The sequence below is a fragment of the Vipera ursinii genome, assembly GCF_947247035.1.
Source record: "Vipera ursinii genome assembly, chromosome: 5".
In the NCBI taxonomy this organism is placed as follows: domain Eukaryota; kingdom Metazoa; phylum Chordata; class Lepidosauria; order Squamata; family Viperidae; genus Vipera; species Vipera ursinii.
Window position 1 is genome coordinate 53797676 of NC_139518.1, and position 72089 is coordinate 53869764.

Below are 72089 nucleotides of genomic sequence, written 5' to 3' on the forward strand. Positions count from 1 at the left end.
AAAACGGAAGACCAACCGCAGGAGATGATGATCGGTCCATGACAGGGGCATAACAATTGGGGAACCCCCACCCAGATCATCCAACCACCGTCCAGATAGAAAAACCAAATCGAGCGTGTGACCCCCCCATGAGTTGGACCCTGAATAACTTGCATTAGGTCCATGGCTGTCATGGAAGCCATGAACTCCCGAGCTAACTCAGATGATCCCCCCAGGGATGATAGATTGAAGTCACCCAAAATCATAAATTTGGGGAACTCAATCATCAATCCTGAGAGGATGTCAAGAAGCTCAGGCAGGGCTGCTGCTACGCGACTAGGCAAAAGGTACACCAGCAGCAAGCCCAACTGAGCCCTAGGGCCACATCTCAGGAGGAGAGACTCACACCCGGCTATTTGGAAAACGGTGGCCTCTCGCGGACATAAGGTCTCCCTCACGACTACCGCCACCCGCTATGGGTATTTATTCTTTTGTATGCAGGTAATCCTTGACTTACAACAGTTCGTTTAGAGACCTTTCAAAGTTACAACAGCACTGAAAAAAGTGACATAACCATTTTTCAGACTAATGACCATTGCATTATTCCTGTGGTCACATGATCAAAATTCAGTCACTTGACAACTGACTCACATTTATGATGGTTGCAGTGTCCTGGAGTCATGTGATCACCTTTTGCGACCTGACATGCAAAGTCAGTGGCGAAGCCAGATTCTTTTAATAACTGTGTTACTAATTTAACAACTGCAGTGATTCAATTAACAACTGTGGCAAGAAAGGTTATAAGATGGGACAAAACTCACTTAAGAAATGTCTCACTTAACAAAAGAAATTGTGGGCTCAGTTGTGGTTGTAAGTTGAGGACTACCTGTACTATTTAGAATCAGTTGTGATTGAAGTGGTGCAGAAATTTCATAAACAAATAATATTGTGGTTTTGCCATTGATCCATGGCTAAATAAACCATCCCATTCACGCTATCCTTCCGTCAATCCCAAACCAGTTTTCATCAACTTCCTAAACTTCTAATATATATAGTATCTTGCCTGCAGCAGGTGAAGTTCAGTTCTTTATTCAGCTGCTGACATTCCAAAATGGCAGATTTAAAACAAGGACTAACTGCGCAAAAATTCGCTGAAAAAGGAAGGTTGCAGAGATCCAAAACAGATTATATCCAACTTCTATTGCTCCTCAGGAATGCTAACACCTGAACAGCTCCCATAGCAATGATGTTGTCTACAATAACATTAAAATAATGACAAAAACAAATCCTTAGCAGGTGTATCATGAAGTATAATTGCAATTCTGATGATATTAGCTAAGCAATTTGCTCTTATTTTGCAAACAGTAGTGGTTTGAGAGATGATGAAATTTGTTCTTTCTTTCTTTTCTTTCTTTCTTTTCTTTTCTTTTTTTTGAGTATTATATGAACTGGCTCAGTCAACAATTCCCTTCTTGTCTTATGGAAGGACTTTAAATGTTGAAATAACAGCCCCATGTGTCAGCCTTCCCAGGCAGATAGAACACACAACCAGATGAACTTATACTATTTTATTGCAAGACTACATTTACAGAATTTTGCAAGTCTGAAAGTACAAATCATCCATCATCTCTTCTACACCTGAGAAGTTAGGGAGAGTCCCTTCTGAGTCTTTCTTTGCCCATTATGCAACTGCCCATTATGTAGCTGCTCTAACCCTAAGCCTAACCGTAAGCCTAAACAACTCTTTCTTTGCCCATTATGCAGCTGCTCTCTCATCTGACCTTTCCCTAGGGAATATCTATTCTCCCCCACCTAATCTCATTATACCATGTGCACTCATTTACTTTGGTATTGCTCGTGTTTATTTAATGGAGTAAGGCAGCGATCTCCAACTTTTCCACCTTGGTAGCCCAGCCTGGGCGGGAGGGGGAGACTGTGAGTGACACAGCATGCACGCGCAGCTCCATCGGCATGAGCGGTGGGTGCTCGCACCCCCCACTGATGCAAATGGAGCTTTGTATATAAGCAGAGGGCATTTGTGCTGGCACGTGGAGCTCTGTTCCTGCAAGCAGAGCATGCTCATGCGTGAAGTTCCATTCACGTGAAGCACTCTCTGCTCAAACATCCTCCATTTATGTGAGTGCAGTTTCACACACAAGCCCCAGGATCCATTGCTCACACAAGTGCTTTCAAGCAGGCTGCAGCCCAGTAATGGGCCACAGCCCGGGGCTTGGGAGCCCATACACTAAGGTAACTTTTACCCATCCTACTGTCTTTCAAATAGTATGGCCATGCTGGCAGGTTTTGTAGGTTTTGTGCTCCAATAAATCTAAAAAACATTTCATGCAGCATATAATCAACTTATGGAAATACAGGGGTGATGGGGAATGCTTGGAGGGAACTGGAAATGTTGAGCATGATGCATATCTTTGGCTAAATAGATTTGTTTGATTGGTTGGTTGGTTGTTTCTTTGGTTGACCAAATTTACAACTAAAAACCAAGTTATTAAAATAAATATTCCGAAGGACAACCACAAGAACAAAATGCAAAACTAATACCAATATAAAACTAAAACCGAAACAAAGCAGAATTGTGGGTCCACAATCATCCTGTTCCCCAGGTGTTTATTTATTTATGTATGTATTTATCCAATTTGTATAGACATCCATCTCAGTTACTTTTTCTTTTTATCATTGTGCTGAACTTAAAATTTGGTTAGAAAAGTACAATCTCTCAACCCTCCTTTTAAAGCTAAGCAGAATACTGAAACAAGGAGCCTTTTTTCTCTAGTGCCACACAATGGAAAATTTGTGGAGAAAGGTTAAAGTTAGATTTTCTAGAAGCACTGATCATGCAATGATAATAAAAAGTTACCCTTCTTCCTTCAATAACGAAGTGAGAAGTTCTGTTTGTTTGTTTAAAATTAGTTTTAGCTAAACATCTTGTCATTTTTGAACAAAGCCTGGGAAGTCCAAACTGAACTGGATTATTGGGTATTATCATTGCTATTCATGATTTTCAGACTGTCTCCAGAGATATCTCTGTGAGAGTTAATTCATGCATGGAAGTGATCTGGAGCCTTGATATTTATTCATAATAGTTTATAGTTTATTATATTTGTATACCACCCTTCTCCCGAAGGACTCAGGGCGGTGAACAGGGCACATATAAAATACAAGGTACAAAAGTTAAAAGAGAATTAAATACAAAGTCCAAGCTAAAACAATAAATAATAATGTAAAAAACCACAATAAAAAACTCCAACACATCCCCCATCAGGCCAGGCTGGCTTGTTCAAATAAATAGGTCTTCAGATCGCATCGGAAGGAGCGAAGGTCGGGCGCCGTCCGGAGCTCAACCGGCAACCGATTCCATAAGTCCGGGGCGCCCACAGAGAAGGCCCTCCCCCTAGGGGCCACAAGACGACATTCTCTGACTGGTGGCACCCTGAGGAGGCCCTCTCTGTGGGAACGCACAGGGCGGAGGGAAGTTGACGCCGGCAGCAGGTGATCCCCGAGGTACTCCGGACCCATGCCATGTAGGGCCTTGAAAACCATTACCAAAACCTTGAATCTCACTCAGAAGACAACTAGCAGCCAATGCAGCTCGCAAAGGCCCCCCTAGTCACAGCTCCTATATGGTCTTCTAAAGTAAGCCGCGAATCTAGGAGGACTCCCAAGTTGCGAGCCCTATCTACGGGGGGGTAATAGCTCAGCCCCCATGGAAAGAGATGGAATATTCTGAATATCCCGGGATGCCGGTATGCACAGCCACTCAGTCTTGTCGGGGTTGAGTTGAAGTCTGTTCCTCCCCATCCAGACCCGAACCGCCTCCAGGCAATGGGACATCACGTCGAGGGCATCACTGGGGTGGTTTGGGGTTGAAATGAAAAGCTGGGTATCATCAGCATACTGATGATACCCAACTCCAAAACCACGAATGATCTCACCCAGAGGATTCATATAGATGTTGAACAGGAGAGGCGAGAGGACCGACCCCTGAGGAACTCCACAAACGAGAGACCTCGAGGTCGACCTCTGCCCCCCTGCCAACACAGACTGTGAATGTCCCAGGAGATAGGAGGAGAACCACTGAAAAACTGTGCCTCCCACTCCCAATCCCCTGAGACACCGCAGCAGGATACCATGGTCGATGGTATCGAAAGCCACTGAGAGGTCTAATAGGACTAGGACAGAGGAATATCCCCTGTCCCGGGCCCTCCAGAGATCATTCACCAGAGCGACCAATGCCGTCTCCGTGCTGTACCCGGGCCTGAAACCCGATTGGTATGGGTCTAGATAATCCGCTTCATCCATGGCCAGAGGGAGCTGATGCGCCACCACATTCTCAACAACCTTCGCAAGGAAGCGAAGGTTGGAGACCAGACGAAAGTTATTTAACAAAGCTGGGTCCAAGGCAGGCTTCTCGAGGAGAGGTCTCACCACCGCCTCCTTCAAGACGGCGGGGATACTACCCTCACTCAAAGAGGCAGATATAACCGCCTGGAACCAGCCTCGTGTCCCCTCCTGAGCCGCATAAACCAGCCAGGAAGGGCACGGGTCCAATAAACATGTGGTGGAGCTCAACCTCCCCATAATCCTGTCCACTTCCTCTGGAGTCACAGAATCAAACTCCTCCCAGATAACATCGACAAGACCACCCGTGTCCTGATCGTCAGACTCTGCCCAGTCGGAGTCCAGACCGGTCCAAATCCGAGCAATTTTGTCCGACAGATGTTGACTAAACTCCTCTGCACAACCCTGCAAGGGTTCCTCCCTCACCTCCTGATTAAGGAGGGAGCGGGTCACCCTAAACAGGGCAGCCGGGCAGTTATCTGCCCGGTTATCTGTTATAATGCAGCACTGACACTTTTTCCCCCCAAAAATTAATTGTATCTTGGCAGCAGTCTGTGCCCTTGCAAAACATACCTGTCAGCCATCTCAAGGTATGATAAACTATTGAGCAGAAGTGTTTGATTACTAAAAACAGCTCAAGTTTTGGCAGAGCATTAGCTTTTCTAAGATTATCTTTACCAATTCAAATTATCTATTGATCTTAGAGCTTTTTTTTCAGGTAGGTAAAATAATAATAATGTTTAATAACGTGGGCTACTTTTATTTGGAGAGTAGCAGAAGTATTTATTGATTTTATGGATGGCTATTTGCCTCTTGCCCATTCTGACAGGCACTGCAAAGCTGAGAGCTCCTGCTTCATTACTGTGCACTTTTTATACCACTTTAAATATAAAGTTAGTATGAGCTAGACCAGGGGTAGGCAACCTCGGCTCTTTTATGACTCATGGACTTCAACTCCCAGAATTCCTGAGTAAGCTATGCTGACTCAGGAATTATGGGAGTTGAAGTCCATGAGTCATAAAAGAGCCAGGTTGCCTACCCCTGAGCTAGACAAAGGAATAGTGAATTTCTGTATCCATTTCCAGTCAATTACGTATGTAAGGAAACAAGAAATGATACATAAATTTTCCATTATTTGTAAACTTTTTTGGGGGGAGGAATCCACAGTATTTTTTGAGAGGGGAGATGAAGGTCACAAAAGAGGTAGTAATGAAACAAAGAAGGGGGGGGTTAGATCACTGTGCGGGTTTTTCCCCTGTATTTGAGAGTAAGGGTTTTTTTTTATTTTAATTGTGTTAAATCCCTAAATAGGGCCTAAAATTGCATGTTTTATTTTCCCTACCTCATAAAATTGGAAACAGTGTTGCCAGTTTTGTTTTAATCAGAGCTGAAATTCAACTATGCAATCAGCGCAGAGCTCAAAGCAGCAGGTCGCCCACTCATGGTCTTCAGAAAATTTTGGAGATGGAACCTGGAATTTTCTGCATGCAAAGCACAAGCTCTCCAAGAAATGAATTAGATTTACCGTTGGTCAAGGTACCAGCAGCATATTGTGATGACGATTATAAGAGAGGCCTACAACAAAATCTTTAAGTCGGTTACTTTGTTCCATTTTTTTCTTTGCTTCTTACTAGTTTGGGCCTCTCAGGTATGTATGAGTTGATTGGATAATATGCTATGTATGACTTGATTGGATAAAAGGGGCTGATTTTTGCTTTTTGTTTTATTTTTGCAAACTTAAAATTCTAAACATTAGTAACTTCTATTTGTTTCTCTGTGGCACTCATTTTGGCAATATTTATCACTTGTGCTCCCCCCCCCCAGTTTAGAGTACATAGAGAAATTTTGCTCCAAGGGGTTTAAAAGCACTTGAACAAAAACACAGTTGTGTAAACATTCTTCTTGATCTGCTTTGTGCTTATAAAAAAAGGAAATGTTTCATGGGTGTGAGATTCCTTGGTTATAATGCCTTTAACTAAATGTTTTTAGTCCTTTCAATGACAGCCTCTGTCACCATTTCTCATTCTTGGCAAGTTCGAAATTGAAGTCCGCACATCTTCAAGTTGCCAATGTGTTGGTGGGAGAGTGCATAGAAACGCTTGTCAGACTTGAAAACCTATAGTGATAAGCTTTTCTCCTCGTTAAGTGGGCAAGGGAATGATCTGTGACTGTACTCATTGCACTTAATAGCAATTAATTTCTGATTTCTTTGGGGTTTAGCCATTCAGGAAAATAGTAACAAATAGTAATTATATATCCTAAGGACAAAGTTTTTGAACACAAATCACGAGTTATTAATAAACAATTCCCATCCTCTTTTCAGTCAAATTTCCTAGCAATTTTGGAAGGCAAATAACATGACAGTTAAATGGAGACCAAATTGTTATAGATTTATAGTGTAGGTAGGGCTTTATTCAAAGACATCCACAGGGGGGTCAAAATGTACAGGACAGTGATTGCAAAGTGAAAAAGCCTCACCCCATCACATCCTCCTACAAAAATGGCAGGGCTTCTTTTGTGACATTTCACTTACCATCTTGCAAATTTGATCCCCCAACCCTTACAGATGCCAATGGCTTTATTTCAATACGTCCAAGGAGAAGACTTTTGAATGTGAGCTATCTTGAATAAACATACCCAGCAGATGCCAGTTCTCCAAACCCAGCAGCTGGTTTGCTAATTAATGGATGGAAATAATATACTATTTTGAAAACACTACATTGATTACCTGTATTTTCTGGACTCAACTCAAAGCAAGTCCAAAATAGCTCATGCATACCCATCTGACAAACATAAACTTGCCTGTATGGTAAAGTCTGTGAGAGAAATCTTCTGAAGAAACCCATGCTTACAGACATTCATATATCAAAAGACCTTTTGATTGCTTTCAAACTTTGGAATATATTCTTTTTGGTGTAACGGTTGGTTTCTCTCTCCTTTTCAAAAAGGATAAAATAGATTCTTTATTGCGGACATTTGCATCATATTTATTGGTGAACTAATATCTGAGAATATCCTGCAAGCCAATGAGTGTGTATTGATGATTTGCTAGCCACACTTTAGGGCTGTCACATAGGTTGATTTCTGGATGTCTGAGATGTTCTGGATAGGTTTCTGAATCTTATCCATGGCATCAACAACATCTTCAGGTGCAGATGCAAGAAGATTTAGTCTGGTACTTTCCAAGTATGGTCTACCTCACCTACTTCTTCAAAAAGTCAAGGTGGAATCTTTGATTGAAGCCTTGCCTGTTTTTTACATATGTTGCAAAGGTTTTGATTGCATCATTGTGTCCATGACTTTTTTTTTACCATATCTGGAAGTTCCAGGCAAACAGACACTTAAATATGGTTTCAGTACAGCTATCTTTGCTTTCATCTCAGCTACTTTCAGTTTGGGGGCTGCTTCTCTTGTACTGTCTCTGTTCTTATACGCATTCATTATGCATTCATTATGTTTCAGCAAGACGTAAGCACTTTTTTTTATCTTGCCCAGTATTACTCAGAAGTAATTTCATCAATAAATTGCATTTTGTTTTTTAAAGTTGTTGCAATTATTTTTCAGCATATGATTGTTAGTATTATTCACTCTCTGTTTCATTCTGGTTTTAGTGTTAATTGATTCCACAGCATAAAGGATTCAATCCAATAAACAAAAAGCAATTGTTAATTGAAGGTTAATAGAATTGGAATAACTCAGGTCATAAATCCATACGTATTTTAATATGCTACCTTCAATGCCAGACCAACTATTGGAAAAACTGTCATGTGAAATCAGTTAGTTTTAGAAATGAACTAGATCCAAAATGTCCCTTAAATTACTTTTATAGTAAATTGATGACCAACATCCAGCAGTAACAGCAAGATTTTTAATGATAATGCAAAAGATGAGACTGCATTTCCCTATCATCAGATTTTTTTTATTTTTCTTGTACAATCTTGCAAGGTGTTATCAAGAGGTGCAGATTTTTATCAAAATGTACACACAGTGTCTCATGTAAAGGTGCTCCAACATGCTCCAACACTAGAGGTTTTTAAGAAGAGATTGGACAATCATTTGTCTGAAATGGTACAGGGCTTCCTGCCTGAGCAGGGGGTTGGACTAGAAGACCTCCAAGGTCCCTTCCAACTCTGTTGTTCTGTTATTAACTTCACTTTCTTTCTTTTAGAGGTATAGGAAAAAGATCTATTCTGCAACATGCTTGCCATTCACAGTTGGAGAGAAACATTTCTGAGAAATAACATATGTAAAAAAATAAATCAAGGAAATTGATATATTTTCAAAAAAAATCTTTATCCCACACAAATTATCTGAACAGTAATGTCTCTTGTTCCCCTGCAAACCTCTTTCTCCCTCCTTCCTGGGAACCTGGACAATATTCCATCACAACTGTAAAGTAAATCTAGAAGAAATTTTAGAGAAGCTTTGTTATTCTGTTCAACTTCAAGGAAGTATGTTTTATCTGTTTTTATGGATTTTCCAGTTTTGTCAGCTGTCCAATGTCCATTGGAGATAGGCAGCTAATAAATTTGAATAATGGCATCCTTGGTGCTCTCTAACCATGCTTGATTGCTTTCAGACCTTTGTTACCCATCCAGGTGACATCTTCTGTGCCAGAATGCAGTGAAATTTGCTTTCTTACTTATTGAGTAAGTAAATTCAAATAAATAAATAAATTCTCATTTTAAATATTATCTTAAGAAGATCATCATTTGCAAAACAGGTCAAATGTGTGGTTTTATAATATCGCATATTCAGTGCCATCCATTCTCTCTGAAAAAAAATGAGACTTGATCCTCTGAGAGATGAAATATAAACAATACCAGGCACCTACATAAAAAAAGAAATTTTAATTTTCACAGCCTGCCAAGGCAATCCATCTTTGCCAGATACATTGAATATGGCTTAGAAGAAGTAAGATTTGAGAAGAAAAAACCATTGCGAGTCTCACAGGAATGGAATTGTTTTTTCCCAGTTTGCTCTTAAAATGTAATTGTGGCACTGCTCTATTTGTTCCTGCCTTATTAACATACTCATCAACCATCACTCTGGGAGGCTTCAAGTATTCTAGGAAAAAGAGGTTTTGTATAAACTGGCTTCATGCAGAACTCTCAACCTAGCTAACTACACAAATATTTTCCAAAGATTAAAAAAGGTAAGAGTTTTACCTGTTCGAAATTTTTTGTTGGAAAACATAAAGTATTATAATATAGTTATAGAAAATATTGTGATAAAACTATTAGGTTTTCTAACCCCAGTGTCTACTGTGTAGTTTTTGACAATACAGGAATTAAGATATAAAATTAGTCTCAAAATTTCTACTGTGAGTAAAGGTAAAGGTAAAGGTTCACCCGCACATACGTGCTAGTCGTTTCCAACTCTAGGGGCCGGTGCTCATCTCCGTTTCAAAGCCGAAGAGCCAGCGCTTGTCCGAGGACGACTCCGTGGTCATGTGGCCGGCATGACTAGACGCCAAAGGCGCACGGAACACTGTTACCTTCCCACCATAGTGGTCCCTATTTTTCTACTTGCATTTTTACGTGCTTTCGAACTGCTAGGTTGGCAGAAGCTGGGACGAGTAACAGGCGCTCACTCTGTTACGCGGCACTCGGGATTCGACCCGCCAAACTGCCGACCTTCTGACTGACAAGCTCAGCGTCCTAACCCACCGCGTCCCTTAGATAACTACTAAGTAAGTAGTTATCTACTGTGAGTAGATATTATTATTGCCTACTTCCTACTTTTGCTCAACCATCCCATGTCACCCCTGCCACAAGGTGGTAAGATACGATCTAGGAAGCTATAGCTGCAGTCTTAGAAACAGAAATGCTATGTTTACTGCTTTTGACAGCATACCTTGGAATAGATATCTGTGGTGAAGTGTCTGCATCTTGTTTGCTAAGTCAAAAAGTCAACTATCTTGCAGCTTTGTTACAAATAAAACTACTAGAGAGAGTCATCTGCACATTTGTTCATATTTATTATTTCAAACCCAAGATATACATAATATGCAGCTTACTTTTTAGAAAGGAACAAAGAATCTTCATTTATACATGAATATCTACAAAAAATGAATCAAGCCATCTGTTTATATATGTTTGAATCAAGCCATCCTGTCTTTTATATTTATAACAAATACATATAAGCACTGTGTTTTTATGTATGCATTACTCTCTCTGTGTCTGCGTGTACACACATACACACATTACAGAGTAATGCAAATGGATTTAGACATAGTTGCACTATCAGCACACCAACTTGATAAATAAAAACCTTCCATTGGTGAAAAAAGCAGCGATTGTCAGGTATGGCAAAAATGTTTCCTCCTTTTTTTTTGGTAAGAACATATACAGGGTTTTTTAGCACCCCCTACTGTTTTTCATAATAGGCTAGATTTCATTTAAAGGATTACAACTAAAATACAGTGTAAGCAACACAGAATTATGTGTATTATTAAACAGCACTGCATCATTTAAAGAGAAATCTCTTTATATTTGTTTTTAAAACTAACAGATGTATTGTGAGTACATATTATCAGCAGGGTGTGACTTCTGATTCAGAAGACAGTTTTGGTGCTCATCATTAAACACCAACTTAATAGTATTTGCATACATTTTTGACTAAAGTCAATGAATTTGCAAGCAAGTTGTTTTTACTGAAAATAGCATTTTTTTCCAAGCAAGCCAAATATCCTGTAGTAGTCATTCTGCAGACAAAAGAAAGCAATTTAGAGGACTGTCATTTGTTTGTTTTTAGTGCATCTTGTTGCTAAGAGGAACAATAACTATCAAGACTTGTAGCAACATCAAGTGATTATTTGCAGGAATGTTTTAATCGCAGTGGTACTTCAACACCAAAGTCATCATCCTACGTTACTTTTTGGTGGTATCAACTTGCCATTAAGTGCAAATGTGAAACTAAATGCTGTGTCATCATGTGAATCAGATTTGGTCATTCTTCAGAACCCTGATGCTCTGCACTAACAGGTATGCAAGTCTTCATTTTCAGGTTAAGGAGCACTTATTGCATTATTGAACACTTCGGAAGGCAACATCCTCATACGTCAGTCACCGTGAAAGCAACCGGCTACAGAGATCTGTGTGTTTTACGAATAACTTGCTGTTGAGAATTGAGAATTTCTGACAACTGCGTGCCATCAAATGCTGACTTAAACAACCAAGATAGGTTCAGACATATTCTACGTTTGCTCCTGCTTCTCTCCTCTTCATGCAAGTAGCATTTTTAAAAAAAGCCACAACAATGCAGTTAATTGCAACTTCTTGTAGCATGCAAACCAGGAATTACAGAAGCTGAGTTTTGAAAGTTTTTTATGTCCAGTTGTAACTTTCAGGCTTTGACACTCAAGATCAGGGAAGAATAGAATGAAAGCAATGCATTCAAATGTGAGTTCACTTTTAACGAACAAGATGGGATTATCTAGATCAAACTCGCCATGTCACATGATGTGTCGCGACATACCACAACTTTTTTTTGCATTGCTGGAGCTGGGGTGGGCGTGGCCTCTGCACGATGCAACGGGCCCGGAGGCCAGCAGTTTGACACCCCTGATCTAGATGGTAAAGAAAATGTGAATGGAATTAAAAACATACAAGGAGCAAGACATTTAATCCAAATTTGTGAGGAGTCTTACTTTTCAAACATGTTTTATCAGCTAATAGATTTGGCTTCCGAGCTGACTTATATCTGTATGTTGGTTTACATTTGAAGATGAACATGGCTGCTTGTTTTATTTTACCATATTTCATTCTATCTTCCATTAACAGAACAAAATAGCATCTTCAAAGCCAGATTGGTAATACAATATTTTTTCTTTCAAGTTTACCACTGATCGCTCTCTCAAATTAGGACAGCCAAGCAATTTTGCAAAATAATAAACAAATTATCCTATTCTTTGTGGCTCAAGTAGGTCCCCCCTTTTTGAATAGCAAAAAACTCTGTAACACCCGTCAATTTGGGCATGACAGTTTAGAACAGGGTTTCTCAAAATTGCCATTTTAAAACATAGGGACTTCAACTCCCAGAATTCCCAAACCAACTGGGATAATTCTAGGAGTTGAAGGTCCACATATTTTACAGTTGCTAACATTAAGAAATACACTAGATAATCATTTTATAGTCAGAAAATATGCATTTAGAATCACATTACCAAAGATTTGGGGTCTGGGAAAGAAATAATATTGAGTTAGTTTCTATTTATGAAAATTATATGTTTTATTTGAACCAAGCAAAACAATGGTAGTGTACTCATTCATGCTGGCTGAATCCATAACTGGCCAAGCTTAGAATAGCCTAAGATTGGCTGAGTAATTTCCAAACTTTCTTTTTTCCCCATTGCGCTATTCTTCCTGAGCTGAGTCATTATGCTTGGTTTTCCTGGCTGCAGACTATCTAGTGCTCATATTGCTTGTTTATTTTTCTCATTCCGTGAGCTAAAATAGTTAAAAATGAACATTAATAAAAAGCAGATCATTAGATATTAATAATCAAACTCTCTTCAACTTAGCTAGTTTTGTTTCAAAGGTTTGCTGCATCGTTTTGTTTCAAAGGTTTGCTGAGTGTCTAATCATCCTGAATATAAACTAAAGAAAGTCACTTTAGTTTACTTATTTAATACTGCTAATAAATAGCATTAACAAATTGTTTGTCCTAGCCATGTATTAGCAGTTTTTTTTTACTTCTACTGCAATGAATAATCTAAAAACTAAGTATCAGTGGCATTGTTCTTGGATGGGAGACAATGAGAAAATACTAATCTAGAATGTAAAATTAATACATTTTTAAAATCCCAGAAAAAAATAATAGCAAATTCATATTACCAATAAAACAGACATGTCCATAAAAATCACCAAAAATTGAGCTTCATTCAAGGGGGACTTTGGCTTTAATGTACTAGCATGGAAGATCAATTCAAACTTGACACTTGTTCACTATTCAAAGCAAATACAGTCATCCAAAAAAAAAACCTGTCATTGTAGCAGATTCAACATCCAGAGAAAACTTTGTTTTCATTAAACCTCCCTAATCAAGTCTTTTGATCTTAATCTAGCAAAGATATGTTTGAAGGAAGTGGATTACTTCTGAACATGAAATCAACCGGGCTTCTAAAGCGTCAGACTGATTAGATTTCATGATCCTATAAACGTCTTCAAAATAAAACTCTCAAGCACATAGTTATCAGTATTTTTTCCCATTGTGATAAAACCTGGAAACTGAATGACAGCAAGTTTCTGGGGGAAGCGAGACTGGGAAGAAAGCTAAAGGAAATTATGAAAAGAAAAGGTAAAGAAAACATGGCATTAGGTTTAAGGAAAAAAAATTCCCTGCTTTCAGCGTGCTTGCATATTCTTTGGCTTAGGTGCTAACCAAAAAGTTATTTGATACACATTTTGAAATGGGTTAGGTGAGTGTACAAACACAAGGGTTACTAAGCCAAGACAAGGGTGATCTAATGCAACTTGTATATTAAGATACATTTCTAACATTTAGAAGATAACTATGCTCATCCTGAGGATATGTCAGGCTTATTTCTGTTTTTAGAAAAGCTAATTTTTTTGGATTGACCATTACTGCATATACCTTTTATATTATTCAAGAATAATATAGTTTGAATGCAGTTTACACATTCATCAGTATAATTACAAACATGGACCTAGTTCAGAGGCTAAAATTTTGAAGGTCAGCGATATATTGGCCTGAAAATGAATATAGTTCTGTCACACACGTGAGGAACTCTGTTTTTGCAAATACTTTTGACATGCAATTTCAGTCCTTAAACTCAGTATTTTGTGATTAACTAGGGCATTCCCTTTTTATTATTTCAGTCCTAATTTGTTAAACCTGAAGTAAAAACAGTATGCAGAAAAATACCCAGGAGTGCCAAAGAGTTTAGCCGATATCTGTCGGACAAAATCGCTCAGATTCGGACCGGTTTGGACTCCGACTGGGCAGAGTCTGACGATGAGGACACAGGCAGTCTTGTCAATGTTATCTGGGAGGAGTTCGATCCTGTGACTCCTGAAGACGTGGACAGGATCATGGGGAAGCTGAGCTCCACCACGTGTTTATTGGACCCGTGTCCCTCCTGGCTGGTTTATGCGGCCCAGCATGGGACACGAGGCTGGGTCCAGGCAGTGATAACTGCTTCCTTGAGTGAGGGTAGTTTTCCCGCCGCCTTTAAGGAGGCGGTGGTGAGACCCCTCCTCAAGAAGCCTGCCTTGGACTCAGCAGTATTAAACAACTTTCGTCCGGTCTCCAACCTTCGCTTTCTTGCGAATGTTGTTGAGAGCATGGTGGCGCATCAGCTCCCTTTGTTCTTGGAGGAAGCTGATTATCTGGACCCGTACCAATCGGGTTTCAGGCCCGGGTACAGCATGGAGACGGCATTGGTCGCGCTGGTGAATGATCTCTGGCGGGCTCGGGACAGGGGTTGTTCCTCTGTCCTAGTCCTGTTAGACCTCTCAGTGGCTTTCGATACCATCGACCATGGTATCCTGCTGCGGCGTCTCAGAGGGTTGGGAGTGAGAGGCACAGTTTTTCAGTGGTTCTCCTCCTACCTTCTGGGACATTCGCAGTCGGTGTTGGCAGGGGGGCAGAGGTCGACCTTGAGGCCTCTCATTTGTGGAGTTCCCCAGGGATCGGTCCTCTCGCCTGTCCTGTTCAACATCTATATGAAGCCTCTGAGTGAGATCATTCGTGGTTTTGGAGTTTCATTTCAACCCCAAACCACCCCAGTGATGCCCTCGATGTGATGTCCCATTGCCTGGAGGCGGTCCGGGTCTGGATGGGGAGGAACAGGCTTTGGCTCAACCCTGACAAGACTGAGTGGCTGTTCGTGCCGGCATCCCGGGAAATTCAGATTATTCCATCTCTTGCTATGGGGGGTGAGTTATTGCCCCCCATAGTTAGGGGGCACAACTTGGGGGTCCTCCTAGATTCACAGCTCTTTAGAAGATCATATAGGAGCTGTGACTAGGGGGGCCTTTGCCCAGGTTCGCCTGGTGCACCAGTTGCGGCCCTATCTGAACCGGGATGCCTTGCATACAGTCACTCATGCGCTCGTGACCTCTCATTTGGACTACTGTAATGCTCTCTACATGGGGCTGCCCTTGAAGACCACTCGGAGGCTTCAACTGGTGCAGAATGCAGCCGTGCGAGTTGTGTTGGGAGTCTCCCGATACTCCCGTTACACCTTTGCTCCGTGAGCTGCATTGGCTGCCGGTTGCCCTCCGGGTGCGATTCAAGGTGCTGGTAATGACCTACAAAGCCCTACATGGCATGGTTCTGGATTACCTATGGCAGCACCTGCGGCCAGTGTCAACCTCCCTCCGTCCAGTGCGCTCCCACAGAGAGGGCCTCCTCAGGGTGCCTCCGATCAGAGAATGTCAACTGGTGGCCCCCAGGGGGAGGGCATTCTCTGTGGGCGTGCCAGACCTGTGGAACCGCTTGCCGGTTGAGCTCCGGATTGCCCCCGACCTTCGCTCCTTCCAGCGGGATCTAAAAACCTATTTATTTGAGCAAGCCGGCCTGGTCTGATGGGTTTGGGGTTGGGTTTTAATATGGTTTAACTATTGTATATATCGGGCATAAATCATTTAATTATTTTTAACTTTTGTACTTTGTTTTTTAATGTTTATTGCCCTGTACACCGCCCTGAGTCCTTTGAGAGAAGGGCGGTATAAAAATTTAATATAAATAATATATAAATAAGTCCAGTTGTATTGAACAGATGTTATTTCATCAGCAAGAAAATATAGGATTGTAACCTAAAAATTATTCTGTACAGCAATATCCACAATCCTAGATATAATGTACAATTTAACATTAGGAATCAGAAGGCAACCATGTTTGCTTGTTGTAATGTTGCAGCTATACATGTGTTGTATTTTTGGAAAAATATGAAAAGCACAACTTTTAGAAAAATACAAACTCTAGCACTATGTACACGTTTATACAAAGAATTTTTAATGTTTAACCTTGGATGCTGGTTGTTGTTTTCCCCAAAGCATGTCTTAAAATCTCTGTACTTGAGAAGAGGAACAGAACCATCACATGCAGCTATGTAAGCAGTGCTAAAAGAGTTTTGTACTTTGGAATAAACAATCACAAGGAATACTGCAACTTGAAACCGTTGCTGCCTCCCTCTCATATATCAGGCAAGAGGGAGTAAAATAGAAAGGATCACAGGAAAGATTATTTTATTGATAAAATGAAAAACTCTTGATTAACTTTCTGATTACCTTATTTTAAAAGTAATCATATGAGATTCAAGTGTTTGGTAATAGTACATTTTTGAACAGAAACTATTTCTAACCAAGCAAAAGGGGGGGGGAATTTCAAACAATGGATTCATTTAAAGTGCTGTCTTCCTAAAAGTGCAGCAGGGATAAAGAGAGGAAGGCTAGGTATTTGCTTAACATACCTAAAAATCTATTGCTTTCCTTTGGCCATCGAGAAAGAACAAAAGGGTATTTGAGCTTCAATCTGTCGCACCTTGGAAGCATAGATACACACATGCTAGTGCTTGTCAAAGCAATAAAGCTTGTATCAGTTCACTTTCTCTTCTGCAAGGTTAATGCAGATGCCATTCACTACAACTCATTTTATTCCTAGCCAACTGCATGGAGGGTCCCAAGTTGTGGGAGAAGCATGGAAGATGTTTTTATCATCATAACAGCCTTGATTCTCTCTACCAACATTATTCATTGCCTTAATTATATTTAATGCTTTACATTTAGTACTGCAATAGGTGCTTTCATCTCCAGTTTTAAACCATGATACTTTATACATTCTCCCATTATTTTCCCATTGCATCCCACTTGCAATCTTCTCCCAAGTGTGCCAGGATGAGCTGCCTTGGGTGCTACGCAAAACTGGGTAGATAGGCAGAATATAAATATAACCTTAAAAAGCCTTACAGAATAACCAGCCAGCATGGTCATTATGAATTCTGTAGTTGTTATTCCAACCAAAGCTATATAGATGACGATAAAGAACAATTGTCATTATTTGTACAATTAGACTAATATTATTAAATAGTTATGGAGGTGATCTCAGTATGTTCAGCATCTGGGTATATCCCCTTTTCTTTCCTATCAATATGGGATGTTATCAGCCACTTGCACAGATATATGTAACATCACTTGTGCTTATGTGCAATAATTACAATGCCTATTATTTCCATTTCAATGAACACAGTCCATCTGCAAGATGTGAAGGCTTTACGATTCTATATTTTATTTTCCCATATATACAAAATCAGTTTTAACCTCTTGTGTCTATACACTGCAGTTTTCCAAAGTTCTTTTTTTAAAAAGGTGATTTTTTAAAAAAACAAAAAAGACACTATTCACATCTGAGGACTCCAGGGATTTTAAAAAATGTTTTTGGTCAAGTTGCTAAAATACCTGACATTATTTTTCAACTGTATATTGAATGTGTACTATGAAGCCCTTTCCCAATGCATGTTATAAATAACAAATCTAAATATATCCAAGAACGAATGTATCTTTGAAGAAAAAAATGTACGCCTTAGAAGGCACTGGGGGTTAATATACATGCAACAGCCACCCTTTTTTCTCGTCTACCTTCTGCAAAAAAAACCCATCAACAATAAATGCACCAGTCTTATACAGCAGTCCATTTTTAAAAGATGCTTCTTTAATTGCACAAGGCAGAGTGGTTGCATTCTCTCTAACAGAAGAAGCTGTAAGTGTTGATATGACTAATTTCAGTGATGGATGGAAGTAGGTTCAGAAAAGTTCAAAGTCTCCATTTGTTTAAACAAACCAGACATTTGGATCTGGTCAAAGTTGTTCCCAATCAACTTTGTTTTGTTAAAACTTTGTTGGACTGACAACACATAGCTGGCCATCCAATTTTATATAATCATCAAAGTTGGAACATCTACTTTTCTGATCTTGGCCTCAGTTATGTCTGTGTAAGCCTCTGTTCTAATTCATGTTGCTGCTTAATTAACCGTTCTATTTCAGTTCCAAGAGTTTGCAGGTTTTCCTTTGAAGAAAAAAAGAGAGAAATTGTTAGCAGAACATCCAATATTTAAATTCATATAGAGCTATCTATACATTCAGAATTTATTCAAGCATATTATCTGAACTAGCACATATTCATAAGATACAACAAGATGCATTCACTTAGTCATGTATTTTTAATCAATGCAAAACTGCCTTATTTTGGAAACTGCAAATTCAGCTACAGTACATTATTTATTTTTAAGATGAATTATTTTTTATTTTTATTTTAATCCCATTTATATCCCGCCCTTCTCCGAAGACTCAGGGCGGCTTACAATTTAAGCACAAACCAATGTGCTTAGCAATAGCCTTCATTCTATGTATATGCCTACTTATTAGGGCTTTCGCCCCCCCCCAAGCGGCATTATTACAAAGTCAGCTTATTGCCCCCAACAATCTGGGTCCTCATTTTACCTACCTCAGAAGGATGGAAGGCTGAGTCAACCTTGAGCCTGGTGGGATGCGAACCTGCACTAATTGCAGGCAGCTGGTGTTACTTAAGGAGGTATTAGCCCACTGCTCCACCAAGGCTCTTGGTTATATAATTACAGTTATATTTCAGCATTGCAAAAAAAATTGTGGAAATAATCTGAAATGTTCCACAAGCTTCACAGTAAGATTAAAGTGTTCAATCAAATTTGTTTAGTGTATAAAACTGAGTCACAATAGGACATTATTATGGTTTTTTAAACAAAGCCTGTAAATATTCCAAGACTTTAAAGAAATCCAAATTCAACACCCAGTTAAATCACATTTGGATCTGGAACAGCCTGATCAAGAAAAATTAAAAGATGGATGAGAAATTTGTTCCATAATTCTGATTCAAGAATTCAATCTCTATTATTTAAACATTACTTTTAAAAAAAGATGTGCTCTCCTATTTAAATATTTTTTCATCATCACCAACAAAATAAAATCGTTCAGTCGCCTTAACAGTATTATAAAATATACTCTAAAAAGTAAATTTAAAATGGCAACTTCAAGCAAAAGAAAAACTGGTTAAAACTGATTTAATTTATTTGAGTTTTGCAGTCGAATCAAGGTTCTTACTTAATTCATATAAAGACTTATATGAAAAGGTTCAGCATCAATCGGAGAATAACTTTTCATATGTTCCTTTGGAATTAATGAGTGGGATTCTGATTTATATTTCAATTAGTTATAAACCAATTTCAATTAGTTATAAAGTAAGAAATGTAATAGCTGGGGCCATGCATAACCTTTTAAGCTAAAGCACTCATCTCTTCAGTACTGACATTTTTTTTATTATTATTAGTCTTCTATATCACCACCTTGCCAAGGAGTCCCTAGAAGGCTTATAGTTATACAATTAAAATACCACATAAATCATTAAAATAATAAATAAGAACTGGGCTCTGAAAACTGTAAAAATATATCAAGAAATTTTCATTTTCGAGCCAGGCTTTGAAGTAGACATTTTGGCCTTAAATCTAGTCAGCCATGAGAAGATTCATTTAAGCACAGATTAGTCCTAAAAGGGATAGAGGTGATGAAATCCAATTTGTACTATACGAATGGGTGATTAAGGAATTAGCCCAGTTTCGTCCTTGCTTTCTTTATGCTTTTTAAAACTTTCTCTTAGTTCTAACAGGAGTAAAATTGCCCAAGCTTGCTGACATTGCTATGACATTACATGTGGACAGAGAAGTTTTTGGCCAGTGGTTCAAGCGCAGCATTGCCTTAGAATACCTGTTACCAGCAGGAATAATGTGCAAATTACAAATGCAGCATTTTTCACATTTACAGTTAAAGTCTCCACAAAAGAAATTCTCTTTATCAGATAGAGTCCTTATGTTCCTGAAGGCAAATTCCTACACACACACCCCAAATACACATCTGGGATTAATGATGACTGATTCTTTTGTTAAAACATCTAGTACAATAATTTAATTATATATTTTATTTTTCTTAAAACAAGACTATACCCAAATTTAAAAACACTCCGCTAACTGTTCTGAAAACTACTCCCCAGTGTGTTTAGAGTAGAAAGCCTAATTCTAATCAGATTTCTTTTACTGTAGCTTTAGTCCTTTTTTCTTAATGGAAATTGCTGTTCAGATGCACAGTTCGTTTCTCAGTTGCTACAGTATTCTTCACTACTCTGCAATTTTTAAAGCTACTCTGAAATGGTGTACAATATTTTATAAAATGTATTGTGGGGTGTTATTTTAATAATCACCTTTAGGGTAATATTTTTCAATAAGGTGTCCTCCAGGACTGCCTGAAGTTTCCTGTTTATCTCCAGAGAGAGTTCCAATGTAAGTCCACTGTCTGCCGGGTGTGATGTATAGAGAGAGGCCATGATTCCACCGCGCCGACTTAAATGTACTTTATTGAAATCTGATGCTTCAGATGAAAGTGTGCCAGCTTCTTCCCGCAAAATGTAACTCTGGATTATTCTGCAAAAAAAACCAAAACTAAGTAGAATCAGACAGTGTCATAGTAAAATTTGGCCTGACTGGGTCTAGTGGGAAGGTTTCATTTGCATCAGTCTTAAGAAAATTCATTTATTAACACTTGACCCAGAGTGTGACTCTCGAAAATGTAAAGAATGGGGAGTCCTGTATTGTAATTCTGGAAGAATGGGTCAGGCTGCTATTTATCTCTGTGCATCCACTACTGATTAAAGACAAGGAGCTGCTCCTCTGGAACTCCATATACATGCTTATGGAATTGCAATTCTCTATCCTAAATGAGAAAAAAGGGATATGTTTAAAAGGGCACAGTGGCATACTTCGTGATGTATGGCTTATAAACCACACAGAATGGGTTCACAGATAAGTGCGAAGTCAAATCAAAGGAAACTACAGCTAAGGTGGCTCAGGGCAATGCAAGAACCTAGTCACTGAACCTTACAGTAAAGTTCTGCACCACATGGAGATAACTTTTGGGCAGGCTGCACAATCCAATATGCCAAATGATTAACAGAAAGCTTTCTATAGGATATATGTTAAAGTGTAATATGTGAACTGCCATAATATCATTCATTTCCCTTTTCTTTGTACAGCATTGTTGTATATTCAAATTACCCATGCTCAATTATTTCTTGGGTCATTTCTTCTTTCTGAACTTGGACTAGACCATCCTTATGCAATTGCAGAAGATCTGCAATTCTCTGGATCTTCACACGTGATATACAGTAGATACAAATTCCAATAACTAAAAAAGGGATTTATGTATATCATAGCTAGTCAATGGCCTGAAAAGAACTCCTTTTTATGCGAAACTCTGAAAAAATGGTATCTTTTCCATCAAAAATGTATAAAAATAAGGAATAAGTTCATGCATCAGTTACACTCCCAGGGATACCATTTATGTTCAAAACAGGTTTGTAAAATGTCTCATGTAATCAAATCTATCAAAAAATCATTTAGTTGCTCCAGATAGCAAGAGCTAGTTCACTGTTCTATTTGCAAATGACAAAATATCACCATGGAGCTAATTTTGTAAATTCTTAGAAACTTTACCACACTGGATATTGTTTTAAGGATCAGATCTTTGTAACATATAGGTTTCAATCAGCAGTTACAAAGCTGGAGAACCGTAATTATATATTCTGCCAGGGTATACATTAAACATTTCATTGCAGTTATGTGCAACCACACAATTACTTCAGAGTATTGAATGGCAGCAGTTAATACAAATATTTTTATACAAACTTGAAGAGTTTCATCTCTAAAATAAGCCAGTGAAAGTACAGTGTAGGATTAAATTTAAGCTAATGACTTTCTAGCAAGTAATTACTTTTGATTCAGTTTATTGTGGACTATTTTCAGAATCAACTACTCACCTTTTCATAATAGCACTGACTATGTTTTATACATCAAAACATAAATATTATATTTCTACAGGGTAGTCATCATTGCTATCTTCATTTAATTTCAGAGCAAGTTCTGTTGTATTACTTTTTACTGAATTCGTATATAAAGTTGAGAAATGGAAATTTCCCCTTTTATACAATACAGGTCTTTATAAATAGTGAAATACCTGGGCTATTTGGAAAAGGCTACCACTACTTGAACTTTTACTTTACAAATGTGACATGGGCAATTCTACAGTTTTACTATGTTTTTTTTATTTTCCTAGCTAATGAGAGGTACATACTTAGTTTTTTTCCGGATTTCTTCCACTAGTTGTTTGATATGATCCTCCATGAACTCCATCTTCTCATTTTTTCGAGCATGTGCTTTCTGCAGTCTTACTATCCGCTCAATCAAGATAGTTTTGTCCACTTCAGGAAAATGATCGACAACTACTGAAGAGCCAGTGTTTTCTGGTGACCGATCTTCATTGCTGCTCCGAGCATTAAGAGACCCTGCCAAACCAAGTGCATCTTAATTGGATTGTCCAGTTCTAAGAAAAATCTATCTCCTTCCCCCATCCCTTTGATTGTTTCTCCCAAGTATGTAACTTCAGAATTAGGTCCTGGCAAAGTTTTGCCTCTGTTCAGAAACTAATTACATTCATGAAAGTCACATTTCTTTAAATGGAATTAATTTTTGGTAAGAAAAACAAAAGAGTTGGAAAGTGGCAGCCACAAACACTTTGAACTTTGTGATGAATGTTTGATAATGTTAAGGTTACATAGATTCTTGGAAAGTTCTACACCAAGAACTAATATATTATCTTCAGCTTAAAGTACTTATAGAAATAATAAATTTTAAAGCAACAGAATCAACAGGTAATGTATAAATTCAGTCTTTGCTTTACAGACAGCAGTTTTAAATCACCAAAATCTTATTCAGAGGCATCTCTAAAGATTAAAAAAAACAATTAGAGATGGTAGGTCAAAATCTTCAAGGATTACTTAGGTGTTCCACCATAGAACTACATTGCAGTTCATGCAGAATTCACAAACCAAGCCATTTTTCAAAGACCTTCCTGACTCCATTTGTTCTGTTTGTGTATTCATTTCGGAATAAAGAACATACGGATCTCATTTTTTTTGTGGGACTCTTAGGCAGAACAACAGAAAGAAACAAAAGAAATTAAATGTCAGCAAAATAAAAAGAAAAGATTCCAGAAACTGCTTGGGTATGAAATTGCCTAAACATAAATGAAGATGGTATTCTTAAAGGACTGAAAATATAGCAGAGTCAGTTTGTGCTATCCTTAAAATATCAGCAATGCTGTATCAGCAATTGCATATAAAGTAATAGGTGACCTCAGGAAAGAAAGAACAGGGAAGCTGGCACAACACAGCTTTTGTTAGTTGAAAATTAGCTACACTTGGAAAATTAATCACAACAATATATAAGTGAGTCAAGTATAGAAAATTGTACCAACTTTGTATGAACTTCATACATATTATATACACAAGCAATTTTGAAATGATTTGCACTTATTACTTTAATCTTGAAAAATGTATAGGCATTTGTAAATACATTCTTATAGCTATATGGTAGACAATTTTTGTAAGTTTATCCCCTCAGATGTTAACGTGAAATTGTTCTGGGCCTGGAAGACCACAGAAGCATTATGCTTTTAGAGAAAAACCAAAAGAGTCATTATTTATTTTGGCTAATTTGGATTGAGCCTTATAAGAAAATTCAACATGTACATATTCAAGTCCGACATAATCTGTAGGAAATTTTTAGCAACTGCTGGGGAAGAATGTATTCTCATGTAGCGTGTGTTATTAGCATCGCTTTGTTTCTTCACAAACTCAGCAAAATAACTCACCTGATGAGCTGGAACGACTCCCCATGCTGCTGATTTCTTTATCACAATTGCCATTTTCAAGGTTATCCAATTTTCTTCGTGCTAATGAAACAAAACATAAGATCTTTGATGCAAAGCTGATGTTTTAATGCCTAGGTCACATACACACCACAGAAGCCAATGTGTGAGAAATGTTAACCTTGCTGAAGCTGCTTGGTGAGGTCTTTAAGGTTTGCAGCATGCTTTCGCTTCTGCGTCACCAGTTCGTCTTTTAATTCGTCTGCCTTGGTGTTCAAAGCTGCAAATGATTTCTGTTGAGATGCCAGTTCCATCTCCAGCATCTGGACCTTATTTCTGTAGAGCTCTTCTTCCTTCTTCAACTTATTCGCCTGAAAAATGACATTTAATCAGCATTTCCTTTCCACAGTATTTCATATAATTTAAAATACTGTTTTTTGTTTTGTTTTGTTTTAAAATAAAAGAGATTCAAGAACAACTTGCTATGTTTTGGTCTGCTGAATGATTTGTCTGGTTCATTCTATTCAATTTGTTTCAGGCCAATAGATTGTTCCTTAGGGCTTTTTTTTAGCAACATGGATTTATCATGGAAACCAGAAAATAAGCACAATTTCTATGTAGAAATTTAACCTTTATAGGTTAAATAGAACAGAAAACATTAAAACTAAATTAAGCAACGCAACAGAATAAAATAACGCTCTTTTAAACCAATGTTGGTCAAAATCAACACTACACTACATAGCATAAAAATATATTTGCTACTTGCTTGAGGTCATGTAAAGGAATAATCTCCCACGGGAAGAGATTCAAACCAAGGGATTCCCTGCCCTACCATATGCAAGTCATAAAGGATATCCTAAACCCTACAAGCAAGAGTTGCATTTTGCAGGACAGCTATTTATTCTCCATTGGCAGTTCATAGTTCCCTACATGCAAAAAGGAATTAAAGTTTATTGTTATATTATTGCTTTACGTGAACAAACGGAAATGAAATGCAAGCAAGACATGACTCCTATTGATAAGGAGAAAACTGAACTCTAGGATTAATGTGAAAACCATTTAAAATGGAACAAATTTGCCTAGGAGAAACCAAATGCAATTTTGGGAGAGCTCCTTGACCCACAGCAATCACAGGATTGCAGGTAATGGTAATGGCGGAACAGTGAAATATTTCACTAGTACTTTGATTTACCAGTTCATCTCTTGCTTGATTAACAAGTTCCAACTGATTCCGAGATTCTCTTTCCATGAAGGTTAGCTTATCAAGCTGCAACTGTAAGGAGTTGGTTTCTGACTGGAGTTGGGCATTCTTCGTGGTTAGCTTTTCAGTGAACATCAGCAGCTCAGATTCTCTTTTCCGGCTGCCATCTATGTCCTTCTGGAAGTCACTAAGCAGCGTGTTCAGACTGTCCACTTCTTCCTTGCAAGAGTTCATTTCTTGTTCATCTCTAAATCAAATGTATATTTTAAAGAGTAAAATGTGGAGAGTAAACCAAGCAAGCAAAGATCTCTTTCTGGTTTAGCTCAACTGGGCAAATACAAAATGTACAGCTGAAAACAAGTCACCAATACCTGCAGAGTACCTGCAGCCTGACATTCCTTCGTACCCTTATCCCACCCTAATTTCTTTCGGCTACACAGACAATAAAAACAAAAAAAATGTTTCAAGCAATAGTAGACCAAATCTTGGTATGTGAAGGCCTGCTCCAAATATAAGGTATTTATTACCTACTTAAGGAAGTGGTTATAGAAAATTAGAACATGAGGTGATTCATAGCAATTAGTTTTAACTTCTAAAGCAAAGTGTGTTTAATGATAGGAGTCACTTCTAATATGAAGCAGTTACACACCAGCTTCAAACTGCAAGCACTCCAACAATATATTGTGTGGAAATGGGTTTCAGTGGTTTTTTTTTTTTTTTTTTTTTTATTGAAAAGTTTTAAAATACAATTTTCCTTTGAAAGACCCCCCTTCCCCCTCCCTCCTCCCCTCCCTACCTCCCCCCTATCTCCCCCCCTCCCCCTCTCCCTCTTCCCTCCCACCCCTCTACTTCCCCTCCTCCCCCCCTCCCCCCCCCGACTTCCCAGAGCAAAATACAAGGTATATATCTAAAAAGCAATCATAAACAATCATATACTAACAATTATAAACTCTAAAATCCATCACTCTCTAGCTTATATAGAGTAAACCAATCCTTAACAATACTAAATATGTATAAAGAACTAAAATAAAAGAAAACTAGCATCATTCCCATCTATGTTCTTCCACAATTCACTATTACCTAGACATATTCTCACTTACACATCACAAGCACCTATCCCTATTAACCTCTCTAGCCAAAATAGGCTATAATAGATAGTTCTTACACAAATTATCGTATCATCCATCTCGTTGGAAAGAGGAAGTTAGGACCCTTTTGTTTATTGCTGACAAAACCCAAATGCTAACCCCCCCTTTTGTTTCCCCAGTTCAAAAGGCTTCTCCTTTCCTTTGAAATGCCTATTGCCCGTTCAATACACCTCTATCCTCTTCTCTTCGGGAGATGACAGAATCCATGGGATAATGTTTGAAACATTCCATTTATGAATATGATATAGATGGATTCTGACAGTCCATTAATTCCAAATTGAACATTCTGTTACCATACATATCATCCCAAAACTCTTAAAAACACAACTACCACTTGACTATAAGTATATTGTGGAAGTTCCATAGATTTCTACTGGTCTTATTTTTTAATCTTTTTTGAGCGTTTTAAGGCAGCACGCGTCACCCTCTGTTCTCTAGGATCATCCAAAAGAGTTGCAGCTTGATCTCCTCCTGTACCCTTCTCGTCTAACTGTCCATCTTCATCCTCTTGATGTTCTCCTTCTCCAGATCCCTCTGCAGCTTCCAGAAGTGTTGATGGGGTTGCTTTTAAAACATTGTTGTAAAAATCATGCGCTTGCTTCACAGTACCCAAACAGTACCTTTTGCCATCATACATGAAACTCAACCCAGCTGGGATCTCCCATCTGAACCTTATATCTCTTTGCTTGAGCTCTTGCACAAGAAATATAAAGTCCTTCCTTCTCTTTAAAATCTTTGGAGGAATTTCTTTTAGAACCAAAACTTCTTGACCAGCAATCACAACTTTAGTATCATAGGCAGCTTGTATAACTTCATCTCTAATTTCCCTTTTTACAAAATAAACCACCACATCTCTAGGCAACTTTCTCTGCTTAGCAATCCACGAATTCACACGAAACACTTTGTCCATGCCTTGTTTTATTTCAGATGCTGGATGGTTCAATACCCCCTCAAAAGCCTCAGAAACCAGCTGCTTTAAATCTTCCTTAATATTCTCTTTTAGGCCTCTAATTCTAACAGCAAACTGCATCTGGTAAAATTGAGCCAAACTCTGTTCGCTATCCATTTTGTCTTTTAAATCTTCAATTTCCAATACTTTTGCTTCTAATATAGCATTCTTTTGAGTCAAGTCTTCCACTTGATCATCCAGCACCTCCACACATTTAGCTACTTTATGCACTGAGGACAAAATGTCTACCTTCATCTCTCTAAGTTTCTGCTCCATCCTTTCTTCCATTCTCTGCTCCAATTTCTCCAATTTCTCCTCCATCTGTGCAAATTTAACACCCATTGACTCCAAGATTAACTGGGTATGTTTTTCAAGATCCTTCGATGTCAATACATCAGGAGAATGCAACGCCTGCAGTAATGATTGTTGTTGCACCGGAGAATTTCCAGCACTCCGAAAAGTTCTAGGGGGAGGTTTAGCCGCCATCTTTTACTTACAATTGTGACGCACTTTCACTTTAAGTTTTAAGCATAGTCCATCAAGCTTGAGAGTAAAATAAAATAATCCTCTTCATCTCTCCACCTTTTCCTCTTGTACCGCTCTGCCTGCTCCTTTAAATCATAGTCCTTTCTTCAGGCAGGGATGGTTCGCAGACGCCTGGCTCTGCTCCAGGAAGTTCGGAGCAGAGACGACGGCCAGCTGGGAGCAACCCAGGCTTCGGGGGAGTTCGATCCTTCAGCCGCCCAAGCTCAAAGCTCAGGCGGCCTCGGAGAACTCTACCCCTACCTGGGGCCTCACCCCCTCCTCTTCTCCCGAGGAGGGGGCTTCAATTTCGCCCGAACAGCTGATCGGCGCTGTTTCGGGCAAAAAAACAAACAGCTGAGCCGCGGGCAGCCAGGGGAGGCTGTCTTCGGCGCCGCGCCGCCAGCGGAAGTCAGTGTTAATTGGCAAGAAATACTTATATTACATATTGCAAATCCAAAAGGAAATTAATGACACTGAAACATTCCAGATAATTATAAAACCTGTGAGTTATATGGTGGTTCTCCAATTACACAATAGTTTCCTTTATTTAATATGTTATGAAATACACAGAAAAGTTATGGTAAATTATCAATTTTATTAAAATACATACTATAAGATAGAATAAAATTTATCTTTGCAAATGTTACTCAAAAGATCTCTTCTCATTTTAACTTTTTAAGAATGATTCATTATAAACTGATAAACACACACACAAAACGAGAATGCTTATTATTTCAAAAATGAGATCATATCATTTCAAATAGCTGAACCAGCCAGAGTTCTTAGCCATAAAGGCATATGTGTTTATAGAAATATAATAACAAAATCCTAAATAATTAAAGATATATTAAAATATAAATCATTTTATATTTAGTATTAGCCTAACTGTAACATTTTTCTTCCTTTTGAAATAACCATCACAAGAATTTAAACACAAACCTACACTGCATTGCAACAAACCTTTAGAAATATTAAACAATATTAATATAATATTATAAACAATAATAAAATATTAAACAATAGCATTCTGACTTTGAGTTTGAGTTTGGTTTGAGTTCAAAACAATTCTTTCATACTCAAAACATAAATTGCTTCCAATATCAAGCAAGCATTTTGAGAATGGTTGAATCAGACCATTTTAAACATGAAAAAGGTACTCAAAATTTGAAATATCTGGAGCACTAGTATTAAACATCAACAAAGTATTGCTTGGTATTTGTGATGTACATAATTAAGTTAATTTTATTTTTAAAAACAACTGTTTAAATTATATGGAGATTATTTTGTTGCACCAAACAGAAAGTTTCAAATAGAATGCTCCACATATAAAATTATTCCATTGTTTAAAATAAAACAAAGAATTACAATTTTAACTTTTATACCTTTGATGTTGTTCCTGCAGCTGGTCTACAGTTTTCACTTTCTCTAGCAAATTATGAATCTCAGCCTTCTGTCGATTAATAAGTTCTCTGTATTTTGATAATTCATCTTCTGTTCTCAACCGTTCATCTTCTAAACACTTGACCTAATAAACAAAGGCAATTCATAAATTTAAATAGCATTTTATATAATATGTTTCATTAGTTTTTCAGGGCATTAAAATATCTTGTTAGAACAGGCATGCTAGATAATATTCAGCCTACTTTCTCTTTCAGAATCATTTGCTGCTTTCTCTTCCAAGAGATCCCAGAACTATTTTGGAAATTTTCACTTTCATCTCACACAATAAGTTACCTCAAAAGAAGCCAAATGTGAATTGTCAATTATAAGGTCCCTTCTTTTAATTATCTACTAATTATTATAACTATTATAACACAGACATAAATTACAATTACGGTAATCTAAATTAATTGCAGCTTTGAATCTTATTTTTACAAGAGAAAAAATGGACTGCTATATGAGACCTGATCATTCTAGAAATGAAAAAATGAATCGATTTGTTAGAGAAATGTAATCATTATGATGACACAGGAAAGAATTCATATGTAGGAAAATGTATCATTTGCTATAACGTTTTTGTGTGGTTTTAGCCTCCAAATTGGAGAAAAGCTATTCATATTATTGGGTATTTTGAAGTATTTTGTATTTACATCTTTACAGCACAAACATTTATTTAAAAATTTTCATTTTTAGAAAGGGTTACTGAGTCTTCCATCCTTACCTCCTCAGTCCTTGATTTTACAGAATTAACAAAATGAACAAAAATGAAGCGATGAAAGTTCAAATAGCAACAATTAGATCTAAATTAGCAGTTGGCAATTCTGTCAAGCTTTTGAACACTGAAATATTTCACAAAGCTATCCAACTTCTTTAAGGTTTTGAAGACTCTGCTGTTCAGGAGAATCACATTTTTTAACAGAAGGAAGGTTGCGACAATAGGTTTGAACTTCAGCAATAAATGATAATTACATATATGGAATGCATAAAATTAAATAGCTCATAAAACAGAATACCTTTTCAATAGCCTAGCGTATCACATTTTGCACTATCCCTAACTTTGCTTATAATACTGACTTTGTAGGTGGACTTTGGCTCACGTTTATGATAATCCTTGGATTTAAGCTCAAAAAAGCTAAGCATTGTCCTGAATTTATGGCTGTAGTGTAATTTCAGAAACAGCTTAATTTGCATAGAAAAATTAACTCTTCCACATGCGAACTCTAGAAGAAACCTTCTTCTTTTAGAGTTTCTAGTTTCATAAATGCTTTCAAGTCCTAATTTGCAGAAGCAAATATACTTAAAGGTTTAACTATTCAACCTTGCCTTGTGGGTTGCCTTTCAATTTGCTACTCTCCTAATTTTTATTTAATATCCAAATGATGATGCTGAGTTAGGTCATCTCTTGGCACACAGTTAAGTAACATCAATTCACTGAGGCCACTCAACAGTACATCTCTGCCCTGGGTTATCCAATTGATAGCATCACGGTTCCTTCAGAGTTATTTTAGGGCTCTTGACTCTGAAGCCTTCCCATCTGTGACTCTGGATGGGGTTGCTCTCTCACAGATCATCTGCAATTTAGGGCACTAAAAACCTTGGCTACACTGAAGTGTTTTGCTTTTCATGATAATCTATCTATCTATCTATCTATCTATCTATCTATCTATCTATCTATCTATCATCTATCTATCTATCTATCTATCTATCTATCTATCTATCTATCTATCTATCTATCTATCTATCTATCATAATAGAAGGCCACGATGCATAGATGTATAATTTCAAGAAATAAACCATATGTACACATTTTCTAGAAAAGTTAAAGAATCCTTGTCATCACCATCCTCCTTGCAGTTAAAGGGAATTCCCTTTTCTTACCTTTGTCCTTAATGTTCGCAATTCATCCATGCCTTCCTTAAATGTTCGCTTCACATCTTCAAGTTCTTTTATCTTGGCATGATGGACCTTTGGAAGGGAAAAAAAAATCCCAAGACATATCTGTTAATTGGGTAGAATGACTTTCAACTTTCTTCCTGTTAAATGTGATTTTTATCAGATCTCTTTTTCTCATAATCTAGCAGCAATATTTAATTTTCACAAAAAATAAAAACTGATGCAAGTAATACATTTTACCTCTAGGTGATCAGATCTCTCTTGCAAGTGTTTCTCCAGTTCTCCTTTGGTAAGTCGAAGTTTTAGGTCCAATTCATTGGATTTAATTTCTTCAGATTCCTAACAGCATTACAGTTTAAAATTGAAATAACAGAGAAGATGAACTTATGAAGCAGACTTAAATGCCCTTTCCAGAACCCTATATCTATATAAATATTATCTCAACTATCTTGATGGTGTAATTTATACATTAAAATATATACCATCGAGACCTATTCATTGCACAATTTATTTATCTCTCTTTCATTTACAGTAAACCTAAAAGTTGTTTGTTTTAGTAAGTCAGCTTTGGAAACAAATAGCTGCTTTCCATACCAGCAAGAAATAGGCAAAGCTACAAAGTCCCTTTGTAACTTTCTGTAGTGAGACTGAAACACTCCCTCACATTCTAAACGTGGGACTTTGTGGAATGACTGAACTTGTTTTGCACATTGCACTGAAAGTGGGAAAATAGATGCAAATTCATGACAGATATCTTGATCTATTAAATGTAAAGCTGCCTTGAGCGATCAGTATTTCCAACAATAAATGAGCAAGTTTAGAGACAACATCAGATGTTAAATCAAGAACATGTGTTTATTCTCTGTGTGAAGATGTCTGCCCTCCTGGAAATGTTAGCATGACTTTCCTGTAAATTATATTAGCTCCTCTCAAGATCAGCTTGAATAACATTATTGATTAATACTGAATAATATTAAATCTAATAATACAAATAAAGATAAAGGTTTTTTTTAAAGAATGCAATACTTTCTACAACTGAGTAAATACAGAAACCGGGCTTCTCTTAGGTGGTACATAAAATTGCCTATTTAAAGAAAATAATTTGATATTGAGAAAAGATGAACTAGTGATGCCACATGACATTGTTATAACTATCTGGCATAGTCTATATTAGATTATATATTAGATTAAAATAACATGATATTTTGTATCATCACATATAAACCGTGATATGTGTGTATCATAGGTCATTATTCCCTGTTTTGGACAGAAAATTACCTTTCTGTATTACAAAAAAAACATTTGTATGAAAGTAAAATTAGATCATACCTGATATGTTTTTATTATTTCTTGGCAATTCTTTCGTATCTGGTCAGCTTCCTCCTTGGCTTGAGTTAACTTTGTAGTTGCATCTTTAAGACGATCTTTGGTTTCCTAGAAAATGATTTAATAATTACTTATTAAGAACATTGGTAGATTAAAATCCTCACAAAAATGATAGCATTCTATTTCAATTCATGGTGCAACAGAGGGCCCAATGAGAAGCTCCCACATATGGTAAATCCAAAGCCATGCATGTAGAATCTTTTTTATTTTCATTATTATCTATCTCCCTGTCCAGAATGTTTAAAGTGACAAAGATAAAAAATAACAATAAATGCATGGAAAAGATTACATTGGTTAAATTATCTTAGTTTCAAGTATCTATATCTTATTTTAAAAGGGCCAAGTAAAGACCTGAGACCCCTCCAAAAAGTTGTGTCTCCATTCAGTAACCTACAAATTAAATTTTTAAAATTTTATTAAAAAATTAAATAAAGGATCTAGACAAGAAATTCCTAAACAAGCAAATGATTTTAAAACTCTTATAGGTCTCTTACAAAATTAGACATACTGACCTTGTGTAAATCCACTTCAGCCTTTAGTTTGTTTTGAGCCCATTTTACTTTGATCACATAAGAATTGACTTCTTCTTTTAATTTTTCTATATCTCGTGACATTCTGGTAGTTTCATTTTCCTTTATAAAGGATAATTTTAGAATACTGATGTTAATTGAGCCTATATGGACTAATAAAAAGTTTAATTTATCATTTTGCAAACAATAAATGTAATCATAATGGATTAAACAAAGCAGAGCATAAAATATCTAGATTTTCTTGATTTTTAAGAAATCTACCTGCCTACATCTGTTGGGCTAGTGACAATGGAATATTAATTCCTGGAAAGCACCTGAATGTACAGTGTGATGTGACTGATATTGTAATGTTAATCAAAGAACTGTAGAATTGGAAGTGATTTACTTTATCCAACTGCAGGAATGTCAATTAAAGCATTTTTGCAGATGACCATTTAGGCTTTGCTTGAACATAGTCAATAAAAACAATTTTGCTACCTCTTTCAAAACTGATAATATTGTCAAAGCTACATGTTAGCATAAAATCTAATGATATCACATCTGAATGTATTAAAGCACTTGTTATTTTTTTCCCCTCACCTTGATTTTAGCTATCTCCAGTGTGGTAACTCCTTTTTTTTCTATTTTAAGAAAAATAAATCTTACATTGAAAAAATATTGCAAAGGCAGAAGGGGGTCTTTATTTATGTACTCTAGATGGACAGGTAGTTAAAGAACAGCATCTTACAAGTTTAGGAAGGCTCAAATGGTGATAGCTGAATCCCATAGCTTTCTTTAAAAATATCCCCATGGCTTGAATTCTGGATAATCAATAGTTCTGTGGTGGACCCTATCAATCATAGGAATCAGTCCGTGTTTAGGCAAGGTCCTCCATTCATGGTAATTGTTTTCTTTAAGTGTCCCCCAAAGAATCCAAATCATCCCAGATATAGATAAAATAAATATGCGGAAACTTTTCTCCTCTGCTTCATTTTAATGTAACTCCTTTCTGCACTACATGTGCATGGACCACTAAATGGTTATCATCCTGCTTGCCTATTTTTGGTATTCAAGGTGACTACCAGAAGAATGTCAGTGCAAATAGCATACCTTGCTTTCGAATAGTTGGTGCAATCTTGCTTTTTCCTGGGAAAGCTGCCTGATTTTGTTAGTATGCTTTTCAATATCTTTGTTCGCGTCTCTCAGTTTTCTTTCAAGGATCTCCTTTTCCTTTCTGAGGTCCAATGACTCCTTTTCTCCTCTAACATACTTCATGACCATAGCTTCCTTTTCTTGGCGGGCTTCTTCACATTTCTTGTTTGCCTTAGAATACCAAATTTTACAAAGTTTACTTCAGACATGAGAGCAAATTTTTGTTTTCTTCTCCGAGGAAAGTAAAAAAAAAATCAATTGAAGGACTACAAAATACATAGTTTCCTACAGAAAAATGAGAGGAACTTCTATTAACTTGGCTCCCAGTAAGGTTAGAATAGATAACATAAACATGTGACTGGAATAAAACAGCTTATATATTCTAAACTAGGAAATTATAAACTGATCAATCACCTGATCTGTACGAAAGGCCATCTCTTTGTGCAGTTGCTGTATAGCGTTTTTTGCAGCAGCATCCTGAGATACAAGTTTATCTTTAACTGTTTTAGCTTCTTTTTGGAGATCTTCTATTCTGACTTCCAGCTATAAAGTGAAAACAAATGTCAGTAGGTATATGTATATATAAATTACATAATATGTAAAACTTGAAGAAAAAACTTAAAAAATGGACACTTTAGAAGTCATAATTTCTGCGATTATATACCTTAGAAAAAAATTAAACATAAGAATAAGAACCCAACATACCAATATGTATGTAAAAATTCTGCAGTGATAACTTATTGAGTAATACATTATTTTTTTTTTAAAAATAGTTTTGGAACAGTTTGAATATCCATTAGGATCTAGGCTGGAGTGAGTGAGTTCAGAAATTTCAGAACCACCAATTGGAAAGCAAAGAAAAATTAACAGGCGATATGGGAAGACAAAAATAAAGCATACAAATATCATTTTAAATGTGGTCCAGCAAGTCTTGAAAATGATGAATTGTCACTTCCTTTCCTTTCTGAAAACCCTGCTCTGCAACTGAAAAAAGAAATCACTACAATTTAGTCCACCAGAAAAAAAAATATTGGTCTTAGACTGTGGAAAGAATAATCTGAAACCTAATTTTCTCAATCAATTTAAGGCTATAAATAGAAATACTCATTTCCTGAGGGACACTAAACTTGGATCAGCATAAAACTCTTACCTGTCTAATTATATTTAAATGTTGCTTTTCAGTTTCTGTTCTCTTCTTCAGCTCATCTTTTAAGTTGTCCTTTTCTGAACAAATGTCCAAAATTAATTCCTGATGCTTCTTGTTTTCTTTAATCAATCTATCCATTAAAACAATGAAAATAATTGATGAGGCAATGTAAACAGTTGTGAACACGGCCCTTTTGCCCTATTTGAAACTGCAACACAGACCAAGAGATTTATTTAAGATGTGTGGTGCACTTCCCCCAAAGCAATAAAACACAATGAAACTCCAACAAGTTGAAACGGCCTGATAAAAGGCCTGGTAAATAAGACCTGGTCTCTACAAACAAAAACCATAGAGCCAACTGTAGCCTTCAAGGAAAAGCATTCTGGTTGGTTGCACGAATAGGCATTTTTTAAAATGAAGTTGCTAGGTATCTGTTTAATTGGAACATGTTGTATAGGTAATCCATTTCTCCTTCCTGGAGCTCTGGGTTACCACAATCACTTTTTGGTAATCTGAATAGTGTTGTAACGAACTTTGCTGTAGGCAGTTGAGTACAATCTTACAATTACCATTATTTTCTCTATTATGAGTATGTCTTAAGAAGGGTAGTATGTCACTGTTTCCTTCCTCTCTTGTGAATTCAATTCCATCCAAGAGAATTCTTAGAAGCTTGGCACTCTGACAAATTCACAATTAATAAGCATATAGAAATGAACTCCATTTATTTTTCAAAATTCAAAAGCAACAACAAAAGCTCAAAAGAAGGGCCAGACGGCCCCAGAGCACATCCTCATTAATCAACTCCCAAGATAATTAGGAACTAGCATCTAATCACCACCACAACAAGAAGACAATAGCTTGCTGCCAAACAAAGAAGAAAAAATGTCACAGATCCTGCCCAAACCCACACAGGGCTGATAGGACACCCTGTATCCCACTTTCCTATGCCAGAGTCCTGATGATGTTACCTAGTCAGATAACAAAACATCATGTAAGAAGAAAGCCACATTCAAAGAACATTAAGTACTCAGCTGCTTCCCTTGAATTGCTATCTTCACACCAAAGTTGCCTTTTAGTTTCAACCACTGTTAAGGAAACAAACCCAAAAAAATCCCCACTTCATACAAAATCTGTTATTGTAGATGAACGAGTATATGCAGGGTTCTTCAAATTTGAACAATGTGCCACAGCTGTTACAAATATGCATTACCTAAGGTAAAGGTAAAGGTAAAGGTTCCCCCGCACATGCGTGCTAGTCGTTTCCAACTCTAGGGGCCGGTGCTCATCTCCGTTTCAAAGCCGAAGAGCCAGCGCTTGTCCGAGGACGTCTCCGTGGTCATGTGGCCAGCATGACTAGACGCCAAAGGCACACGGAACGCTGTTACCTTCCCACTGGAGTGGTCCCTATTTTTCTACTTGCATTTTTTTTACGTGCTTTCGAACTGCTAGGTAGGCAGAAGCTGGGACGAGTAACAGGCACTCACTCTGTTACACGGCACTCAGGATTCAACCTGCCAAACTGCCGACCTTCTGATCGGCAAGCTCAGCGTCCTAACCCACTGAACCACCGCGTCCCTATATACTACTAAAAGTCCTGTGTATGTAACTTTCAAATGGGTGAAATGGTGCATCATAAGGCAACAAGTTTTGAATTTGGATTCAAAATGTGCTAACTTACAGAATGTTTCCAATACTCCAGTGGGATTGAAATTTGGCAAATTTATGGCCACTTCAGCACCATTGTGCTTTGGAATTACACTTTCCAGAAAACTGTAGGTTGTGTTGCACATAGGAAGATGGGAAGGGTATATCCTTGACCTTTTTCCAGCCCCCTGTGTCCAATCACAAAGCCCAATGGATGAACTGCAGTTGGTTGCTTTGAAACCAAGGCTGAAACATGACCTCTCTTTAACAGCAGCGGGTACCAAAGGAAGGGCAAGGAAGTGACTTGGATGCTTGCTGGTGAGATAGGACTGGTTGAGGATGCCAGTGGCTAACAGATGAGTCCTCTCCCTCCTGGATGGAGGCGGCCCTGGGGGCATACCAGAAAAGGACCTGGGGGTGTAGTTTTTTCATGATCCTCAGCTTCCTTTGTCCCTTCTCTGCCCAGCAAAGTGGCAGTTATCCAGGTCATCTCAGAAATGAGAACAGTGATTTCTTACTCTCTGCCAGTTTCCCAAAGGTAGTATCAATGGGGAAGCTGGTAGGAAGTCAAACATTGCTCAGACTCCTGCTGGTTTTTTGCCCACAAGTGGTCATTCTGTGTCTCTGTTTAAGTATGGAAATATCTCTGAGAGGATCATCCAACAGAGCTTGGGTTGTCTAGTAAAACATCTAAATCAGGGCTTTTCACCCTTTTCACCCCTCTGAGAGGATCATCCAACAGAGCTTGGGTTGTCTAGTAAAACATCTAAATCAGGGCTTTTCACCCTTTTCACCCATTGTACCACTTTTAAGATATGGCAACATCTGAGTACCACCAGTCGTCTAGCAAGGTGTCAAAAACTTGATGTCCCCCCCCAAAAAAAGGAAAAAAGTGATGAAATACAGGTAGTCCTCGACTTACAACAGTTCGCTTAGTGACTGTTCGAAGTTACAATGGCACTGGAAAAAGTGCCCCCCAAGCCACAGCCGAGGAAGACACCAGCCTGCCTATCCAGCGGCGCTCTTCCTCCTGTCCGAGGTTTTCATTGTTGTGAGCATTTCTGTTGAGGATTGGAAGCAGGGGTGGGATGGGGGGTGTTTGGTTTTTATTTCCCCCATCTGCTGGGTGGTTGCAGCAGGTTTTGGTCACTTCACATGACCCTGGGACACTGTGTCCATCATAAATATGAATCAGTTGCCAAACATCTGAATATAAATCACAAGACCCTGGAGATGCTGCAGCATTCCAGCCGATGAGCACTTCTTCTGGGCTCAGAAGCACCAGGATCAGTGCCGAGCTCCAGCTGGAGCCTGGTGCTGATCCTGGTGCTTCCGCTGAGCCCTGACAGCCCTGCAGCTCCAGCCATCTCTCGCTCAGGCTTGTGCGGTGCTGCCACCGGTTCAGCTCATTCCCCTCCCCTGCTACTTTTCTAGGATGGTCAAGTACCACCTGCCAGATGCCAATGCACCACAACCTGTACCACTGGTTGAAAAGTCCTGATCTAAATTATGACAAACAAGTTATTTAAAATATGCAGAAATTATTCCCACTGCTAAATTAGCTTCATCTCAAACAGTCTTGGCATTGCATTTCTCATTTTAAAATACCACTTTAGTTGTACTCATGCCACTTCCGAGATCAAATGTAAAACCAGAGTCAACAGCTCTGCCAATAGTGCCAATACAGAAACACTGCAACAGGAAACACACCTCTTATCTTTACAAGACTTCTGCATCTTTGAAAACTTGGAACATGAACTAAGTTGAGGTAAAATCTGATGCAAACTGAACAGGTCAGCAACAGGGATAAGAAGTCAAATGATGGGAAGAAAGTTAATACCAGCATTTAATACCAAGACTTCTGCTTGGTATTAAATGCTGGAATAGGGGCAAATAATTATTCAGCTATGACACTCTCTTATCTTGATTTCTAGTCTCAGGCCTAGAAGTATTCTCAGTATCTTCTCCTAAGCAAGAAGCTTAAGCCTAAACCCATCTTTAATAGTGATGACTTACAAAGCCCTTCATGGCATGGGTCCGGATTACCTACGGCAACACCTGCGGCCGGCGTCAACTTCCCTCCGTCCAGTGCGCTCCCACAGAGAGGGCCTCCTCAGGGTGCCTCCGATCAAAGAATGCCGATTGGTGGCCCCCAGGGGGAGAGCGCTCTCTGTGGGTGCGCCAGACCTTTGGAACCGCTTACCGGTCGAACTCCGGATGGCCCCCGACCTTCGCTCCTTCCGGCGCGATCTCAAAACCTTCTTTTTTGAACAAGCTGACCTGGTCTGACGGGATGGGATTGGGTTTTTTTTATAATTACTTTTAATTTTTAATATGTATTAATTATTACGGGCATAATGGTTTAATCACTTTTTAATTTTTGTATTCTGCTTTTTATTATGTATTGCCCTGTTCACCGCCCTGAGTCCTTCGGGAGAAGGGCGGTATACAAATTAAATTATTAAATTAAATTATTAAATAGACTCATATCTTGTCTTCTTTGGTTAATACTAAAGTTTGTTTTCTTTTCCTATCTTCTTAGAACTTTCAAGATCCACCCATCCAATAAAAGTGCCACTGAAATGACGTGGCCACAATGTGGCTCATCTTCATAGAACTTCATCACTAGAAATGTCCACAGGACATGTTAGGTTTCTCCACATACCTTTGCTTTTAGAATTACAGGTTGTTCTTGAAACAGCTAATATTAAAAGGCTATAAAATTATTAAGAGGAAGAAGGAAAATCAACAAGAGAAAATATAAAATAAAAAAAAACAACAAGATGAAAATCTCAGATATCAAAGAAACCAACCGAAAATATTACTCATGTTGTGTTATCACTCAGATTCACTGAACTGGGCACACAAAACAGGGCCATGCCTGAATTAAGCATAACAAGGATTAGGGAAGGCTACTGCCTAAATGTAAATTTTGCGTAATTTTAAAACATTCTAAATGAGCTTCATACGCTGAATATACAGGTAGTCCTCAACTTACAACAGTTCGTTTAGTAACCGTTCAAAGTTATAACAGCACTGGAAAAAAAGTGATTTATGACCGTTTTTTAAAGTTAAGACATCCCCATAATCATGTGATCAAAATTCAGATGCTTGGCAATTGGTTCCTACTTATGACCGTTGCTGTGACCCAAGGTGATATGATCAAGTTTTGTGACAGGTAAAGTCAATAGGGACACCAGATTCACTTAACAAACAGGTTACTAACATATCAAGTGCAGTGATTCACTTAACAACTGTGGCAAGAAAGATCGTAAAATGGGGAAAAATTCATTTAACAAATGTCTCACTTAACAACAAAAATGTTGGGCTCCATTCTGATCACAAGTCAAAGACTACCTGTATTATGCAATGACCAGAAACTGTAGAATATGTTGAATTCCAAAATTTATCTCTTGTTAACATCCAGAAATAGAACTGTCCTTTGTGAATTTGTATTAACTTTTTAAAAGGCATCGGGGTAATACATCCTGTGTGGTGCTTTTCATTTAATGGCAGAGCTGAGACCCCATAACTGGACATATCCATACATGGTTACCTAGAGTCAGATTAAAAAAGACCCATCTTCTGGTTTTCTTACTTTTGGTTAACAAGCATATTACCAAGTCTCCTATGATAAACTGATTGGTTGAATTTTAAATTAAGTAGCATATCAAAGCAAATGACACCTTGAAAGAGTTTCACTACTGCAAAGGGAACAAATTAAGCACTTCCTTAATTTTCCTTGGGTTATGTGCCTTAGAAACCAATAATCAGATCAAAACTTCAAAATATTTTTAGCTGAAACAGAAAAGTTGTACTTGGATTGCCTTTCAGGAAAAAAAAAAAAGAATAGCCCACATTATTTTCATGAAACTACTGGACAGCTTTTAAATGAAAATTGCAGAGTTACAGGTAGTCCTTGACTTACGAGTTTTATTAAGTGACGGTTCGAAGTTCCAGTGGCACTGAAAAAAGTGACTTACGGCTATTTTTCACACGACTGTTGCAGCCATCCTACAGTCACATGTTCAAACTTCAGATGCTTGGCAGCTGGTTCATATTTATGACAGCTGCAGTGTCCTGGGGGAGGGGGGGTTTCATGTGATCAGCTCCTCTGACCTTCTGACAAGCAAAGTCAATGGGGAACCCAGATTCAACATGTTACCAACTTAACAAATGCAATGGTTCACTTAACAACTGTGCCAAGAAAATCTGTAAAATGGGGCAAAACTCACTTAACAAATGTTTCACTTAGCACATAAATTTTCAGCTCCCTGGTGGTCTTAACTAGAGGACTACCTGTATATTAAACAAACTGTCTGGATAGAAAAAGCTTGAAAGTCATACAACAAATCAGCACAACCTGGGCATCTAGAACATTCATGGCAAAAATAACATATTTGGAAATATATCCAAACTATTAGGCTAGAAGACCAAAAAAAAAAAAAAGGAAGCAGGATCCTGCATAGCTTCTGAAAGGTTCACTATCCAGGTTGACTTTGGATTCTGCTAATTATATAAGTCTGTTGTTATAGAATGGCTAGTGCATATTAAGTACCGGTATGTAAAAAAGTAAAAAAAATTGAAGCTCTAACGTTATTGTTACTCTACTGCACTAAAAAGAGTCCGGTTTTTTTGTTTCTTCTCCTTTACCGTACATCTCTTTTCTTTCCCCTTTCGCCTTCCCTATTTTTGCACTATTTTTATTTATATTGTTTACTTCGATAAATCTAATAAAAAAATATCAATTAAAAAAAGTTCACTATCTGGCCTCTACAGAGTGCTTCGAGTGAAAGTAGCAATACATTGATTAGTCCAAGAGCATTTATATTTAATCTATTTGTATATCTACCACGGGAAGCGGTGGCTCAGTGGGTTAGGACGCTGAGCTTATCGATCAGAAGGTCGGGAGTTTGGCAAGTCGAATCCCGAGTGCCACAGAGTGAGCACCTGTTACTCGTCCCAGCTTCTGCCAACCTAGCAGTTTGAAAGCACGTAAAAATGCAAGAAAAAAAATAGGGACCACTACGGTGGGAAGGTAACAGTGTTCCGTGCACCTTTGGCATCTAGTCATGCCAGCCACATGACCACGGAGACGTCCTCGGACAAGCACTGGCTCTTCGGCTTTGAAACGGATATGAGCACCGGTCCCTAGAGTTGGAAACCACTAGAATGCATGTGCGGGGGAACCTTTACCTTTACCTATATCTACCACTCAGTATATGACTCAAGATGGCTACTCAAATCAAACATATAAAAATAACTAAATCTTCTTGGATCCAATTACCTTGAAAAATTCATGAAGTATACACTAGTAATCACAGGGGATCGCAGTACCCATTCAGTGCCTCTATTTTAAATTTGCAACCATGTCTAAAAAATGTACAACCAATGTAGATTATAATTGACTTTGTATATGTTACTATGCAACAACAAATGCTCCATCAACTAACAAAAATTCTGATAGGCGGACTATATATTATGTTTGGTTGCTATGCTTTAGCAACTGTTGTGTTTACTGCTAGGTTATTACAGTATCATTTCAACCTTTGGACAAAGGTAATTTCATAGTTAAGAATTAGCTATGAAGCTCCAGAAGCCACCGCAACTCTCTTCTAACATAAAACAGAAGATACGACGGTGATTTTGCAAAGGCCTTCAATTCATGTTAGACTAAATTCTTTCCAGTTACCCCTTTTATTGCAAGTTCATCTTCCACAGGTAATTATTCCTATCTAACCTTAATTCAAGGTTAATGTAAACATATATATCCAATATACATTTTTATGTAGTATGTTACACTAACTGTCACATCTGAGGACAATGCATCTTAGCAGGGGTGCTGCATAATTCTAGGCAGCCTATGTTGTTTCAGACTACAATTTATTTCTTAACCAATTACTCAGGATCCCATTATAGCAAAGGAAATGCTTGACAATGGAAGGTTATTCATTCTACTTTTAATGCAAAGTATCTCCTCACCAGCAAACATTACACTGAAAAATATAACTAACACAGACACTGGGCTCACATTGCCCAATTTTTGCAGATTAGCAAGCATCTTGGCCCTCACATTCCCAAAGAGTTACCTTAAGCGACTCCTAAATCTCAAAGTTTCAAAAATATTTGTCCAACTATCAGTTGTAGTATGATCTTATCATTATGGTTATCCAGACAAATGTTTAAATTGCAGTATGCAGCTATTCACACAGTACTCACTTCTTTATTGTGTGCTCTTGCTGTAAATATTTATCTTGAATGCATTTTTCAAATAAAGCCAATGTAGTCTTGGTATTGCACATTCCGTTTGAAAGTGTAGGATTTTTCAACAAATCTGTTGACAGGAACTCAGATTCAATTTCTTCTAGCAAAGCCTCCTGAGAAGAAGTATTCTCTAGATTTGAGATTAGGTTCTTAGTGTAATCCGTGTCATATGGGCTCTCTGAACACACCCCATAAGGTCTTTGCACATGATCTTGAAATAGGTCTGTCAAGGATTGATTTTTGTCCTCAGTTTTCAAAACCTGTTGTTCGCCTTGTCCGCTAGGCAAGCAATCTGCTTCCTTGGATTCTTTTATTTTTAACTCACAGCAATCTCCATTAAAATCTGGAGCAGGTTGTGCTTCAATTACATCTCCATCCACATTTAAGTCAATAGATGGTAAGGTGGGATCCTGTATTAACTCTTCACTTTCTATGCTTAAAGTGCTTTTTTCACATCTTGTGTCTGCAATATGTACATCATCCTGAATATCAAACTTTTTGTCAGCTTCTTCAACACTTGGTAAGTTGGAAGATTCTTTACCAGTCTTTGTTAGGTTGACCATCCTTGGAGTATTGAGCTGTTCTGGTAAGTGCTCATCCATCTTTCCACCAAAGAGCTAGAAATAAAATAATACATATTATCATATAGACAAATAAGAGGTTATATACTATATTCTAGGTACATCATTTTGTTGGTTTTGAAATATTATGTCAGTACTTCAAAATTAGTTCCATTAACTGAAAAACGAAGATATTTTTTAATCTTTTCATATCATCCCATAATCATATATCACTGACACAATCTAACCAGAAGAATGAAAATCATTGACCAATTAAATATGCAAATCAATGGCCAATTAAATAAATAACCCATATTACCTAGTCCTAGGCCAATCCTAGTTGTTACCTTTTAATTTAAATATGATGCAAAGCAGGAAGTGATGCTGAAAGCAATGGTGTTGAGGGCAGCATGATTTTCGGATACATGTCCAATTTACCTATTAATAAAACAATTTATTCTCGTCCAAAAGCCTGTTCAGCCTCTTCCTATCAGCCTATCCACTTCCAGTTAAGAATACATACATGGTTAGAGAAAATGATGAAAAAACATATAGATTTTAAGCCAGAATTATTTTTGTTAGGCATAATTGTAGGTAATTATGAAAAAGAGTGTATATATTTAATTTTACATATGTTAACTGCAGCAAGAATTGTATTTGCTCAGTACTGGAAAAATGAACATCTACCAGCGGAGGAGGTGTTAATTAAAAAATCTTACAGTGTGCAGAAATGGATAGACTGACATTGAAAATGAAAGAGAAAGAAGATTCAGTTTATTTTAAAACATGGGATACTTTTTATAATTGGCTAGAAAAATGAGGTAGAGAGAAAGGAATTTAATATGTATTAGTAAAACCCAGACAATATGTTGCTGATAATATTTCAAGCACTTCTGATTATAAAAAATAATATATATATATATATATATATATATATATATATATATATATATATATATATATATATGTATGTATGTATGTATGAATGTATGTATGAATGTATGTATGTATGTTAAGTGTTAAGTATTTAATCTCCCTTTAATTCTGTTAGCAATCCAAAAAATTTACACACACACACACACGCACACGCACACACATATAGTGTTGTGATTCAGGGTCAGCCTGTGGGTTCGGCATTTGGGTCGGACGACTCAGAGGAGGAGGGGGGTGTTGAAGAGCTTGCTGAGGGGGTTGGAGAGCTTGCTGATGAGAGCCCTCAGCCGCAGACCCAGCTGTGTGAGCCTGACAGCGTGGATGAAGATGACCCACAGCTGGCCCTGTTCAAGGACGCAGGAGGCAGTCAATCAGGAGTAAACAGAGGAAGGCAATGGGGCACCTCGGAAGGAGGCAGAGAGAAGCCACGCCCTGAACTGTATAAAAGGGGAATGCGTGGGAGGGCTGGTTTGCTGAAGGCAACCACTTGAATAGCTTGTTTCATGGTTCGTGTCTTGTTTGCTTTTGTATCCATAAATTTGGTAGGCTTAGTTCCAGCCTCTTGCCTTCTTGTAAAAGGGGTTGTCCCTGCCTTATCTGCAGGGCTGGTAGCAGGCTGGTACATAACATATATGTTCAAACCTGCTAATGATCAAAGTCAAGAGAAAGCTTTAACCCTATTTCAATATCAGATTTAACCAAAAACAGTTTTGATTTGACTTTTACCTGGCACAATACAATATAAAGTAAGCCGAAGAGATAGTTATATGACAGACTAATATGTAGTTCTTCCCAGTGCTTTTTTTCTAAAAAAAAAAAAGGTGCCAGAACTCAGAGGTGCTGTCACTGGGAGCAATGCCGTTGTCTTGCTATGGCATTGCTGCCTGTCCTTTGCACCCCTGCCCCTGTGGCTCGGAGCCACATGCTGTGGGGATTCCCCTCCCCACAGCCACCATGGGGATTCCCCTACCTGCAGTTGCCATGCCGCGGGCCATGCTGAGCCCCCACCCAGAGCTGCTCCGAACCCCGACCCAGAGCTGTGTTCCTTGTGGCAGTGGTCTCCGGCGCCAAACAGCCTCTTTCCAACCATATCCATAAAAATTTGTAACAAACATTGGAATTCTCAAGGCCATGTTTGGTATTTCCCAACAATCTGTTACTGGAAGTAAAAAAGCAATCCCTGCTGCATTACTGATCCCAGAGAAGCATTTGCATGTATACAGATATCCTTAGGGTGCCATAGTTATGGATGAGAAATATTGGTTGCAAAGTTGGCATTTCTGGATGTAATACAGATATTTTTGTTTCTTTGCATGTTTGATATTTTTAAAAAGGCATATGCTACTGACTACACTTATGCACATATGTAACATCTTTTGCTAGGTTACATGACCACTGCTTGTCCAGAATGTGAAAAGTGAAAGATTGTGACTAAACAAAATTTTAATGTACAGATAATACCACCAGAAATTATTTTAGCCTTTTTAGTAAACGTTGTTACTGATGTTAAGCTCACCATGGAAAACATCATATATTGTTATGTATAAAGGTAAAGGTAAAGGTAAAGGTCCCCCCGCACATGTGTGCTAGTCGTTTCCAACTCTAGGGGCCGGTGCTCATCTCCATTTCAAAGCCAAAGAGCCAGCGCTTGTCCGAGGACGTCTCCGTGGTCATGTGGCCAGCATGACTAGACGCCAAAGGCGCACGAAACGCTGTTACCTTCCCATCATAGTGGTCCCTATTTTTCTACTTGCATTTTTACGTGCTTTCGAACTGTTAGGTTGGCAGAAGCTGGGACGAGTAACAGGCGCTCACTCTGTTACGTGGCACTCGGGATTTGACCTGCCAAACTGCCGACCATCTGATCAACAAGCTCAGCGTCCTAACCCACTGAGCCACCGCGTCCCTTATTGTTATGTATATACTAGGTTAATTATTTAAAGACTGAAGTGCAACATAATTAGATTCTAAATAATCTATTTTTCAAAACACACAACAGTCCAAATAGTAAAAGTAAAGTCCAAATTAAGAATATTTCATTCTTAAGAATTGTTTAATTTAAAGTGGTTTAGTTGTAATAGATGGTTATAGATTCAAAATAGTTTTCAAGAGTGTACAAAAGATACTATTTTTTTCTAGCATCAGCTAAATTAGACATATTACATTGAGAAAAATGTTTCTCATTTCTTTCCTGTTACCTTTATTGATTTCATTGCAGAGATGTTAACATAGGAAATAGATTATTTTGTTATCTAATTTTACCTTCCAAAAGACAGAAGCAGATGAAAAATGTGAGGTTCTTTCCTGTTGGCTTTTTTGAATTAGCTGTTTTAGATTCTAAAAGTTTAGTTCCTAAAGAAGTAACCTTGTAAATAATTTTAATGTCCTCCTCTAGTGCAAGGCAGGCAACCTTGGCTCTTTTATGACTCATGGACTTCAACTCCCAGAATTCCTGAGCCAGCATGGCTCAGTTTGGAAATGTCACTCTTTCCCCTCAGCATGGGTGGCTCAGGATTATTGGGAGTTGAAGTCAACGAGTCATAAAAAAGGGCCAAGATTGCCTACTCCTAAAGCCAATAGAGGGAGCTTTTTTTTTTGCAAAAAAAAAAAAAAAGGTGCCGGAACGCCATTCTGAGCGTTCTATGAGGAAAAAAAGCCCTGGTTCTTCCAATAATTAGTAGTATGAAGCTTAGGGGTTTTTTACCATTCCTTGGTTTGTATTGCACACAGTAACTTTCCAAAGGATAAAACAAAATGTTTGACTTATTCACACTGAAAACTCAGAAAACCTTGTATGCATAATCTACATTTTGATGAGAAACACTATATTTTTATTATTAATAATGAATATGTAAAATAATGCAAAGTGCTAGCATCCTATTGTTTTATATAATTAAATACACCTGGACTTCCTTTGAACCCCAAAACCTGCCTCTTCTCCCTATCTGTATAAACACACACTCTGCTTTGGGGCTAATACAAGAGGAAAAATATTGAAGTCATTGAATTGGCAGCTGCCAATGCTACGTCTCCTAGAGCACACAAAATATAGACAGCAAATATGAAATCTCTTTGAATACTCCACATCTGAGTACCAAGCACAGAATGACTTCTTCCTCCCTTCCTATTTCACAATGTGTTAAAAAGTCTAAAGAACAAAGTAAACAGGATGCATTACAGCCAGCTCATTAATGTTATGAACAAAACAGGATTGGCTGACAACACAAATTGCCCTGCCTTAGCTATAAGCACACAGGTTGAAGATTTATATTTCCCATTAGCATGAACACAAAACTGAACACAAAATCTGCAGTGAAAAAAAAACTATTTCCCAAGCCCAATGAAAAATCAAGTTATTCTGCTTTCATAATATATGACTGATAACCATCTTTTACGAACTATTCCTGCTCTTAAAATAAAATGTCCATTTATTTACCTTAGATAGCACCATCAAATGTTATTGGAAAAATACTCAGAAATAACATTAAATCTTCCCAAAATGTAGATTTGAAAAAAAAAGTATATTTCTCAAATTTTACAGAAACATATTTAGTGCTAATCATTTTTTACACATGGAATAACTGAACTGGAAATATTTGAAAAATGAATAAATCTTAAAATACTGTAATCCAGATCCAAAAAACTAAAAGATTTTATAGAAAAGGCTGAAACAATGGATTTATTTGTAACAAAAATAATAAAACAAAACAAAACAAGCTGAGGCCATATTATATTATACTGTTAAACTGTCTGGGTTCATACAACTTAAACTAAGTTGCTGAATGGTTCTACCATATAAAAATATATACATAATGAAGACTTCCTAACCAAGGAGTTTAAATTGGTCCAAATGAATTGGAAAAGAGCTGTATGGTTCCAATCCTGCAAAATTTCAAGCAGTGCTTTTTTTGTAAAAGAAAAAGGTGCCGGAACTCACACATGTCATACAACCCACCTTGCCTACCCTACAAGGTTCCATCCAAAAAAGGTAATGGAACTCTGTTCTGGGCGTTCTATGAAAAAAAAAAGCCCTGATTTCAAGTCTTTCATAATCTAGCTTACTTCATAGGCTTGGGGGTGTATAATTTGCCCAGCCTCTGATGATTTTCTTCTGGTGTCTTGGGTTTGATTTTTATACTATGTAGTATTTCTTTCTTTTTTTTTCTTTTATCATTCCTACTTTTAAAGTTTATGGCATCCAGAGCTTCTAGAAGTCAAACAGCCTCTATATGCAGTAAAATAAATGTCTGCATTCCGCAACAAGTTTGTTGAAAGGACTTACTCTTAGTTTATTGCACAAATACAAACAATAAAAAGTCAGTTATACAGAGTACAGGACTCTTTTCCAAACTGTAAGATTGCATCCTATTTATCTTTTGCCCTGGGTATTCTTATAGGAATTCTTTTATAATGAACAGAGTTATGTACTTTGACCAAGGCTTAGTTACAGATCTTCAGTTACAATTACAGTAAATTGCTTACGTGTACTGGATTTTGACCATCCTTAAGATAATGAATAACAAAATGGATTAACACCTGGAACAAATATTACCTGGAGCAAGTAAATATTATATTTTATCTTTATGCAGAAATGACTATAATAAAGATTCTTATTAATGGGGCAAGGAAGGACTTTGAATTTATGTAAAACTGAAATAATAAATATGAACTGTAGTATCACATATATTCAAAAAGTTGTAAAGAATAACAATGAAAGGAAGATAAAATTATGCTATACAGCATGTACTTTTTGGTGAAAAGTGGCAAATAATTCCTTTACTGCATCATAAGAAGCTATAATCCATACAAAACTCTGTGGTAGTTGTGAAGAATACCCTATCATTCCTCTTCAAGAATGGCAGATAGGCTTTTATGTGCAGAGTAGAGCATGGAAGTAGTAGTGTGTAAATCTTGACAAAAGATTATATGCTTGCAGCTACAGAAAAAAAAAACATTCTGAGTGACCCATGCTTTATTCATGTTAGATCACATGGTTCTAACATATATATTCCAGTTGTGAGTCTGAAAAGATCAGTCCTAACTTTGTGGGTACCTACAAAGCGGTGGCTCAGTGGATTAGGACGCTAAGCTGGTCGATCAGAAGGTCGGCAGTTTGGCGGGTCGAATCCCAAGTGCCGCGTAGCAGAGTGAGCACCTGTTACTCGTCCCAGCTTCTGCCAACCTAGCAGTTCGAAAGCACGTAAAAATGCAAGTAGAAAAATAGGGACCACTACGGTGGGAAGGTAACAGCGTTCCGTGCGCCTTTGGCGTCTAGTCATGCTGGCCACATGACCATGGAGACGTCCTCGGACAAGCGCTGGCTCTTCGGGCTTTGAAACGGAGATGAGCACCGGCCCCTAGAGTCGGAAACGACTAGCACGCATGTGCGGGGGAACCTTTACCTTTTTACAAAGCTATATTTCCCTTATCCTTAGAACTTGGCATCAGAAGAGAATGCTAAGAAAGGTGTTCTGACTTGGATTTCATAATGAAGAAGGAAGATTCTTCAAAATACATATAAAGATTTACTTTCCAATAACACTAAAGTAGCTATCTTGTGCTTGAGGAACAAGGCAGATGGAATCACTTCTCTTTGTATACATCACAGGGTTATATATTTATCTGACAGCATATTTTAAGTAGGAAAAGTTGATTCATTCATTTCCATCTCTGAAGTTAATTTCAAGGTCATCGAAAGATGATGACAGTCACTCCATCCACGCTGAAAAACTACAGAAGGGTAGCAAAAGCTGCAATCCAACTGAAGAGCATGTCAGAATCCAATCTGCTTCATATTTTAGAGTACTACCACCCCTCTGTTCTCAAAGGTCTTTCACGCCAACTTCTATGAGAGCAGGTTTCCTCTTCTCTAAAGAATTCAGTCCATTTAACCAGTGGCCAATCAAGAAGGAACATGATTCCATTCAGAAAAGCCAGCATGAAGAGATGAATCTCTTTGTACCCTCTGAAAGAGCATGTTTTAAACATGTACTCCTCACTAAAATTGCCTGCCTAACTGCTTGACTATACAGTTTCCGCTCTTCATTTTTTAAAACCTCTTTCTACATCGATTAACTCTTTCTACAGTGATTTAACATCAAAGCTCTATTAGATCAGACACACGAAAATAAAGCAAACATCTGCCATATCATGTCAGCTGTAAACAAGCATATTAATCTCTGATTTCCTAAACCTCTGTGGAGACAGAAACCAGCAACTATATCAACAAACTTTCCTTTCTAGTCCAACTACATTTTCTTTGCTCTGCCATAAATGACATTATGGAATTGCAGGTACTATCAAGGCATTTTCCAGAAATGACAACTCTTAACCTTTGTAGCCTTAAGATCTTAGGAGCACTAACTATACAGTATACATATAAAAACTAATATAAATGTAGTTATAAACAGATCAATGACCTCATCAGTCTAACAAAGCAACAGAGTTGTATACAATAATATGGGGCTTGAACAAAAAATGAAATATCTTTGACCTAAGACTTTATGCCATATAGAACCATTTTTAGAGAAATAATATCCTCAACAAACAAGTAGTTGATCACAGTGAGTACAGCTTGAATAATAATAGTAATTGAGTAATATGTGATTCTAATCCAAATAAAATTATTTTCAGAAGCTTCTTACAGGTTTTCCAGAAACTTCTGGATTTCCAATCAAAGAACACTACAGCAAGTATATGAGTGCACGCTGGGATTTAACTTCTGTTTTTTTTTAAATAGCCTGGGAAGAGATAGGAATACTTATCTAATTCAAAACAATAGTTACATGGCCATTGTACTTTGATGAAGTAGAGTAGATTAAAGCTTTAAGATTTTGCAACACATTATTATTGCAGTTAGTTGTGACTTACAACCACAATTAGGACCAGTGTTTCCATTGCTTGTCAGTTGTTAAGTTGTGTCTGATTTTATGCCCTTTTTGCCATGGTTGTTCACTGCAATTGCTAAATAAATCACACAGTAGTTAAGCAAACCGGGTTTCCCACTTGCTGGGAAGTTGCAAATGGCTATTACATGACTTCGGGATGCTGCAACTATAGTAAATACATGCTGGTTGCAAAGCACTCAAATTTTCATAACGTGTCCATGGGGATGCTGCAACAGATGTAAGTGCAATGACAGTTGCAAGTCAATTTTTTTCAATGCCATTAGAACTCTGAATGGTCATGAAACAAATGGATGTAAGCCAAGGATTTTATGTCATGTTACCCTTTATGATGGTTTAGAAGTGCAAGTTTGGATGGGGAATGGGAATATATTCCATCAAGTCTCCGGTAGGTTACCATTAAAATAAATGCCTTCCCAACTATTCTAGTCAAAGGGATCGAGTCTTTTAAAATTTTCTCTTGGTGACAAAACTGAAAGCTACGCTCAACACTTCAACCATCACTCTCCTTCTCAAGGGCCAGAAACTTAACCTGGGTTCAAAAGAAGTTGGTTACACAGGAAAAGGTCATTCTAGATCAGGTGTGTCAAACTGTCAGCCCGCAGGCCAGAGCGTCACGGAGAAACCGTGCCCATCCCATTGCCGGCAATGGGAAAAAGTTCCGATACGTCGCGCGATGTCACATGACGTCACGAGTTTGACATGTCTGTTCTAGATGATGCAAAATGCTTTTTCCAATCAACCTACTGGGATATTAGGGAAGGGAGCTATTTTGGTCTTTTTATTTCCTTTCTGGCTTGTTGATTGTCTCTTTTCCACAGTATGTTGATATTACTTACAACTATTTGTCTATTGATGGCTAATTTGTCAAGAGTGCTAGGCTTCTAGAAATTCCCTAGTGTTTTTACACTTGGCTTGGACTCGGATGGTCACAGTTTCCCTACTGAAACTATGGTTAAGTCTGTCCATATGTTGTGAAATTAAAGAGTTTTTATCATGTCTTCTGACTGCTATGGGCAAGGCTATGGGAAACAGCTTCTATATTTCTATAAGGTAAAGGTAAAGGTAAAGGTACCCCGCACATGCGTGCTAGTCGTTTCTGACTCTAGGGGCTGGTGCTCATCTTCATTTCAAAGCCGAAGAGCCAGCGCTTGTCCGAGGACGTCTCTGTGGTCATGTGGCCGGCATGACTAGACGCCAAAGGCGCACAGAACGCTGTTACCTTCCCACCGTAGTGGTCCCTATTTTTCTACTTGAATTTTTATGTGCTTTTGAACTGCTAGGTTGGCAGAAGCTGGGACGAGTAACAGGCGCTCACTCTGTTATGCGGCACTCGGGATTCGACCCGCCAAACTGCCGACCTTCTGATCGACCAGCTTAGCGTCCTAACCCACTGAGCCACCGCGTCCCTATATTTCTATAAAAGGGAACACAATTCTGATTATAGTGTCAGAGGAGTGTTCCTACCTTGTTCATGTTTAAACATGATACTCATCCTTACTCTTATTCAAATGCTTGTTGAGGGACACTTTGAGATGAATGTACAGTCATTCCAGTTGCTTATCATCACCAAAATATTTAGTATACAGTAAGCTCTAATCAAATGGTGACCTTTTCATGTAGAGTATTATTTACATCATTAGATTTTACTGAGATCTCAGTCTCTTAAAAACACTAGATAGTGAGTGAATGAACATGATGAGATGAGAAAGACAGAAATTTCAAAAATAAAATATTCTACCTACGGTAAATCTTGGCAAAACACAAGAAATAAATCTTCTTGATCATAGATCTAGATTTTGCAACTTTCCAAAAATGGAATATCAGTTAGAATGTCCATAGAAAATTCGCCAAATGGCCAAATGTTCCATTTAAACCAGAAGCACTCAACTATTAACAATTTGAAGTGTGTATCAAATTATTATGGGCTTTATCATGATACGGAGGATCAATGTCCACTTTGCATGAACAAGCTAATAGCAGGAACAGGAAATTCTGGTAGAGCTCCTGCTATGTTTGCAAGTAAACATGCAAAGTTGCAGCCCTGCAGAATCTACTCCCATTCTGCCTGGGAAACCAAGTTACTGGCTTGTCATGCAAATAGAAGACAATCCAAATCAAGCTGTGATAGGGCTCTGGCTTTTGTCTGGCTCTGATCCTTATGTCTTCCATACTTCAGTTGGATGGTTGTCAAAACTGAACTACCGTATTGCAGGCAATAACAAAATCAGGAGCTTCTGCAACAGAAATTATGAAAATTCTGCAAGCACATCCACCTATTCAAAACATTGTTTTAAAGTTCACTTACTGTAAATGTTCAAAAAAAATGTGTTATTATAAAATTACATCATTGCTGTATTTGAAATATGTATCAATAATTATTATTAGTGGTATATTTACATCTTGTCCATCCCTAATTAGAAAGAAATCATTAGATGGGGGAGGGAATAAGAAAGGAAAACAACACAAATTCATTTATCATATTACGGGGAAAGAAAATGCAACATTTGAAAATTCTAAGGACATCTCAGATAAACCTATTGTTTTTAAAATTTCTTTTGCACTTTAACAGTGCAAATTTCTTTTGCACTTTAACACTTTAAGCCTTGGTGGAGCAGTGGGCTAATGCCTCCTTAAGTAACACCAGCTGCCTGCAATTAGTGCAGGTTCGCATCCCACCAGGCTCAAGGTTGACTCAGCCTTCCATCCTTCCGAGGTAGGTAAAATGAAGACCCAGATTGTTGGGGGCAATTAAGCTGACTTTGTAATAATGCCGCTTGGAGGGTGTATGAAAGCCCTAATAAGAAGATATATACATAGAATGAAGGCTACTGCTAAGCTTGTAAGCCGCCCTGAGTCTTCGGAGAAGGGCGGGATATAAATGGAATTTAAAAAAAAACCAAACAAACATGTATTTTATATTTTTCTAGTAATCTACATTTTATATCCTATCATTGTTATGATTTAATATCACATCTTGTGCTGTTCTAACCCAACTGTGAATTGTATTGTTTTTTAATAGGGAAGGCTATATATACAATTATTTCTTATAACACTGAAAATGTCTTTTCCTGTTTGTACCTTTCAGTCAAGAGATTTATAGCTCAAAATGGAAGTCTCCTTTGTTGCACATATTACATTACCGTGTGAGAAGACAAGTGACCAATAAATCAATATACAAATAAATAGGCAGAAAAACAGAGCTTACTGGCAAAATAATTTGATACATCCAGTATATTTCTACAATTATTCCTACACTGTTTCTTAACACTGAATTTTACTTTATCTGTTATTGCATGGCTTTCTGTTGCTAAGGCAAAATTAAAATAAACATTTAACCTGTCAAACTGATCCTATTCTCAGTCATGTAATATTGTAAAATTACTAAGCAGCAAAGTAAAAAAAAAGCCCTGAGGGGTTTATCATTAAATCAATTCAGGACTTTCAGACTGCTAAGATCTGCAACCAGTATAATGACCTCCGTCATCAACTGTCACAACATTGCTTTACTGTTTCTTATATTGAATTCTCTGCAAATAGAATTCAATATACCTTACGTATAAAGGTAAAACAGTCCTTCGCAACAATACCTCAAAATGTATGAGTGACAAATTGTGTTCTATTATGTGTCGAATAACTTGTAACTTGTTTGGATCCATAATACACATAATAAAACAGAGAACACAGAGACATCAGCTTGGAATGGTAGCATAGAACAACTGATTCAGAACATCATGTATCCTGATCCATTTAAAAAATACAACTTCTGTATATATAAACATATGCTGATTTTATCTATGAGGCTTTTAAAATGAATTGGTTATTGGGCTATGCTATTATTACTATGGCTTAAATATGTGTGTGTGTGTGTGTGTGTGTGTGTGTGTGTGTGTGTGTTTGTGCGTGCAACACATAATTATGAGCTGTCCTAAGCATCTTTTCGGTCCAAATAATTAGGAAATGTCATTTAAGACAAATACTACATTTGCTCTGAGCAGCTTGTAAAAACTAGCTTTAAAAATCATCAAAGCAAGCCCACTGAATAATACTCTTTGTTCACATAGATAATAAGTATCAACTGCACAGATCAAAGAAATGCAAGTCAATTTTACCAAGAAGCATTAACTCATTTATCTAAATTATATGGCTGTCATATATAATTACCAACAATATTGGTTCACAAAAAAAAACACCATTGCCTGGTTCACAAAATGTGGGAACAAAGTGCAAGAATGAAGAATCTGGTGCTGTATTATTCCTTAGCTATTAATTTTTAAAAGATTACTCAAGTATGTTAAATTATATTTATTCAACTTTCAGCCTGTAACAAAAGCGGTTCAGAAAGATCACTGTAGCAAAACAGGCAGGAATTATGGATAAATTGTATTGAATGGCTTTGTGAGCAAATTGATCTTTGGAATCTTTCCAAGTGACTTTGAATCTTATATCATCTGCTTTTATAAGCATCTGGCTACCTGGTTTTTAAATAAGGAAGCCACAAAATGCCTTCATAGCTCAACATTCAAAACAATAACAAAGGCTTATGTTTACCTGTCACTAAGTCCCACTGAACCTAGTGGGATTTACTCTTAAATAAACATAATGAAGCTCACAAATCTTCTGAAAAAGATGCTAAAAGCCCCTTTATATGCAGTAATCCAACTACTATTGATAATGAAGAATGTAGAAATAACATAGGGGAAAGGCTTTTCCTATCTATGCCTTTGGCCATGCAACCTAGATTGAATATTTAATACAAAAAATATTTTAATTGCAAACCAATAAAGTAAAATATACAGCAAAGCCAAAAAGCTTTTCAGGTAGGACGTTTGCCTTAACTAGAGAAGCTCTTTTTCATCCGATGTATTGTTTTGCATTTTCCAAAACTTAATGCTAAATCTAAATTTCACAGGCATCCTACAGTAAAAAAGAAATCAAGTCGCATAATCCTTTTTCAGTCTTTATGTCGGGTTTTTAAAATGGTTATATTCAGAGATTATAGCTCGCATCAGAAGTCTGAAACATCAGAGACCCCAAACGATTTTATACCTTTCAGATGCGTAACAGTAAGGAGGCACCACCAATAGGTACAAAGGCATCCTTAAAGGATCAGTCACCTAAGGAATTAAAAGAAATTCCTCACACTTTACATGTCTGACCTTGAAGCCAACACCTCGGAGGATCTTTCTATCATTTACTTCCTGGTAAACATTGGTATCCAATGTTAACAGGACCGTCCACCAATACTGAACAAAAATGACAAAAGCCAACAAATGCTTTCATACGAGGAGAGGGCTAAGAAATAATGCCCCTATGGAACCCCATTTAGTAACCTACGCGGGGTTCCGCGGGACGAGCAGAGAGGAAGCCTCGTGAAGGTTCAGTGTTTGACGTCAAAAACCTTTCTCGATTAAAAAAAAGCAAAACCCTCGAGCAGGTAGGTAAAGAAGTCGTAGGAATCCACCCCTGTAAGCAAGAGCAGGTTTCCCTGCCTACTACCCGGAGCCCACATTCCTCTCGCTCAGCTTACCTAGCTTGATCTACATTCTTTCTGACTGAAACCTCATCAAATCGCCAATATGTTCCAAAGCCCAGTCGGCAAGCACTTACCCGTTTGCTAGGAGCCTGGGGACCGGAGCATCTGTTGCTTTAGTAGCCGCTCTCCCATTGCTAATTAGACCCGAAGACCCAGAATGCGTAAGGGGGTGGGTGTGCGTGTAGCGGGAGGGTACAGAGTCATTCTCGCTCCCCTCGTTCCTGCTGCAGCCCCTAACAGGAACTGAAAGCTGACACATCAACAAAGATGGCTGCCAGGGGATCCAGAGCAGCTTCATTGGAGAGGCGGAGTGAAGGCGGAGCGAGATCCGATTGTCAGCCTGCAAGGGGGAGGAGAAAGTATGCCGAATAGGCCTGGGTTAATTCCTCACTCAGCAGCCCGAAAACTGCATCTCGTCATTCATCGGGGCGTTGCGATTCATGCCTAGTAAAATAGCAGGGGGAAGTGCCTAGTGCCTCCCACTAGGTCTAATCTGGTTGGGAATAACGGCCCTGCCTTTTGATGATCGTACGGGTTTCGAGGATTAGAGCCGTTTGCTGAATGAAGCTACTGATTTTTAACCTCGCCATAGGGAGAAGCTGCGCTTCAGTTTGTTGAGATTGGAGTAGAATCGCCGAGCTTTCTTACTACAATGTAGTCCACGAACAATAACGCTGGAGTGGAAGGAGCCTGGCATTCGTAGAGTTCGGGGAATCTGCTTTTATACAAACTCCGAACTGGTAGAACCCCTTTCGAGATTAGGTCACATGCAGCTTTCGAATCATGATTTAAAAAAAAACGATGTGCCCAACACCCATATTGTATATTTAGCACGCAGCTGGGTCTGCTTTCTTTGATTACTCGCTTCTTCAAGCCTCTTGGAATGATTCCAAGAAACTGTACACAGTATAGGCAGCTGGTGTTTCTCATGCTACCACATGTGCAATTAGGCAAGATCTTCTAGGGTCATATCCACACAGCGCCCGTTTATCCTGCAAAGTAGAAGTAGTAGCTGCTCCGGCAGGTGTCCACATTCTTCAGCATGTACGCACTATCAAGTTGTAGCTGAGGTCTCCTGGAAGCAGCTTTAGGATCTTACATCTGCTGGGGTGAGGAATGGCCTATTGACCTGCAAAGGAGTACGCTAGTTATCACGTGTGTTGTAGCAATTGGGTATTCTATTGGTTCTACAGCTGCATTCCCTCCAGGATTACTAACTTTCATAGTGGGTAGGCACCAGCCACTCATGTAGGGCTCTCTTGCATGAGGTCTAGACACAGGAACCCCAAAGTTTCTTTCCTTTATTAAAAAGTTGCTTAGGTTGTATAGTATGGCAGAACCACACGAACACAACACAGCCACACATTTCATTTTCTCAATGCCAGCCATTTATTTTCCATTGCTGATTTAATAATTATCATTAAATTTGTATAGTAAGGTAAAGGTAAAGGTTCCCCCGCACATGCGTGCTAGTCGTTTCCGACTCTAGGGGCTGGTGCTCATCTCCGTTTCAAAGCCGAAGAGCAAGCGCTCGTCCGAGGACGTCTCCGTGGTCATGTGGCCGGCATGACTAGACGCCAAAGGCGCACGGAACGCTGTTACCTTCCCACCGTAGTGGTCCCTATTTTTCTACTTGCATTTTTACGTGCTTTTGAACTGCTAGGTTGGCAGAAGCTGGGACGAGTAACAGGCGCTCACTCTGTTACGCGGCACTCGGGATTTGACCCGCCAAACTGCCAACCTTCTGATCGACAAGCTCAGCGTCCTAACCCACTGAGCCACCGCATCCCTTCTAAATTTGTATACTGCGCAATTACTGGCAACTGTTTTGTAACTCAGCAAACATTTTGCTGCTTACTACAAGTTATTGTAATATTTCTGTCATCTTGTTTCTAAAATTAAAGCAAAATCTGTTCTATTATTACTTCTATTTCTCTCTGTCCTTGGGAAATTTTTATGTATTACTTATGATATTTATTTGCAATTCATCTAGCTTCAAAGCAACTCTGGGCAGCTTATAACATTATTTTGTAATTCTTGCCACTAGCTTTACTTATAATCTTGCTTACTTCTCTTTATCAATGCTTAATTTGTCTGACTAAATCTAACCAGTTCCTTTCTCTCGTGTTTATATTTGTGATAACACAAGATTCTAGTTTCAGTCATTTTCTTTGCTCTGGCCTATACACCAGATTTAAGATTGCCTTTATCTTTCATCCAGCTCTGGGCTGTATTACCTCTTGTCTCGCTCGCACCTCCTCCCCTTTGCAATGTGCTCCCTCCTTCCTGAGAATCTGCCACTTCATTGTAGTCCATTATGTACTCCAGACTGGCTTCTGGCCACCATTGTCTGCACATAACGTGATCTAAAAACCAGTTGGACTTTGTTTTGTCATGCTACCAGCATACTCCAGTCTGGTAAGCCATCTGTGCTTGAGCAATAGAGATCCATGGCTTGAAGGGTTTAAAAAATAATATTCTTAAAAATTCAAAAATGGAATATAAGATTATTAAATCAGGGCTGAAATAAAAAATTATATCTGGTAACTGGACTTTTGTTGGCAAAGAACATTTGACAAAACTTTTGGATTTTTTTTAAAATTCCATTTATATCCCACCCTTCTCCGAAGACTCAGGGCGGCTTACAAACTTAGCAGTAGCCTTCATTCTATGTATATGCCTGCTTATTAGGGCTTTCACACACACCCAAGCGGCATTATTACAAAGTCAGCTTAATTGCCCCCAACAATCTGGGTCCTCATTTTATCTACCTCAGAAGGATGGAAGGCTGAGTCAACCTTGAGCCTGGTGGGATGTGAATCTGCACTAATTGCAAGCAGCTGGTGTTACTTAAGGAGGCATTAGCCCACTGCTCCACCAAGGATTTTTACCTAAGAGATGAGCTATCCCTTTACCTGTGCATTTGGTTTTTCTTGCCTAAATGTAGAATCTTACTTTTCCCACTATTGAATTTCATTAGATAGCCCCGTTGTTCAACTCTTATCAAGATCCTTCTCTATATTGAGCCTATCTTCTGCAGTATTGGCTACTCCAGCCAGCTTGGTGTCATCTGTACATTGTCACTGATGAAGAGTATTGGGGCTAAAACAGAACTTTGGGGTACCCCACTGCAATTTTCCCTCCATGTAGATGCAGTTCCGTTAAGGACTACACAATGAGTGTGATTGGTCAACCAAATACAAATCCATCTGGTAATCCTGGTATACACAGAATAAAGCATGTGAGTCACATGGATTTTTGGTTCCATTGTGTGGCAATGTGGCCAAAAATATGCTTCTGATATTTGTACATGAGTCTGTTACAGCAATATATTTATATTTATATTGCAATATATTTATACTGCATCATTGTAATCACTGATCTGTGAAGAAAGTTAAAGTCCATGTATGCAAGGAATAGCATCTCAACCAATACTTTCAGATATTGTCGAATTTTATATAAATATTGGTAAGCAAAGAGGGCAAAATGACTCACAAGGAACCCATTTTCATTAAGAAATTATTTAAAAATCCAAGCTTCAGACCCACAATCTTGCACAAAGTTGCTCCAAACCATAAGAGCCATAATTACAATGATTTAGTTTCTGGCAATATTTTTACATAACATTAACTGAATCATGATTACTGAATTATTTTCTAGGTTTTATGGCATATCTTTATCACGCAGAATGAGATCAAACAGCATGTTAGGGTAAAATGTAGTTTAACTAGTTGGCGATTCAGTGTCCTATGGTTACTGTGTAGTTTATGGTGTGAGATAGTGTTAGTTAATTTAGCTATTTATTTTGTGGGTTCACACAGCTCACCAAAGCATAAACTAACTCCCCTAGCTGGGTTAGTAAAATAGTAGGTTGATATATGGCTGACTAGTTTGTGGATTGCTATGTTGCATAAATCTAAAACAGTTATTTCAATAAATTGCAGGCTTGCAAGTTATATAAAAAGGTCAATTGAGTTTCAAATTCTGCAAGAGCATTTTCTTTCTGCAAACACAACTTTCTTAGGGAAAAAAGTTGTTTTGGATAGTAAACGAAGGTATAGTATTTAATCTACTGGGCTCAGATATAGGACTATCCTAGTGTCCGAAACAGATTACTTTAACACTTGCAATTAAGGAGGCCAAATGCACGGAACCAAACAGAAGTTGCTTCCTAAGAAAGCAAGCACTGAAATAGTTACACAAGTTCAATGCCGCCTATACACAACACTCATACTTTAGCATTTGACAACTACCTAAAAATCAGCATTATTGTACTATTGTGCTGTACACGAGTATTTTAGGCACAGGCAGTGAGATCGGATTTCCAAATCTCGTGCAAGAAAATATGTAAAGCTAAGGCAGAAGTACCGTACGCCCTAGGCAACGAGCCGAGCCAATATGGAAAAGTTTGCATCATCGAGGACATTTAATTAATACAGCTTGCAAACACACAGCTTGCAAACACGCAGTTTACGCAGACAACACGCCTCCCCTGGCGTTCCCTTCAGAATAAAGGTGCCCACCGTTTATACAAGGTGGCGCATGCGCTCTGGCGATCACGCGAAGAGGAGAAAAGGAGACGAGGCTAAACGTCCGGAACGAAGCCTCGTTTCATTCGGAGTAAATAGCCAAGCAGGCTGTTGAAGAGACCCCGCGGCCCTTTATTTTTTAAGTGGGGAAAGTGGCGGGTTGTGCTTCCAAAGTATCAAATGTAAGCTCCCACGCTTTCGCTTCTACTTCAACCTTTGGGTGGTAGGTTGCAGTTAAGTTCGCCCAGGACCCCTACAGAATACACCCGCGAATGCTTTTGCTCCAGTCTGGAGTGGGCCGGCTGAGCCACAAATTGCTAAGTCTCTTCCATGCGGGTTTTAGATACTGCGTCCTTTACTTTTGGACTACATTATTAGCACCTCGCACGAATCCTAGTGCATTGTCTGTGTTTGGAGTGTAAGCTTTGTTGTAAAAGTTGCGGGTTTTGCAACCAATTATGATTTAATGCCGGTGTGTGAATTCGCTTCCCTTCTTACTCCGCGCCATTAATAACTTGTAGTCTCATTCCCGGATCCTTCCAAGCTTTCCCTCGTTTGCTTCTCAGACGTGAGTCTTAAGCGTGTATGTAATCTGCGGTGCGACCGTTGTTTTTCCTGGACTGTATACCCTTGTTACTGTAAACGACAGTAAAGTTTTGGTTTAATATTCCAAGCTGGAATATTAATGTTAAATTTTTGAAAAGGAAGAATAGACAAAACCATAGGCAAGAAACCTGTTTGTTGAGACTTTAAGTGTTTTAGTTCTACGAGTAATGAAATATTGTGAATCATGGTTCCTGTGGCCTGTGGTTTTCCAAACTCTGTACATTGTGTTATAATGCTTTTTTATGTATGCTTATATTTTTGGTGTATTTTGCCATTGCTTACATAAATTTATTTATTTTTTTATTTTTTTATTTTAATTCCATTTATATCCCGCCCTTCTCCGAAGACTCAGGGCGGCTTACAAGCTTAGCAGTAGCCTTCATTCTATGTATATGCCTGCTTATTAGGGCTTTCGCCCCCCCGCCCCCCCCCCCAAGCGGCATTATTACAAAGTCAGCTTATTGCCCCCAACAATCTGGGTCCTCATTTTACCTACCTCGGAAGGATGGAAGGCTGAGTCAACCTTGAGCCTGGTGGGATGCGAACCTGCACTAATTGCAGGCAGCTGGTGTTACTTAAGGGGGCATTAGCCCACTGCTCCACCAAGGCTCTTGAACTTGTGTGGCTAAGCGATTTCATGCTGTACTACTTATGCATGCCTCTGATTCGTATGAGAATGTGTAAATAACTAGTATGGGAAATACAAAGGTATTGGATTTCTAAATTTCAGTTGAAATATATCCACCTGCTAATATTGTGAGATTACTGTATGTGTTTGAAACTTGATGCAGATAGCATGGAACAATATTCCTGGGTGTGATTCTTTAAAACAAAAGCCAGCCCTATGGAACCAGCTCCCCCCTGAGCTTCGGTTGGCCCCAGATCTCCGGTCCTTTCGCCATGGCCTCAAAACACTCCTTTTCCACCTGGCTGACCTAGACTGGCAGGGATTTTTAATTTTTATTTATTCTACAGGGGCCTTTAATTTTAATTTTTATTTTAACTTCTGTACTTATTGTACGTTATTGTTGTTAGCCGCCCTGAGTCCTTCGGGAGATAGGGTGGCATATAAGTCCCAATAATAAATAAATGAAAGGGCTTTACAGAGTTTGGAATATTGGTTTTCTTTGAAGAACTGTGTGTATTGAAAACATTGTAGGAAGATAATTTGTGAAAAAAATCAATGTCTGGTAGCAGTTTTTGTAAGAATCTAAGCTATCTCTCCTATAACCTGAATGCCCAACCTATTCTTTCTTCTGATTCCTTCCATCACAGTTTAAATCCTAATTCAGGGGTGTCAAATCTTTCATTGAGGGCCACATCAGCATTGTGGTTGCGCGGGGGGGGGGGTATGGCCAGGGTGGGTGTGGCCTACTGGGTGGGCACAGCTGGAGTGCGTGTGGCCTACTGAGTGGGCATGGCCAGCTCTACATCATTGGCATCAAGGGTGCCTATGGGTGCCTGGGCAGGAGTGGGACAGATCTGGGGGTCTCTGGCAAAAGGAGGGTCTCTGGGCCAGGGCCAAGGCAGTGGGGGCCGTTCCCTCACTGTTTCCAGGATGGCTTCGGGAGCCACATGAAACCACTTCGTGGGCCAGATCTGGCCCCCTGGCCTTGTGTTTGACATGTCTGTCATAATTAGTCTAACTGTTGTTCTGTGCATTTGATAAAAGTTAACTGTAGCTTACTACAGCTTTTAACCTTTTAATAACATTTATTAGTGGAAAAGGTGCTATCAGATATCTTCTGTGTGCTGAAAGTGGTTTAAATTTGCTCAATTACTTTTTCCAGATTTTTTTCAATGAAAAGGAATATGAGAAACTAATTTTAGAAAATCCGTTTTGCTGGTCAAAGCATTTAATACACTGGACTTCAAACTTGGTCCTTTTATCACTTATGGACTTCAGCTCCCAGAATTCCTCAGCCAGCATGCCTCACAGAGGAATTCTGGGAGTTGAAGTCCACAAATCATGAAAGGGCCAAGTTTGAAGACCCCCTGATTTAATACATGATTCCCTTTTGAAAACATTTTTCAAAACAATTGTTCATTTGCATTTTAAAGTATTGTTACAAATATTGTGCTATGTTCTGAATGGGTTAGATGATTTAGCACATGTTCTAGGCTTAACAAAATCATTACATGTAGAAATATCTAAATTCTGTTTAGGATTGTTTATTAGTACAATTTAATTGTTAATGTATTTATTTTACTTTCCTAGCTATTAAGTAATCCATGAAATTGTAAGGAAATAATTCTAATATAGATGTGTGCAAAATGGAACAAAGGCTACATAAAAGGGATCTCAAAAGTCCAAATCAGTCTTTGAGAAGTCCCAGCACAAGCCCCAACTTCAAAAGCATTGTACTTGATGATGATAAAGTACCACCATTACTCAACAATTTTTCAATTTGTGAGCAGGCAAAATTATTCGTTGCAAATTGGAATGGTTCAGTTGAAAACAACCATGATGACTATGATCACAAAACTGTTTCATTAAATGTGGCTGGAGTGGGAATGAAAGGTGAGAAAAAATCCTTTAAATTTAATGTACTTTGTAGCACTATAATTTTACATGCTTCCTTTTGGAATTTTATCTTGTGAGATTTTGAAAACTGGGAATAATAACTTTTGGTCAATTATTTGTAAGTGTTTGGTTCTAAAAGATGTTTTCCATTTGTAAAATTGGTTAATTTTGTTCTTTCATCAGGTAAAGCTCCTCCAGCAAATTCTCTGGAGTTTATCAACCAACTCCCACTGTCTCAATCTCCAGGGTCAAAGCTCAATGATCCAGAAGGTATGTATGTTTTGGTAAGAAAACCAGCTAATTGGAATAAAGAACAAAGTGGTATGCTATAATCTTGTAATCATTGTTTATCTGCAAATGTTGGGAATAGTGCTATTATTGAATAATAACATTGAACATAATTGTTTCCTTGAGTGTTCTGAGCATATAGATCATTTATATGCCAAAAAAATATCACAGGTAGTCCTCCTTTAACAACCAGAATTAGGATTAGCAACTTTCTCATTAAGCCAAATGGTTAGTACAGGGGTGTTAAACTGCCAGCCCACGGGACGGATGCATTCTGCCAAAACCGCTCCCACCCCATTGCCGGCAATGGAGAAAAAGTTGCGATACATCGTGACACATCACGTGACGTTGCGAGTTTGACACTCCTGGGTTAGTAGGAAAAACCATAACTGCTAAGTTACTATCTTATTTCAATTTTGCTTTACAGACCTCTGAAGGTTGTATGCTTACTTTTTCATCACTGTTGTAACTGCAAATGGTATTAAACAAGGTAGTCACTAAATTAAGGCTAACTGTAATGGTTTCATGCTCCCTAGAGTTGAAGTCTAAAGTTAATTATAAGAATCGTGTTTCCTTGATGATTAGAACTTAGAACTTCTTGTACTGGAAAACTTCATTAACTTAGAATTGAATCCATCTAAATCTACCTTAGGTTATTTCTGGATAAGCATTTTATCTGATCAAAAAAACCATATAAAATTGGATAAATGATTTAAAAATATATTTAATCTGTTAAATTATTTGATTCTAAACATTTCAATTCTGTATTCTAGGGAATTTCAAAGTTATGAATAATTTGCTAACTTCTACAAAAAAAATAAATCCTGTAAGTTTTCAGTAACAATTTTTCTCTGTTGTATTGTCATCATTAATATGATTGTTAATTGTAATAAAGTATGCTATTCCCAGGTTACTGTCTGATTCACAAAGGTAAAGGTTTCCCCTGTCCAGTTGTGTCCAATTATAGGGGGTGTTTTTCATCTCTGTTTCTGGGCCAAGGAAGCTAGAGTTGTCTGAAGTCATTTCCAGATCATTTGGCCAGCATGACTATACACCAAAGTGCACGAAATGCTGTTACTTTCCCACCAAAGTTGTACCTATTTATCTATTCGCATTTGCATGCTTTCAAACTGATAGGTGCGCAGGATTTAGATTCATACCTAATAATAAACTGTAATTTGGTTTATGTTAAAGTATATGTTATTCAATGTATGTAACATATTATTCAACTATTTAAAGAAAACCTGGCCTAGTCATATGTCAACATAGCTGTTGTATATTTCTCTGAGAGACCTGTACTTTTAAATTTTGTGTATTCTGTATCAGTCTCACTTTCTGAGAAATTAAGAATTTTAATATAAAATATTACAATAGTAATATTTTACAGATTTAAGATAAACATATGTTTATATTTGTAAATATGCTTTGTAGGTATCTGACTCAGCATTGATACAAGCAATGCATTTACCAACTTCTGACAAAGTTTCACCTATCAGCTATAAATCACAGTTCAGTCCGTTAAGTCCTTTATATCAGCCCACTTGCCATTTTTGTGGGCTGTTTGGTAAGTTTTTGTTAACTAATCTGTGATAAAATAATGCAGACTTTGAAATGTTGGTTAAAAGTGTGATCAAATAGCACTACTTGTTAATAGTTTTTAAGTGAAATTAATGTGAATTCAGGTGTCAGTTGAAATATCTAAATCTGATCACTTAAAATAATGCAGACTTTGAAATGTTGGTTAAAAGTGTGATAAAATAGCACTACTTGTTAATAGTTTTTAAGTGAAATTAATGTGAATTCAGGTGTCAGTTGAAATATCTAAATCTGATCACAAATTTACTAGGTGGCCTTATGGAAACTGCAGACTATCAAATTGAAGCAAATATAGACACATAAGTTGAATTAAGTTTACTGAAATAATTGTTTTATCACTTGAAATTACTGTTATGAAAACAGACTTGCTTAGTACAAGCTTACAACAGTTTTCTATAAAAGAATTGAAGTATAAAGCTAAGTATTCTTTGTAGGTGTCTGATTCAGCCTTGATATAAGCAATGCAGAAAATGATTTCTTTAGCTAGAGCTTAACACCTAATGACTCTGTATACTTGTACTGTAGCTTTCTTGCTAGTTGTATGTTAATTGTTTGCAATTGCTTTCCTCCAAGAAGGTTTTTTTTTCTGATGTCCCAGTAATCTTTTTGTAATCTTTTTAGGATCCTTAAGATGCACCAAGTGTAAGCAGGTCTGTTACTGTTCTGCAAGTTGTCAGATGAAAGATTGGCAAATACATAATATTGTCTGTAAGCCAAGTAAATCAAAGTAAGTTAATGGATTACAATTTGTTTCAATTTAAATGAATGGTAGCTGTAAGCTTTTAGTTCACCAGTCAAATATATGTAATAATGTGCAATTTCAATTTTAATGAGAGTTAACGATTATTTATAGAATTTTTAAAAATTCTTTGATTCAGAAGAAAAAAGCCACATCCATGCAGATGTCTCCTTATTTAAATAGGCATATAGTTGTATATTCAGATTATGGTGGTGTACTTTTTAAATTTTTATTAAATTGTGATTGACAAATACCATCAAGTAATTGAATAACATAAATTGATGGTACTGTACTTGAAAAAAAATAGGAAAAATATGTGCTAGAAAGTAGATAGAAACAACTAATACACAAATTGACATCTAAAGCAGGAGTCCCCAACAACCAGTCCATGGACCGGCACCTGTCCACAGCATGCCAGCAAGTGGGCTGCACAAACAAGCAAAGCTCCATCCTTAGGATGCACACAGTATTCAAAACCACACCCCCTCTGGTCCGCAGAAAAATCTTTCTCCATGGTACTGGTCCCTGGTGCCCAAAAGGTTTGGGACCTCTGATCTAAAGGGTTGCTGGTAGAACTGTTGCAATTAATATAATGTAAAGTCTATCTACATTTTATAGAATTGTGGTTGCTGCTTCTGGTATTTTAGCAATAGCAGTAGCACTTAGACATACATTGCTGCATAATGCTTTTACAGCACTCTCTAAGCAGTTTGCAGAGTCAGCATATTGCCCCCAACAATCTGGGTCCTCATTTTACCGACCTTGGAATGATGGAAGTCTGAGTCAACCTTGAGCCAGTCAGGATTGAACTCTTGGCCATGGACAGTTATCCTGCAATACTGCATTCTAACCACTGTTCCACTATGTAGATAATTAAAATTATTTTATTATTTTAACTTTATCTGGAACCTTTTCTAGAAGTTGTTAAATTATATAAGGGTTTTCAATGTTATTTTTAGGTGAATACTATTTTCACTGCTAAGATTAAATAAATAAAAAGCTTTTAGCATTTAAACGCAATAAGTAAACGCAATAACACTAATATAGGGAGATTTATTTATTTCTTCCCTCTGGTTGGGTTTTTTGGGGGGAGGGGAGTTGTATTAAGGGGAACAGGTAGTCCTTGGCTTACCACAATTGGAACTGGAATCTTGGACACTAAATGATGCAGTCATTAAGCAAGTCATCACATGAGTAGACGTGATTTTATGAACATTTTTACTGCAGTTAAGTAGATCACTGTGGTCATTAAACAAATTGTCATTGTCAGAAGCCAGCTGGGAAGGTCACAAATCACAATCATGCAACCACAAAATGCTGCAAATATCATAAATGCGAGCTGGTTGCCAAGCATCCAAATGATGGTGTGATGGTCAAAACTTTGAGGATGTGTTGTAAGTCATTTTTTCCAAGACCGTGGTAACTTTGAATCATAATTAAATAAATTTCAAATATCAAGAACTACCTGTGTATCTTTATTACACAACCCCCATAAATTAAAAACAGCTTTTTGGTGACAACCTCTCCAGAGTTGTGTCAATGTGACAAGTCAAGTGCCAGTAATGAATAATTCTAGAAGAACCTATTTTGGAAATATATCCTTTTGGTTGTTCTAGATAGTTAAGTAGTCTTAAAATTGCTGTAAGGGCTAATTAATGAAATTATAATTTCTGTATTACCCAATAATTATTTAAATTGATACCAAAAAACCATGACAATTTGTTACTGTTAGGCATATGGTGCTAGCCTACAATGTTGGGTTGAAAATATATTAACCATGATGTTATGTCTTTAAGAAGTTAATTGGCCAATGGGTGTGTAAGTGTTCTCATGGCCATAAGAGGAAGCTAGGAATGTAGCTTCTCTCTCTCTCTGAATTCACTGATCTCTACTATTACTGTTTTTGCTCTGCTGTTGGTTTACTACTGTTGTAAACCTGAACTGTGTATTAACCTCTGGACTGGTAAGAAGACTTTGTAGTTTGGATTACTCCTTGGACTGTTGCTATTGTGAATGACTTGGACTGTTTATTTTTGACTGTGCATTTTTGTTTTTACACCACCTCAAAGTAAAATACTTTTTGCTTTTACAACTCAGTGTACTCCTGTGTGTGACTCTTGCTGCTCTCAGTACCCTTCCTTGTCTGTGCAACTCTTTGGTAGCACAAGGAGACCTCTGCACAACAAATTCCTTAACAGTTACCTTTTATTGTTTTATCTGTTCTTTATTTAGGTTCCCTTTTTTCATATGAGTCAGATCATAGTGATTGTCTAGTTCTCTAAGCACTTTCTTGCCTGTGTGTACAATATATTAAAACCTGTTTTGGAATTTCCACTGATACATATTGAACGTTGAAGGATTTTCAGTTTGGCATTTGCAATCCATCCTGAAATATTGTTAGCTCAACTTTTCATTTTCTTGTTTAATGTCTTCACTGTAGTCATAGGTTTATTGATAAACATTAATATTTTGGTAATATTGATCCCTAAATACTATAAAGATTTCTATATACAATTGGAATCCTAAATTGATTTTGAGCTTCCTTTTCAACTTTCCCTTCAAATTTTTCTTTAAGGCTTTATTGATATGGTTAGTTGAATGGGAGGTGTTCAAAAGAGTCAGAATCATATAAATTTCAAAGATAGCTCTGATTACCTAATTGTATGCCATAAGTCTACTCATTGGTTGTGTTGTCAGAGCTTCAATAGCTACACTGAATAATAAAGATTGATACAAAACAGTACTCAATTATTATAGAATCTTTCAGTAGAATAGAGTCATAACAGTTAAGTTTTATCTGAGCTTTAGTTATCCACTATACAACCTGTGCCCTGTTGAATCATCATTTCAGAGATATTTCCTAGGAATCTACCGTATACAGGAAACAGAATGATTGAGAGTGGGCAAAAAAGCAGTGGCAGCAAGAGCGATTTCCAACTTTCTGCTTTCCTATTCTGTTTCCTAGTGGGAATCTGGTAGGAGGTATCGGAAATTTCCCTTTCCTTCCCAACAGGCAAGTAAGTGGCTGCTCCTGGGTAGGAGAGGGAACAAGAGATTATGAAAATGGCTGGGAAACTCTCAAAAAATATTGAAAATGATGCTCAGTAGCCAGTAGCACTGAAGCAGCCAGAACTTCCTCAAATTTCATTCCCTCAGAAGTTATGGTCTCAGATTTTGAACCTGTTCTGTAAGCTAGGCCATTTGAGATACCTTGTTTCAAAAATGGCTGCCCTGTGATGATTGCTTCAGTTTTAGTAGTATAGAGATAATTGTGACCAATATCTTACAAAAGCCAGTCTTAAATTTATATTTTTGTAATACAGATAGTTTCGATTTACAACCATTTGACATTACAATAGCACTAGAAAAAGTGAATTATGACTGTTTTTAATGCTTATGACTGTTGTAGTATCCCCATGATCACATGATTAAAATTTGGATGTTTGGCAATTGGTTCATATTTATGATACTTGCAGTGTCATGTGATCACCTTTTGTCACCTGACAACAAAAGTCAATGGGGGAGCCAGATTCACTTAACAACTGTGTTACTAACTTAACAATTGCAGTGATTCAATTAACTGGCAAGAAAGGTCATAAAATGGGGCAAAATTCACATAACAATTGTTTTACTTAGGAACGGAAATTTTGGGCTCAACTGGGCTCAAATAAGTACCAGACTACTTGTATTTATTTTAAAAAAATGTAATTCCAGGGAATCAGAAACTTCAAATATATATATAGGAGCATATAGCTAAGAGTTATTCATTTTGGCAATTTGTGTAATGTTTTCTAGTAGGGGAAATATATGTGTTTTTGGAATAAAACCAAATTGTGAGTAATTTTATTTATAGTCATTTTAGGTGATTAGCTAATAATTTCTTGTAGATTTTAAAATCTATATTAAGAAGTGAAATGATCCTCTAAGTGTCAATTCCTGAAAATGTTTACCTAGTTTAAAGATTAAAGCTACCTCAGACTCTTTCCGGGACTCTGGTAAGGGATGTTTTAAATGCAAGTATTGCATAAAAGTAAAAATTAATGTATTAAGACATCTTTAAATTGATTATTAAAATACTCTATGTATCAGAACCTAAAGATTTCCCATTTTTAATAGTTTTAAAGACTTCAAAAATTTCTGAAACAGAACAAAGGCAATTCTGGCTGGCTTAAATGTTTATTTTAAATAACCTGATTTTAAAATAATTAAAAATAGTGGTTTAAATATTTGTTAAATAATTATTATTTAATAAATTAAAATAATTTAAAATAATAATTATTTAAGGAATGTAATAGTTGAAAGAAACATTCAAATTCTTATGTCTTTGTTTTTTCTATGACTAACCATTGCTATCTTTAATTGCAATGTGCTTTTTTTCTTTAGGTTTTTTTGGGGGGGTTATTTAGCATCATTCTAGGAATTCATGAAATGTTCAGAGCATTTTTCTTAGCAAAAAAATAATTTGAGAGATTATTTTGTAACTGTTTATAGGTACTAGCTGACCTAATTTTCTATAATTCTTTAGCTGT

General features: G+C 37.6%; 2 protein-coding genes across 5 annotated transcripts in view; one reads left to right on the forward strand and one right to left on the reverse strand.

Annotated features, from left to right (window-relative positions):
• Positions 1-16123: 16123 nt before the first annotated feature.
• CCDC186 (coiled-coil domain containing 186) lies at positions 16124-57566 on the reverse strand. Of its 2 annotated transcripts, XR_014492653.1 has the most exons (17): positions 57353-57566; positions 43300-43961; positions 35440-35566; positions 34704-34832; positions 34248-34460; positions 33141-33260; positions 32572-32676; positions 31483-31581; positions 31228-31314; positions 29292-29434; positions 25279-25534; positions 24268-24457; positions 24090-24170; positions 22512-22722; positions 20587-20806; positions 17227-18366; positions 16124-17178 (listed from the first exon to the last, which is right to left on the reverse strand). XR_014492653.1 is itself a non-coding variant. In XM_083363681.1 (16 exons), exons 2-16 carry the CDS (start codon positions 43944-43946, stop codon positions 18283-18285), a joined length of 2712 nt encoding a protein of 903 aa, XP_083219807.1. In that variant the 5' UTR covers positions 43947-43961; positions 57353-57566; the 3' UTR covers positions 16124-18282. The 2 variants fall into 2 exon arrangements, 1 of the variants encoding a protein (XP_083219807.1); XM_083363681.1 differs by having other exon boundaries at positions 16124-18366.
• Positions 57567-61827: 4261 nt separating this feature from the next.
• The window catches only part of TDRD1 (tudor domain containing 1), a 33641-nt gene continuing 23379 nt past the window's right edge, over positions 61828-72089 (forward strand). The window contains exons 1-6 of one of the 3 annotated variants that reach the window (XM_083363768.1): positions 61828-61989; positions 64632-64934; positions 65121-65207; positions 65999-66051; positions 66657-66789; positions 67443-67548. In XM_083363768.1, coding sequence (XP_083219894.1) covers positions 64688-64934; positions 65121-65207; positions 65999-66051; positions 66657-66789; positions 67443-67548 — 626 coding nt within the window. In that variant the 5' untranslated portion in view covers positions 61828-61989; positions 64632-64687. The remainder of the gene's footprint in view (positions 61990-64631; positions 64935-65120; positions 65208-65998; positions 66052-66656; positions 66790-67442; positions 67549-72089) is intronic. The other 2 variants (XM_083363769.1, XM_083363770.1) reach the window with 2 other exon arrangements.

Bases quoted from the DNA above. Each gene is read 5' to 3' on its own strand.
- CCDC186 (XM_083363681.1), bottom strand. From the start codon at position 43,946: ATGGATGAGCACTTACCAGAACAGCTCAATACTCCAAGGATGGTCAAC. The intron at 35,567-43,299 runs GTGAGTACTGTG...TTTAATGGATAG, and splicing joins CAAGAGCACACAATAAAGAA to ATTGATTAAAGAAAACAAGA. The intron at 18,367-20,586 runs GTGATTATTAAA...TTTTCTTCAAAG, and splicing joins TGAAAAATATTACCCTAAAG to GAAAACCTGCAAACTCTTGG.